At 33.5% G+C, this 72,089-nt stretch overlaps 3 protein-coding genes and 1 pseudogene across 3 annotated transcripts; 3 read left to right on the top strand and 1 right to left on the bottom strand.

The window, feature by feature from the left end:
• The first annotated feature begins 17,186 nt into the window (after positions 1-17,186).
• LOC131598001 (glutathione S-transferase T3-like) lies at positions 17,187-18,134 on the top strand. The gene has a single exon (XM_058870654.1). It carries the CDS (start codon positions 17,187-17,189, stop codon positions 18,132-18,134), a length of 948 nt encoding a protein of 315 aa, XP_058726637.1.
• Positions 18,135-18,495: 361 nt separating this feature from the next.
• On the top strand, positions 18,496-19,797 carry LOC131598000 (uncharacterized; annotated as a pseudogene).
• A 420-nt stretch (positions 19,798-20,217) lies between these two features.
• On the top strand, positions 20,218-24,435 carry LOC131595373 (phosphoglycolate phosphatase 2). The gene is made up of 11 exons (XM_058867718.1): positions 20,218-20,406; positions 20,474-20,541; positions 20,643-20,735; positions 20,867-20,938; positions 21,597-21,668; positions 22,075-22,134; positions 22,220-22,272; positions 23,007-23,104; positions 23,206-23,305; positions 23,407-23,510; positions 23,589-24,435. The coding sequence occupies exons 1-11, from the start codon at positions 20,325-20,327 to the stop codon at positions 23,687-23,689; spliced, it is 903 nt and encodes a 300-aa protein (XP_058723701.1). The 5' UTR covers positions 20,218-20,324; the 3' UTR covers positions 23,690-24,435.
• An 18,172-nt stretch (positions 24,436-42,607) lies between these two features.
• On the bottom strand, positions 42,608-49,022 carry LOC131597999 (uncharacterized). Its single transcript, XM_058870653.1, has 4 exons — positions 47,759-49,022; positions 43,501-44,177; positions 43,002-43,291; positions 42,608-42,920 (listed from the first exon to the last, which is right to left on the bottom strand). Exons 1-4 carry the CDS (start codon positions 49,020-49,022, stop codon positions 42,608-42,610), a joined length of 2,544 nt encoding a protein of 847 aa, XP_058726636.1.
• Between the last annotated feature and the right edge of the window lie 23,067 nt (positions 49,023-72,089).

Raw genomic sequence — 72,089 nt, 5'->3', positions numbered from 1 at the left:
ATCCATTTACCCTGTGAGAAATGGTATTTTTTTGCAAAAGTATCAGGTGAATCGATTGGACAGGTGGGTAAATCGATTTACACCTGATTATGAGTGAAAAAACAGTATTTTCAATGCTCTATTGGCCCTTTGGTCCATGTATTTATCTCACTATGTATTGGGAAACATAGACTAAGTGGAGATATGATTAAATCTTGTGGAGCTAATCATATGAACTAAGAGACGATGGGGTCTCATAACTTGGTATAACCTTATGTATCTTGACTAATAAAATATGTCATTGGTAAGGTGAACCTTAGGATACATAAGCAAGAGTAATTATCGAAAGTTGGCCACCTATTCCCTTTTTCCCAAAGAGGCTACGTCCGAAGTTCTGAATCTGATGGTATAGTAAGTGTAGGATGAGTAATTAAAGGATGGTAACTGCTCACTGAGCCTTATTGATTCGAGAGTGATGTAAGTTACGTATATGTTGGTTGTTTCTTATGGATTGATTCCAAGAATGTCCTTTTGCCACATATTTTGCAGGTTATTTCTCGAGCATGAGTCTCGGGAATGGATAGCGCTCCGTAGTTCAGGAGTTATTCTCGCGGGGATGAACTCCCGAAGATGTGTGTCACAACCTTATTCCTCTTTTTCGTTTCCCTCACGGGTGAATATTTATGTAAGACTCGAACCCTAGGATATTAGAGGAGTTGAGTCATAGTGATGACTCAATGTCGATTCCATGGTTCTCTATCTTCTTTACTCGTTAGTTACCATGTAGATTTAAAGGGTGAGACCACTATCCTTGTGTGATTTAGGGGCTTGTTTCCGAGAGTAGATAGGAAACTAAACTTGGAAGACCAAGCCTTGAGGGTAGCTCCTGACAAAAGGATGACAGGTAAACCCGGAAGACCTATTCTAGAGGAAACATGTACCTAATATCTGATTGTATGATGTGTGATTGGAGTATCCAATTGGGTGGTCAGAGGACTCCCAGTTGTGATGCTACAATTGTTATTGTGTATTCCTATACTGGACAATGAGGAAAACCTTGGGATTAATGATGGATCCGTAGATAATGCATATACCCTGTAGAACTGAGTGGAGTCATAAGATAGGACAACTCACTAAGATTTAGTAATCTCACCTCATTCATCTTTTTTTTCCAGGTACTATGCAGGTTGGGGTTTTTCTAGACGCTTGGATCAAGAGCTTTATGGTAGGATGATGTGAAGACTTTACTTGATCCTCTTTCCGCTGTGTTTTTTTTTTTGTAGTTATACATCCTGTAGTTACTTAACTCACATCCAACCCAAACTTAAACCTATTATACCTTAGCCTTATGATTACGAACAATTTTCCCGATCTTCTCAAATATCTAATAGCATTATCGCGCCTTTGCCACGCATCTTCCCTTTTCTTCTCTATTCTCTACTCTCTTATATTCTTTCTTTTTCACCTTCTCATTTTTATGCAAATGTTACCTATTTCAGTTTCGTTTTTATCGCACATCTTCTTCTCTAATCTCTCAACTATTTTGTTTTTTCTTTTTCATCTTCACTAATCTCTCGTCTCGTCTCGTCTCTTCTATTTTTTTGTTTTATTATAATAATTTTTATATTTGTTATGAATAATAGTAAATAGATGTGGATGTTCATTTTCCCCAATCTTTCTAAATTCCTTAACTCCTATAAATTAAGTTCCTAACCTTTGTGTATTCCTTGAGTTAATGGTTGTTATTGGTCATGTACTATAAATATGGATCATGTTGCAATGTTAAGGTAACTTGAAAGAAGATGATAATACAATATTACTTTTTCTCCCATTCATCTCTTCTTCATCTCTATATTGTTTTGGTTAATTTCATAACACGTTATCAGCACGATACTCTACAACGCGGGTGATGATATAGTCAGGTTCTACGTTATTTTTCTAATCTTAATATATTTGAACCAATATAATATAATTCATGTTTTTGTTACTATTTTTTTCCTTCATATAAATATGTTTATTTTTTTTATATATTTTGTAGAGAAATTGATTTACCTTGTACAATAATATTAGATTTCTTTGATCATTCTTGTTAAATTCCAGAAGAATTTAACATTAAGGCATTTCTATATGTTTGCCCGGAATTGAATTTTAACACATAAAAGTGTTAATTTAATATTCAAGCATCCCTGAAGGATTGCACAAAGAATAATTTTTCTCGACCGTTGTTTATGGAAATAGTTTGTGATGTGATATTTGTAGAACTAAAGATTAATATTAAACTATCTCCAAATTATTGTTCAAAGATTGAGTTTAATCGATTATTGTGATAATTGATGAATTCCAGAAGAATTCAACATTCAATCATCTTTAAAAGGCCGCATCTATAATATTATTGAATCCTAGAAGGATTATAAATATTATTATTTTTATTAGTAAAAGATTTGTGATTGAGTTCCTAAAGAACTACAAAATGTGATTGAGTTCCTGAAGAACTATAAAATAAAATTTGTGATTTCATCATGATATTAATGAATCTTATAAGGATTGCATCTATACTAGTAACATATCCCAGAAGGATTGCATCAGTTATGTTAAAAATTTGAAAAATGATTGCATCACCTATATTATCGAATTCTAGATGATTGAATCAATAATAGTGAAGTATCTCAGAAGAATTTCACAAAGAAATTTTATTTTTCTTTTATTGATGATTGTAAAGATTTGTAACCTACATTTTTTGAGAAATAAAATTTCATAAAAATGATCCAATTTTCTTTCATAATTTAATGGTATACATCTATGAAGGATTGCAAATATTGTAATTTTCTAAGTAAAACGAAGCTCTCAGGATAATATCAATTGTGATCTTCATGCATCCCAAAAATATTTCAAGAGTAATATTAAAATATCCCTGAAGGATTTCATAAATTTTTGTTGTTGTATCGATCTAAAAATTCATAATTTGTAATATGTTCATTAAAAGATTGTCATTCCAGAAAAATGACACAAATGATTTTAACGCATCCCAGAAGGATGGTTATATATATATATATATATATATATATATATATATATATATATATATATATATATATATATATATATATATATATATATTTTAGATTATTGTTTATAACAAATTATTTATATAGTTCCTGAAGAACTTATCAAGCATCCCTGAAGGATAGAAAAATAAATTATTTTTATAGTTCCTGAAGAACTTATCCATCCCTGAAGGATAGTAAATCAAATTAATTATATGACGATATAATTTTAGTGATATAATATTGTATGATTAAATATGTTTAATTTTATAAGGGGTAATTGTTTGATAATTATATGATCATATGTTCATATGAATGTATTTGATTAAAGTGTTTAATAATGAAATACTATTATATTGGTTTTGACTTATATTGGAGGTATCAAATATCTTTGTATTACAGAACACAATTTGGACAGAAAATGTGTAATAGAAAAGCTACCTTCTTTTTCCTCAGGCTTGTACTACACTTATATTAGTACAATTGAAGCACATGTCATTGTAACCCAGTAGTTTATAAATTACACTTAAATGTGTCGTTGGTAAAACCGGTTGGGTCATCTCGGATATAATATGATGCGAATAATTTGTATTGAAGAACCAGAAGTTTCTTCAATCCAGTCAATTTTTGTGTGTTTGTAAAGGAAAATAAAAATGTGAGAAATTACATTTTGATGACATTAATTGTTGCATCGACTAAAATATCATGCATATGTCTCTACTCACAACCAGAAGTTTGTGAAATTATTTTCTCAATTAATTAGACTAAGATCTTGTTTTATGGATTTTTTTTTTATAGAAATTCATGTATAAGTATCACATATATTATTAAAATTGATATTGAATATCATATATATTCATAAAAAGAAAATGGACCCGAAGATCCATTCTTTAGACGTCTAAAGTTAATTATATGGTTGATACCTATGAGATCATCAATTCTAAATTATATATTTGAAACACCCTAAGTATGATATTAATATATTTATTCGCATTAAGCCAACAAGATACTATATCTTAGTCCTCCCTAATTTATTCTAATACTTCTCATCTTAGTGAACATTTGGATGTGTTGTGTAAATTCCAATTGCTCCAATATAATACATTAAGATGAGTCATGATAGAATATTGGAAAAATATAATTAATATGACTCTCAATTTTGAGGATATAATTTGAGAAAATAATCAAATACTTGATTGCAGCCCAGTAGGCTGATTATCACTTGATAAATTAATTTTCCCAATATTAGGGGGAGGGAAATGAACAGCTGAAATCATGAACAAGAAGTTCAAATAAACAAGTTAAAATAAATTGTTGTCTTGATCCTCGTACAAATCAATATGAACCAAAAGTTCAAAATATTATTCATTTGCAAAGTTTATGAAATAAATTATCAGCTGGTAATACTCCACTCAAAGTGGATTCTCCTATTGGATAATATAATATTGCAAATGAGTTGTAGTTGCGCCTGAAGCGTGGTATGAAAGTCGGTTCCAATGTTAAAAGTCCTCTACTAAGAAAAGAAACTAAAGATGACCCAAGCGAGGATATGAAAATGCTAAGAGCACTTTGATCTAATTTAATTTTCAGTTCCAGAAGAACAAATCAAGTACTTGAAATATGAAATAAAGAGATCTCGATAAATTATGTCATGGATGAAATGGAATGGAACCGGATTTGAGATAACCAAATAAAGTCAATATTGACAATGTCTTTGTATACAATATAGCGCTAAAAGTGATCAATGATAACGAGGATCATGAGTCAAAGTCTATTAAAGATTAGATACTAAGTGAGAATTGGCCAAAATAAATATACTCAATTGAATAAGAATTAAACTCACTTTACAAGTGACTCACTTTTGGACCTGTAGTCCGAACACCTCATGGGGTGAAACTAAATGGATATAAATGAGTTTTTGTGAAAAAGAAAAATAAGAATGATATAAAGTTTGATTTATTGCTCAATGATTTTCACAAAGACCTAAGATTGATTTTGATAAAACATATTCACCTGTAGTGGATTCAATTGATTTTTGATAATTAATTAGCCTTGTAACACATGAAAGGCTTAATTTAAACATGATGGATGTAATGACATCTTATTTATATGGTTCACTTAATAGTGACATTTACATGAAACTCCCTGAAGGGTTCAATATACCAGAGGCACGTAATTATGGATCTTAAGAAAACTACTACATCAAATTGAACAAGTCTCTGTATGAGCTGAAAGAATCTGGATGCATGTGGTATAATCGCCTCAGAGAATATTTACTAAATGATGAATATACAAATAATTCAATTTGTACTTGTATTTTCATAAAATGATGTGGAAAAGCATTTGCAATACTAGTTATCTATGTGAATGACATACATATTATTGGAACTCCTGAAGAGCTTCCAAAAGCTATAAATTCCTTAAAGAAAGAGTTTGAGATGAAGGACCTAGGAAAAACAAAAATTATGTCTAGGCTAACAAATTGAGAATTTGGACAATGAAATATTTGTACATCAGGAAGATTATATAGAAAAGTGTTGAAACATTTCTATATGGACAAATCTCATTCGTTGTCTACTCCAATGATTATTATATTATTAGATGTAGAGAAAGATCCTTTCAGGCCTCAAGAAAATGATTATATAAATTGTTTGGTCCTGAAGTACCATATCTTAGTACAATTGCAGCACTAATGTACCTTGCTAATTATACACGTCTCGATATATCGTTTGTGGTCAATCTATTACCAAGATACAATTATTCGCCTACATGAAGACATTTGAACGGAGTCAAACATATACTTCGTTATCTTAGAGATGCTGGTTACTTGTGAGATTCTCAAAATAGTAGATTAGAAACAGGTTATTTGTTTACATGTGATGGTACAACCATTTCATGGAGATCTATGAAACAACTCATGGCAACAACTTCATCAAATCCTGCATAACTATTAGCACTACATGAAGTCGCTTCGAAGAAGAAATTTTAAGCAACGACTACAAAGAATATCACCACACATATAAATGTTTGCATGAGGGGGAGAAATACATATGTTTTGCACTCTTTTTCCCTTCACCGTGGTTTTGTCCCACTGGGTTTTCCTGGTAAGGTTTTTAACGAGGCAATTCACATTCAAAGGATATTGTACTCTTTTTCCTTCACTAGAATTTTTCCCACTGGGTTTTCTCTAGTAAGGTTTTAACGAGGCATATCCTCAATGAACATCCAAGGGGGAGTGTTATGAATAATAGTAAATAGATGTGGATGTTCATTTTCCCCAATCTTTCTAAATTCCTTAACTCCTATAAATTAAGTTCCTAACCTTTGTGTATTCCTTGAGTTAATGGTTGTTATTGGTCATGTACTATAAATATGGATCATGTTGCAATGTTAAGGTAACTTGAAAGAAGATGATAATACAATATTACTTTTTCTCCCATTCATCTCTTCTTCATCTCTATATTGTTTTGGTTAATTTCATAACAATATTGTTTTATGTTATGATTTTATATTTATTATTCAAATTTTGTCTAATTTAATTTTTACAAATTAAATAGAAATTTGTTGTCAAAATATGACAAGTTTTGTTGTTATTTGATAGTGTATGAATGTCTAAATACATAGTTATGTTGTCATCTATATGTGTATTTATGGCTCAGTAAAATATTTGTAAAAAATCGAAACAACCGAACCGAACCAAACCGCATTGATTTGGTTTGGTATGGTTCAGTTTTTTTCTAAAAACCAACCAAACCAAACCAAACCAAACCGCGCGATTTTTTCTCTTGCGATTCGGATGATTTTTTTTGTCAAAACCGCCCAAACCGCACCGCGAACACCCCTGATTTTATGTTTGTATGCAGTGTTATGCGGGTATTTTACAGATATTTTCCATGTAGAAGTTGTCATGAGAGAAAAGGAAGCTAAAATGGTCAAAATAGGAGGAAAAGACACAAAAGTATGAAGAAAACAAAATTTTGGACATTTTGGACTTGTGGCGGTCGCCACAGGGGCATGGCGCTCGCCATGTCCCTCATTTGCCACGCCCCCACATTTTGAACTCATGGCGAACGTCATGACGTCCGTGCCCAGAATTCCAGCAACAACTTGATTTCTCAACTGATTAGTACACCATTTGTATTCACGCATTCAGAATTCTCTTTTGTAATTGGATCAGTTGAAGTTAATCCTGCCGTTATTTTCATTCAGAAGTTTTCCCTTGTCAAGTTTTCCTGCTTTGAATTCCATCCACTAATTTAATTTTCGTAAGTTTTATATGCTTATGTTACTAAATTGAACTATAATTATTATTATGTTTATATTTTATATGCGTAATAATAACAACATAATTATTATACACGTTATGTTTGGCTAAGTTTATAGAGTCTGATATGTGAGGATCTTCGTTCTGACGGGACTCGGTAAATGGAATTGGCGTGACTTCTACATTAAACTATTTTTTTGTTCTAATTTTTAACTTTAAGCTTAAAAAGTTTTGCGCGAGAGTGAAAATACTAAGGTACCAGTCAATAGTACGATGGTGTGATCCTTGTACCAGATAGTAAAAATTGGATTTAATTTCTAAAAACAGTGATAGCGCTTTAGTAATTAATTATGACCTATTTGCTTTCAAAAATTGTTCTAAAACTTAAATGGATGTGAGACAGCAAAACATTTACAGTATTGAAACATAAACGCCAAGAATTTGTTTAGTCCCAAAGGAACATCGGGAATCACATTCCGATTTCCCTTATTTGATATTTTCCAAAAAGCAATCTAGTTCTAATATTTAGTTTTAGTTCCCTCTAATCAAAAGACTTTAGCCTTAGATTTACATAACATCAATAGAATACGATAGATTGATTATTAGTCTTTGTGGATTCGATATCTTTTAAAACTACAGCATATTTCGTGCACTTGCGGAACACTCTCATCAATTTGCTATCAGAAACTTCCCCTTCTACTTCTTTTCCACTTGATTCTTTCATTGCCAATTGAGCTAGCTTTTTATCATGGCTTTAGGAACAGGACTGTATAGACTTAGACTAGTTTTTTGTTGGGATTACTGTTGAATATTCTTTCAGAATGTTGAATGATTTTCCTTTCTAATTGATTAATTTCCAGCTAAAGACCCAAAGGATTAACTTCAGTGATGCCATGCCCAGGATCTTTAGGATTTCTACAATGCTCCTCATTGTGACGTATTATACCACACTTGAAGCGGAATGTAGAAAGTTTTTCATATTGAAGATCTATCTTATCAACCCCACTTGAAATGCTTCAAATATACATCCCTAATTTGATTGGGTTTTCTACAATGTTTTTGACTCTCACCTTTGATAATAGTAGTTTTGTCCTCCATTTCAAAATAGACAGCTTTTAGCACTTCTTCTAGCCTCTCTCTAAGTTTGAGGCCCATTTGAGGGGTTTTACCATTTATGGAAAGCCCCAAAATCTGCATCCATATAGGAGTCTTAGTGAAATCCACATCTCTCATAGATTTGATACCATCCCATTCATGAAGTATAAACCGTGAATTTTTAGAAAATCCATAGGCTATTTTTAAGAATTCTTTATTGATCTTCAGCTTTTTCCATAATAATCTTGAATACATCATGTTAAAGTTTAGTGATCATAAGGTTTTGAGGGTTACACCCTACATTGTAGTAAGAACAGACTAATGGAAGGAAAGCAATGTGAATGAGTTCAATTTTGATGGCTGATTTGTCATCCACGTGACGACTAACATATCATATCTATAATATAAGAAAATTAGTGGTTGTGGAAAAGTCTACGATACCTTTATTTGATTTTTTGTCACCACATTAAACTTGAGGTTATTTGATTTTTGCACAAAAAAGTTCTTAATTTTATTATTAAAATAATACAACCCTCATATTTTATCAAACTTACCAAATCCCTCTCCATTTTCTATTTTTTTTTCTCTTTCATCATTTTCTCACTTCTTTCTTCTAAAAAAAAAATCTATTATTGGATATATATATATATATATATATATATATATATATATGTATTTCTCTCTCCTCCATAATGAAAATAAATGATGGTGGAGAGAGAAAAAAAATATTTACACTTAATATCCATCATTTATTTTAAAATCTAATGGTTCAGATTCATTCTCATATTCTCTCTCTCTCTCTCTCTCTCTCTCTCTCTCTCTCTCTCTCTCTCTCTCTCTCTCTCTCTCTCTCTCTCTCTCTCTCTCTCTATATATATATATATATATATATATATATATATATATATACAAAAATGGTATTTATGATCGAAATATTTTTTAGTAAAAAATGGTATACGGGAAAAATTTATTTAAAAATCTATAATTGATCTAAATATTTTTATATACGAAAATTTAATATTGATCCAAATATTTCTGTAAATGATACCTAAATAAAAATAATATTTGTATACGGAAAATAAATATTTTATTTACGAAAAATGTTATTTATGTTCCGAATATTTTTTATTCAAAAATGTTATACGGGAAAAAATTTACTATTGATCCAAATATTTCTGTAAATGATACCTAAACAAAAATGAAGTCTGTATACGGAAAAAAACTATTATTGATCTAAATATTTTTATATACGAAAAATGTTATTTATGATCCAAATATTTTTTATTCAAAAATGGTATACGGGATAAAATTATTATTGATCTAAATATTTTTATATATGAAATTTACTATTGATCCAAATATTTATGTAAATGATACCTAAACAAAATGAAGTTTGTATACGGAAACAAACTATTGATCTAAATATTTTTATATACGAAAAATGTTATTTATGATCCAAATATTTTTTATTCAAAAATGGCATAGGCCATAAAATCTATTATTGATCTAAATATTTTTATATATGAAGTTTAATATTGATCCAAATATTTTTGTAAATGATACCTAAACAAAAATAATTTTTGTATACGAAAAAAAATCTATTATTTATGAAAGATGGTATTTATGATCCAAATATTTTTATTCAAAAATGGTATACGGGAAAAAAATCTACTATTGATCTAAATATTTTTAAATACAAAATTTACTATTGATCCAAATATTTTTGTAAATGATACCTAAACAAAAATGAAGTCTGTATACGGGAGAAAAATCTATTATTGATCTAAATATTTTTATATACGAGAAATGGTATTTTTGATCAAATATTTTTTATTCAAAAATGGTATACGGGAAAAAATATATTATTTATCTAAATATTTTTATATACAAAAAATGTAATATTGATCCAAATATTTTTGTAAATGATACCTAAACAAAAATAATATTTGTATACAGAAAAAATTTATTATTTACGAAAAATGATATTTATGATCCAATTATTTTTTATTAAAAAATGGTATACGGGAAAAAATCTACTATTGATCTAAATATTTTTATATACGAAAAATGGTATTTTTAATCAAATATTTTTGATCTAAAAATGGTATACGGAAAAAAATCTATTATTAATCTAAATATTTTTATATACGAAATAATCAATTATTTATCTAAATATTTTTTTTCTTTTTTAATATTTTTTTAAAAATAAATAATATATCCAAATACGCGTAACCAAACAGAACCCGTGACGTGCGTATGCAAGAGTTTGTTACTAGTTTATATAATTAAGAGGCTAAACTACATGGTCAAAGAGACAGACCAAATATTTTATTTTTTGACAAGAGACAAACCAAATTAAAAAACATCCAACACATATAAAACTAAAATCAAAATATTAATAAAATCAAAAACATATTTAACAGCGCTTTAAATAGACAAAGATTATTGTTTTCTCCTTAAGCATTTGATCTAAAGAAATGTAAATTACTATTTTATCCCAAATTATATGAAATTTGTCAATTTGTTATCAAAAAAGAAATTAAAAATTAATTTATAAAACTATTCTTAATTAATGATTTTAAAAATTGAAATCAAAAAGAGTAAAGTGTGAGTATAATTTAAAACAACCAACAAAAATAATTTAAAATTGTTTTATTTTCAAGTTGAACGGATGCAGAACAATTAACATTCTCCACTAGTAAATCTTAAAGTAGGTCTAATGTGGTGAAGATTTGTTTTCTTTACCAAAACTATCAATTTAGGGTTCAACAATAAAAAGAGAAAAACATTAAAATAAACTAAAGAAATAGAGATAAAAATAACTTTGATTTTTTTATTGATTTTCACTCTCTCATTAGGAATACATATATAGTGATAACAATAGTTGGTAGTAACATAAAGGCCCAAAGATTAAAAGAGCCCAATAATACTTAACATAAAAGATTTATTCTAACTTAATTTAATTCATAATTCTACTCTCTATCAATTTGGTTATTTGGGTCTTCAAAGTGTACTTTTGTGTTGTGTAAGTCCATACACCGGATTCCAAAATCTACAATATAAGAAAGTTTAATGTTCTAGAAAGGACCAAACTGCCCCTTTGCTTTGTTAGTGAACCACGTGGCTGGCTTCTTTGCAATCCTTTGCTTCCTACTCTTCCTATGCTACAGCTTTGTTAGTGAACCATGTAGTAACATTTCTGCCTACTTCACGTTTCCTTTTCTTCAACCTTTTATTTTCTTTCATTTCACCAAACCCAACACTTTTTCATTTTCCATATATTTTAATATTACTATCTTCTTTCTTGGAAATACAAATATAGTCTTTTTGAGACTCAACCTCACAACTATTTTCATTTCATTATTACATCAGAAAACTCTCTTTGCTATTTCTTCTTCTTCTTTGAAACAAAACCTAAAATAACAATGAATAACCATCACCACCTCTGTCACATACTTCATCTTTCTTCTACAAATATTTGTTTATTATCTATGTTTTTAATAACTAACTCAGTTTTTTGTTTCATTTTTTCAGTTGCTATTCATCACTCTTCATCAAAGTTTCTCTTCTCATGCATCTTTTGGATTTGAAATCGAAACCATCGGATCTGAAATCTATAGAGATGGATTCAAAGGTGAAGCTACTTTTCATAAATGTTTTGGTTTTGAATATGACATCCTTTTGACTACAGATTCTGCTTTCCAAAAAGTTTGTGTTCCGTTCAAATTATCTATACATTTTAGATTAAATTTTCTGTATGCAAAAACATAATGGTGATGAAGAAAAGCTTGCAGATCTAGAGCTAAGAAATGAGTATGAATAAAAAGAGACAAAATTGTCAAATATAAAGGATGTGTGAAGACTTTCTCTAAGGAGAGTTTAAAACTAAAGTTGTTTGTCTAAACATATTTAATATCATTTCCCATTTTCAATAATGTTTTGACAGTAGAACTAAATCAATATAGGTTTATTTTCTTTAGTCTTTAATTTTTCATCTTTAAGATTCTTTGTTTTTGGATATATTTGGATGAATTTGATGTGTATATTTCTTTTCTTTCTGAAACTGAAAATTAAAGAGTATAAAAAGATTTACATTAGAGATGAGTAAGTTGATGGATTTGATTCTAATATGTATTTTTTTCAGATCAGAAAATTAAAGAGGAATAAAACACATTGGAAATAATGAAGATCAAGAGACAGATAAATTCCATAAATTGTTTTCATGAAGACATGTTATTGTACTTTTTCTAATACAAAATAACACATGCACTTGCTGTATTATACATGGTGTAAGTACAAGTGTAAAACAATTAGTGTAAAAATAGCACTTCTCATTTGATTTTGGATTTTTGACACAACCTAATTTTAATGGTTACTCTACAATCTTCAAATAAACCATTTATAGAATATGATAGGGGCTGCATAAAAAATAAATTGATTAGTTCTTGGTTTTTGTCTATTTTTTTTCTATGAAGTAAATAAATTATGTTTTTGAATTTTTTTATCTCTTTTGTCTCCTTTTTTTATTAATATTATTTATAATAATGTAAAATAATTTATTTATTTATTATTTTTTTTTTTTTTTTAAACAAACACTCCAAAACTATGGTAAAAGTAAAATGCAACCAAAACAGCACAATACAATACATACGCATTCTATTCTGTCTGTTTATTGTCCCCAATACTGATAATAATAATAATAGTAATACTTGTAAATGCAATTTTTAATTATACAACACAAGTAACAAACCCGATCACATGGAATATAACTAACATCCAGGCTTAAAGGTTACATAACAAACACATGAGGACGGGTCTATTTGTAAAAGAGACCATCATTATTATTTTCAAACACCATTTTAGTATCAAAGTCTTAGTCCTTTTTATCCCATGCTACAATCAAGCAGAGACCAAATTATGCAGTGGCGTCAACAGTATGGTTGCCAACATTCTTCTCCACAAAATTCTTGATATATTCCCCTCTTGCAGGGAGATGGTCGTGTGGGCGATTGTATGGGGTCCAAACTGGTTCACCAACAAAAAATCGCATAGCCTTAATATAATTACTCTCATCCAATGTAAAACGGTGATAAATTCCAGCAGGTAAAATGATCATTCCCCCTTTCTTCACCCATACACATTTCATTTATGATAATTAAAACACTTTATTTTGAATAAAGATACGAGATCAAAACTGATGTGATATTTCATTATTGAAAATGTAAAAGATTGAGATACTATATTATTACTATTAAGAGACCAACATGTTGTCATTTCAATGCCAGATCTAGAAAGACTAAAATACATTGAGACTCACATTTAATTTACTTTTGCAGATATCATGTACTAGCATTCTATGTTTTCCTGTGCATACAGATTGACAACTCATATCAACAAAAATATATTTTCGTGTTTTTTTTCTTTCAAAATTCTACTATAGTTAAATCCTAACCATGTGTTTGCTATAGAAACCTTAAAAAAGAGAAGATATAATTTCTTATAAGAAGAATTTAAAATAAATTTATTTTTCAATATGAATTTAAAATATTTGCTCATTTTAATTCAATGAATTTTTTTTATAAATTTATATTCTTGATTCAATTATAATTCAAATTAACATACATATTTGTTTTATTTTTTAAAATTATTTTTAAGGTAACTTTTTATCAATTTATTTTAAATTTTTATAATATTTTAATATAACTTTTTTTCTACAATATGTTGTCACGTGTAAGCCAGCCTTCTCCTTCCAACTTTGATTTGTTAATTTCTTATTCTTTCTTAATTCTTTTTCTTTATCTCCTCACATTAAATGCTTGGTTACCTACTCCTACTTTTGCATTATTCCAATGTATATTTTATTTTTAGATTTCAAAAGTCTGAAATGTCTAATCAAAATTATACTTTTCTATCTTCATTGTAATATTTATTTATTTGGTTTTTACTCAGCAAATTCCTTTTCTCCATCACACACCATTCTTCATTTTCTTTTCACCTTCTTTCTATACAACATAAACCAGACCCTTCATCAATTTTTTTTCATAAATCAATGAATCATAGGTCATAAATAATTATAGTTTATAATATTATAATATATTAAAATACATATTAGAATCTTATTTAATAATTATAAATGCAAAATCAATTTTGAGTCAAATTATCTAAACAATAGTAAATGTTCATAATATAAAATTATTTTGTAATCGATCTCCATTGTCAACCACTTGATCCCATTATCACTAGCCAAAATAAATCTTATTACTCATCATTGGTGTATAATTTTATTTAAATCTCTTATACTTAACTATTATTCTAATTTATCTTTTAAGATATAGTAATATGTTTATCCACGTGGATAGACTCTGCATCCAGCTCTCTTTTTTTCATACCTACTTTCTTATACAGTTGCTTCACCTGCTGTTTCCACATTGCACATGATTTACAGACCTGCACTTTCTTAGGAACACAACAAATTTCTGCATCATTTTTTTTTACATATCTAACTCATCTAACATCTCTAATAACATATTTAATAACAAAATTATATTTTGTATTGAAAATTTTATTGATCGAAATGTTTTTACGGGTACCAGACATTTTTCTATACATTTAATTATTATTATTTTATGGGTACCAGACATTTTTCTATACATTCAATTATTATTTTTTCATGAGTACCAAACATTTTTATACATTCAATTTATTTATATATATATATATATATATATATATATATATATATATATATATAAAGACATTATTTTTCATTTTTATATTACTCTTTTCAAAAAGTATTGACCATTTATATTTAAATTTTTTTATCAAAAATAAAAGACAATTAATGATAGTTAATTGTGAACCAAATTTTATTTATTTAAGCAAAATATTATGATTTTATTTTAAGATGGGTGAAAAAAGTGAACTTATATGTTCTCTTCTCTACCGCATTTAATTTAAGGGTCATGTTAACATGTGCCCTTATGGCACATGTTAAGGATACTATAATTAGAAAAAGTCAAATATAATTAAATGTAATAAAGTTATATTTAAAGTTTCGATACATTAAATGCACATGTTTCAATAAAAAAATTCTATAAATAGCTTATTAAATTGTGTCTTTGGGGCACATGTTAGCTTTTCCCTTAATTTAATTGATGCTTGATGTTATAAAACCACACGGGAGAGTATTTTAAGCAAAGGAGAATTTGAAAACTTAAAATGAAATAAAATTGAATTACATGGGTACTGTATCGCTATTAAACTCTTGTATGTATCTAAGCTATCAATTAAAAATAAATAAAATTTAAACACTTGAGTATATAGGTACCTGCTGCTACTATATATTATGATATGCACTTGAGTACATAGGTACCTGCTGCTACTATATAGTATATATTATGATATGCTATTGGCTCTATGACTTTGACAACACCATGCCCCTCTATCTTTTTTTGGGTGACAAATAAAACACTATTGTATATTTTATTTATCATATCAAAATAACATATATAAAAATAATTTTAAAATAATTAAAAAGAGAAAATATTAAATGTCATTAATTTAAATAGATTTTATGTTATACTTACAAAGGAGAGAAAAATTTTATCTTCAAATTTATCCACATAATTAAAACAATTCTTCTAATATATTTATTATTTTTGTTAAATAAGTAGATAAAATAATCTAATTTTCTTTGGGATAAAAAAAAATACTCTAAGATGAATTATGATAGTGATGGTAGTTGGATACCAACTTGTATTATAAGTATACATAAAAATTAATTATTAATGTTTGTATAATTGATGCATGTATATATGTATATATATATATATATATATATATATATATATATATATATATATATATATATATATATATATATATATATATATAATGCACACTTCATGGATATTTAAACGTGTTTATAAAAATACATGTCATTTTAGTTAATTTTCTAAGTTTTTTTTATATAATGATTTTATTGATCTAAATGTTTTTACGGGTGCTAGACATTTTTCTATACATTCAATTAATATTTTTTCACGGGTACCAGACATTTTTCTATACATTCAATTATTATTTTTTTATGGGTACCAGACATATTTCTATACATTCAATTATTATTTTTTCATGGGTATCAAACATTTTTTTATACATTCAATTTTTTTTTACGGATACCAGACATTTTTCTATTAAAAAATATACATCAGAAACAAATGCGCATTCCGTACCAGAACGCGTGCGAACGCACGGGTTTCTTACTAGTTTAAAAGAAAAAAAAAAGTGAATTCTTATCTACCAAACTCAAAAAGTTGGGTAAAGTTACATTCAATATAAATATCTTGGAAACAACCAAAAAATATACTATTTAATAATTAATTAAATAAGATAAAACTAAATGATACAATGTGATTGGTGGAAGGTATGCTACGGAACTTTTTGTAAGAGCAGCTCCAGCGCAGGTTCTTAGGGAGAGTTTGCCAGCATGGCAATGCTTTGGGGCCCACTTTTTCCTTTCCTTGAAACTCCACCTGGCCATCAGTGCATAAATAGGTAACGGTTCTTCAAATTTTTTTTTGATTTTAATAATAAAAATAGCCGTTGGTAACGGCTAGTTTCTTTTTTTTTTTTTTTTTTTTTAGTTATTTTTTAGTTATAAATATAGTTTTGTGAAAAAAATTAACCAACACAAATTTTACCAACACTTATATTTTCTCTTCAATTTCAATTTTCTCTCTCACAATTTCATCATTTTAATTCAAATTTTCATTTTTTTTACTTCAAATTACAATTGTTTAGGTCAAATGGATCCTAATCATTTTCATTATCAACAAGCTATGTTCAATTTCATGCAAAATTATCAAAATCCTAATCCTCAAAATTCTCAAATTCCACCGATGCCACCATTTTCTACTCAAGTTCCACCATTTTCTACTCAAGTTCCACCATTTTCTACTCAAGTTCCACCATTTTCTACTCAAGTTGGTACTGAAAATGAAGAAAGGGTTGTTGTTAAAAAAAAATCTCGAGAGCAATTTACAAGGGATGAAGATATACTACTTATCCAATCATGGCTCAATGTTTCAAAGGATCCAATTGTGGGAGTTGATCAAAAGGCTGAGAGTTTTTGGGTAAGAGTCGCTGCCAATTATAACCAGTATCGTGGGGAATCGCGGGAAAAGTTAAAGGGACAATTAAAATGTCGATGGCATCGAATAAATGGCTTGGTTCAAAAATTTGTTGGGTGTTACAAACAAGCTGTTAATGGAAAGAAAAGTGGGACATCGGAGAACGATGTCATGGCCGCTGCAAATGCATTTTTTGCTCAGGATCAAGGTACAACATTCAACCTTGAGTACGCATGGAGATTGTTAAAAGATGAACCTAAATGGATGGGAGAATCGATTGAAAGTTCTTCAAAAATAACAAAGACTTATGCTAGTGAGGCATCATCGGAGAACCCAAATACACCTTCAAGTTATGAGTTTAACTCATCATCACCAATGGAGCGTCCAATGGGACAAAAAGCAGCAAAAAGGAAGGGTAAGGCAAAGGAAATTCTAAATGAAACGCAAGATGCAAGGAATAAAAGAGCAATGTTAATGGAAAGACTAGCGCAAAGTAAGGAGGACGAGATAGAATTAAAGGTAGTGCAACTAATGATGAAAGACACTTCTACTATGAGCGATAGTCAACGAGATATTCATGAAAAATATTGTAATAAGATGAAAAAAAATATGGAATGTAGTTAGTATCTACACCTATGTAACATGGTAATTAGTACCACTTTAATTTATCAACACCTATGTAACATGGTCATTAGTACCACTTTAATTTATCAACACCTATGTAACATGATCATTAGTACCATTTTAATTTATCAACACCTATGTAACATGGTCATTAGTACCACTTTAAATTATAATAAATATTATGTTATTCAAACTAGCCGTTATTCAAACTAGCCGTTATTCAAACTAGCCGTTATTCAAACTAGCCGTTATTCAAACTAGCCGTTATTCAAACTATCCGTTATTCAAACTATTATATATACTACCACTTATGTCATTATTTTCTCATTCTCATCTTATTCTTCTCTCATTATTTACTAAAATGGATTCAGACAATTCAGATAATTACGATCAAGAAATTTGGGACTTGGTTGAAGAAGAATTTATGGACGACAGTGATGAAGAACAAGAGCCTCAGAATGAACTTCAATCTGGAAGTTCCTCTAGGCCAAAGAAAAGAACAACGATAGATCGAGGTCGTGAAGAAGGGCATAATCGATTGTTCAATGACTACTTCTCGGAAAATCCAGTATACACAGATGTTCAATTCCGAAGAAGGTTCAGAATGCATAGGCATGTATTTCTTCGAATTGTAGATGACCTTGGAAATCATGATGAATATTTCCAAATGAGGGTCGATGCAACTGGTAAAATGGGTCTTTCACCATTGCAAAAATGTACATCTGCTATTCGTATGTTGGCGTATGGGTCTGCTGCTGACATTGTAGACGAGTATGTTCGAATCGGTGAAAGCACTTCAATTGAGTGCTTACAAAGATTCGTTCAGGGCGTGAATGCTGTATTTGGGGCTGAGTATTTGAGAAAGCCTAACAACACTGATGTTGAACATCTTTTACAAATGGGAGAGTCACGTGGCTTTCCAGGTATGTTGGGTTCTATTGATTGTATGCATTAGGAATGGAAAAATTGTCCTGTTGCATGGAAAGGACAATTTTGTCGAGGTGATCATGGTAAGCCCACAATCATGCTTGAAGCAGTGGCATCACAAGACTTATGGATTTGGCATGCTTTTTTTGGTATTGCAGGTTCAAACAATGACATTAATGTGTTAAACCAATCTAATGTGTTTAACGATATTTTGGAAGGACATGCTCCCAATGTGCAATATACAATCAATGGGACACCATATAATATGGGGTATTATTTAGCAGATGGTATATATCCTGAGTGGGCTACATTTGTCAAAACCATTTCAATGCCACAGGGAGAAAAGAAAAAGTTATTTGCTCAACATCAAGAATCAGCTAGAAAAGATGTGGAGCGGGCATTTGGAGTGCTTCAATCTCGATTTGCAATTATACGTGGCCCAGCACGTGCTTGGCACATGGACACCCTCAAGCATACCATATATGCATGCATCATATTGCACAACATGATTGTTGAAGACGAACGACATACATATGGAGGTAATTTTGATTACTCTTATGATAATGTGGATGACAACAACTCAACAACCGAAACATTTAGCGGTCCTCATCCGAATCTTGCAACAAGACTACAAAGAAGAGCAAGTATTCGAGAAAAACAAGTTCATCGTCAACTTCAAGGAAATTTAGTCGAGTATATTTGGGAACGTTTTGGACATGTAGATGATGAAGTTTAAGTTTAATTTATTATGTGATGTTATTTATTTTTATTGTTTTTAATTATATGTCATGTATTTGAGATTAATATTAATTATCATTTTAAATTATAAGTTCAATTTGAATTTTATTTATTTTATATCAATTTTAATTTAAATAATTTAAATTATTATTTTAATTACTATAAAATTTAATATGAATAAAATATTAATAACTAAAGTAAAATTATGGGACCCAATATGGGTTCTTCAGAGTTGCACCATCGGAGATAAAATTTAGTTGAGTTGCTTCAAGCTGACGTGGCTTAATAGGTCCCACAAAGAACCCAAAGATAGGTTCACGGTTGGAGATGCTCTAATCTAATGGGTAGAGAAGTTGTAAAAAAAAAAAAAAAAAACATTCTCCACGGGTGAAAAGAAACGTGTTGCTTTGTTACTCCGCAAAGAACAAGGAGCCAAACTGTTTTAGCTTTGTTGTGAGGACAAAGTAAGGCAACAGAGGCAGTTATAACCGCACTCTTTCAATCTCATTTACTAGTGTTGTTCTGATGAGTTCGTCGCAGTCTCTTTCAGCTCACAATTTGAAAGATCTATTAGATTCCGTCGAAGCTTTTCTCTTCGATTGCGATGGTAACTCTCTATCATCATTATTATCATTAACATTCATTCATGTAACTCTCTCTGGTTTATATTTTAGGTGTGATTTGGAAGGGTGATGAACTTATCGATGGCGCTTCTCAAACTCTCGACATGCTTCGCTCCAAGGTAACTAACTAACTAACCTGCATCAGCATCAGCATCAGCATCATCCACTGCAATGAAGTTCTCCCTTATGAATTGATATTAATCTGCAATTTCGTTGTTAGGGGAAGAAGCTGGTGTTTGTTACGAATAATTCCTGGAAGTCTAGAACTCAGTATGCTGAAAAGTTCAAATCCTTGGGAATTTCTGTTTCTCCGGTTCGATTATCTTTCTATTCCTAAAACTAGTAGCGACGCAATTGTCTGTTATTTCTGTATAATCTTGATTATTTTATTAATGGATTAGTACCTGCTTGATAGTCATCTTTTTTGTTTTACTTATATTATAGGATGAGATATTCTCCTCATCGTTTGCAGCTGCTATGTACTTGAAGGTTAACAATTTCCCTTCACAAAACAAGGTTCTTGCTTTGCTTACTCCATTGCTTTCATTTGTTTTTTCTTATGTTAACGATTAGTAATTACTAGTTACTTGCTAATGGAGAATTGTGCATACCATGGCTTGGTTGGCTTACATAAAATGGTCACTGCATCGTCCAATTTTTCAAAAAAACGTAAATATAAAAATTAATTTTTGTTTAGTAATTGAAAGTGAAAATATGATATAGAAGTATTTGCTTATTTCAAATAGGGTCCCTAGTTTTCAGTTTCGTGTTAGATTTTTCATGTCTAAATCTGTCACCTAGCTGTATCCGTTGATTATAGTCAAGATCGGGTGTTGGATCGTAAGATCGATCTTACGTGCTAAGGATGCCTAAGAGTGCTACGATTAGAGAAAGATCTTTTTTGTCACCGGCATGGTCAAGATCAAGCTTTTTGAAGCAAGATCGTAAAAAAACATGATGGGGATTTTTTGTTTGTCTGTAGTAGAATTTTTCGTGTTTTTGTGTGTGTATATATATATGTATGAAATTACAATTTTCCCATTCATCAGGATCTTACATGCCGTGCTAACGATCAGAGTTGTAGGATCTTTCACAAGTCGACCGATCCTACTTAAGATCTTGTGCTTGACTACATTGTCTGAATGGATTCACTAAAGTACTACTCAATGTTCAGGTGTATGTGATTGGCGGGGATGGTATACTGGATGAGTTGCAGCTTGCTGGTTTCACAGCTTTTGGTGGTCCGGTAAGTTCTCCATAATTTTAAATTATAACCCATCTCCCACTTTTTTTTCTTATAGAAATTGGAGAACATGGTGCCTGCGGGGAAATTTAAGAGGCATCTATGCAATGTTGTTCTGCCTACCAGATTAGTTTTTCTGTTTAAGTTATCTTTCCCTCAACTTTGGTTGTTTGGATGGTTATTTTTCACCTTCATTGAATAGGAACTGGTTAAGAGTAAGCAACATCTTTTTGTGAATGGTGTGTTAGAATGGAAGCCTTAGCACTAACATTTTTGGCTCAAGTGAACATAGACTCTATTAGGCTACATTTTCTTCAGGACAATACTTGCTTCAAATGATGCATAGAGAGGCGTGAGATTCACTAAATTGTGACCAGAGATATTCTTACTGAAGCATTCATAATTGCAGGGAGATGCGGACAAAACAATAGACTGGAAGCAGAGCGGCATTTTTGAACATGATAAGAGTGTAATGTAACACCTTGCCCATTCTTACTTTGAGTAACTTTGTTGAGATCGCTGCATACAGTTAACTGACGAGTTCACTTTTGCAGGTTGGAGCTGTAGTGGTTGGTATAGATCCAAAAATTAACTATTACAAGCTTCAGTAAGAAAATACTTTCCTTTGTTCTTTTCTTGAGCACCTTATCTTCTGCTTCTTTTGTCTCTAAATATTTAGAACAGAACCCTTGATGAATTAGATTTGTACGTACATGGATTCCCAAAAGAGTATTGATATTAACAGAACAAACTCCAGTTTCCAGTTAGTATAACCTGAAGCATTCACATGGCATATTCTTTGGATCAAACTGACTTAACATGAACTTCTAATGATCATAGTTTGGCTTCATCAATCCATCGGAGATTCGGAGTTTTAAAGTTTCTCAAATGTTTTCTTGCGTCAAATATTTGAACTTCTAAGATTTGTAGTTTGGCTTCATCAGTCCATCGAAGATTTGTATGGGCTGATTTGTGGGCTGTTGAAATAATAAGCTCACAAGACTGCAAAATGTTATAGTGAACAAATCACCCTTTTTCAGAATATTAATAGTATATTAAAGCAGTTTTTCAACAGTTAAATGATCCCCAAAACAGATATTTTTCCTAAAATGATTAACTTAGAAAGTAGCATGCTGCAGGTAAATAGGTAGTTTTTTCTTTTTTCAGTACAACATAGGTTGATATGAATATTGAATAATCAAAATCATATATTTGTTCAAGGTAGTCTCTTCAATTCTGATTAAACAAAAACAGTGTTTTAAGAACTCAGTCCACAATTATGTAATTACTTGCTTGCTCTTAGTTGTTTCATATGTTGACATCTCGAATTTCATCTATCAGGTATGGAACCCTTTGCATACGCGAAAATCCAGGATGCCTTTTCATTGCCACCAACCGTGATGCCGTTGGGCATATGACTCCTTCCCAAGAATGGGCTGGTACTCTATTAACTCCCATTTTATCCTCAAATAGTGGATATTTAATTAATATGCAACTTGATTGTACGTTCTCCGAATAATGGATAAAAGTTGGATTTCAGGAGCTGGGTGTATGGTTGCAGCCATATGTGGATCAACCCAGAAGGAACCTGTTGTTGTGGGGAAACCATCAACCTTTATGATGGATTTTTTAATTAAGAAGTAAGTTAAATTCTTAAACTTGTTAGGTTTTTTCTTCCGGGCTTGTTTCGTTTTACTTTATATTTTTCTCTTCTCAGAACATAACGCATTATTTCAAGCAGATTCAATTTAAATTGCTCCAAGATGTGTATGGTGGGTGATAGACTAGATACTGATATACTGTTCGGACAAAATGCTGGTTGCAAAACTCTTCTAGTACTTTCAGGTAATTGGACTTTTGTTTTTCTGCATCATATATAGACCTTACCCAACATGTTGTGATTACTTTTATTTGCGCGGACAGGTTGCACAACTCAATCAGATTTACAAGACCCTTCAAATAATATTCAGCCAGACTATTATGCTACCAAAATTTCTGATATGCTCGACTTATCAAGAGCATAAATAGATTTTCCGCATTTAAGGCACTGCTTTCACCCCATTTGGTTTGTGCCTTCCACATACCTGACTTTGTAATCACATTGATACAATTTTCACAATTTATTATAGTGGCAGGTTCCCCATTTTCTGCCACCTTACTTTTGTTTATGCTTTTGTGGTAACTTAAGCCAAGCATCATCCCATGTGTAGTAGAACCATTGGATATATTGTTGATGTTAAGAAGTGTGGTTAGGCCTAACTCAACCCTACAAAACCGGCTTGTAGGGTGGACATGTTCAGGCCATATATTGTCCGATGTGGGACTCTTAACACACCCCCTCACGCCCAGGACTAGACAACTGGAGCGCGGAAATAAATGGTGGGTGGCCCGATAGCGGAAACCATAGAAGGTGGCCCACCGGATCTTAAACGAGGCTCTGATACCATGTTAAGAAGTGTGGTTAGGCCTAACTCAACCCTACAAAACCGGCTTGTAGGGTGAGGATTGCCCTCACTTATAAGGACATGTTCAGGCCATATATTGTCCGATGTGGGACTCTTAACAGTTGAAATGCTTAAAACAGCATCTGTTCATTGTTGAATTACCATTCGTGACTCTTAAGCAACATCTGTTCATTGTTGAATTGCCAGTCATGACTTGGGTGAAATTATTCTGATGTGTTCATTCCGAATAAACTTTGTATCAATCATTCGGCAGTGTTCTTAGTTGGTTTTGGCTTTTATCTTCTTGCACCATCTTATTCTACAAATTGCACCAATTAAAACTATTGATTGAAAGGAAAAAGTTAAAAAATTTGTTTACTGTGAAACTTTGCAAATATAGTTTGACGGCAAACTTATACCATGTCACTGAAGATGCTGTGTGAGGGATGCTGCATCAGTTTAGGAGCAGAGCATTTATCTTCTTTTTAGTGGAAGTTGAATTTAGAAATCCTGGATGTGAACTAGTTATGAGTACAGGAGAAAAGATAATGCATAATCTGAGGAGATGACACCAAAGTAGAACACAAACTAGTCAAAACTGAAGCAATATTAGCCACAGATTAGTTGTTGTATAACCCTTTCAATTTTAGAAGTTAGTTTTGTGTCTCAAACTCAATCAGCATAATCTGACAAGTGGTTAAATACAAGCACAGCTTGGCTAAAACCACTAACAGATGGACAAAACATCAACAATTGTAGCATAACATGACAACATTGACAAGATTAATCAATTATTCCCCACTACAACTATCTATTTACTCTGTTACAAATTGATCCATAGTTATTTATCAGAAATTGACGACTCATCCAAAACTCTGCATATGATATATTGTCGTCATTGCATAGCCCTGTAAGATATGAGCCTAGAGCTACTGTCATTTTCTACAATTCAATGTAAACCTATGAAGCACTGATGTAGGCATGAACTCCGGATCAAACATTGACATGTCGATATTAACAATAAATTTTAAAAAATAAATAAATTAAATGTTATCACATGTGTCAATTTCGTGTTAATATCATATATACAAACACATGTCGAACATCAAACGTGTCTTTATTTATTGGTCACACACTACCCTTATCCAAAATCTTGGCAACCATATCATATATGTACATTTTTTTTCTTGGCATTCACCTCACATCCAATATTTGTAGAATTTCTTAGGATTCCTCGTAGACATATTGGGCCATCCTCTCTGTGTTGTATTTAAACCCAAATCTAAAATGGGCCATGGTCCTCTTTTGGCTTTGCTACACTGCTACTGGATATATTCTGATTAAGCCCCTAACTAAAAATTCTTGTAATTAGCCACATTAAACTTCCAAATAAACAAGAATCTTATGATTTTTGTCCTATTTTGAGGAATATTCCCATGATGTGCTCTGTCATAATAACTTACTTCTTACAACCCCCTGTCCTTCCACTGTGGCACCAATCAATGACCTTACACATTTGATGTGGCTCTTTACTAAGTTCACATGGTGTCTTACTACATATTTATATGCTACATATACATATAGTATAATATTTAATTCTTCCATATTTAATTAAACATAGTAAAATCAATCTAACACCTAATTATTGCTTTGTTTTAATTAAAGTTTTATATTTTCTATGAAGATGATAAGCATGCCTCTAATTACTCAACAACTCACATCAAAGAAGTTTCAATATCATAATTGGTCCACTTTTTTTTCTCTCCTTTCCAACCATTTTACAGGTCAAAATTGGATTTGAATGATGATAAGTGAAAGAAAAGGACATTTAATGAAAAGTTATTTAGACCTTAGCCATGCCAAAATTTTGAGTTGAGCATTCTTTTGTTTCTTACATGTTCACAATTAAAAAATTACACTTTTTTTTTGGTGGTAGAGATTTTGACATCAAAAGAAACTAAAAAGTGAAACTAAAAGTGAAGCTAGCATCCAAATCCCACATCTCTAAAGCTTTCTTTAAAGCTTTTTTCAGCTAGGGGAGGTTATCAAACTCTGAACCATCAGAGTCTCACTCTTGAAAGAATATATTCTCTTCTACTAGTAAAACAAAATATATTCAAACTTTGTAGAGACCCAAAGTAATTAAAAAACTATATGTGTAAACTATGTGTTGAATGGCCCAAGACTCACATGCATGCCACATGTTAAAATCTAATTGTAGGGTGGTTCTACCATCTCATTGTTGCACACATACAATATTATTGAATACATGCATAACAATTAATCATTTAAAAAAAAATATATCATTAGTGCACTTCTCATAGATAAATTTTTAGGTTTAGTCAGAGGTGGAAAACGACATGTCTGCCTTGTTAAAGTTTGTCGAAAAATGGAACAGAATAGTAAAGAATCGGCTCGCCGTAAATAAAGTGAGACGGATCTGATAGGTTGTACCATCTTTAAAATTTAAAAGTGATAAAAAATTTATATTCGTCTCGTTTAAGCCCGCGTCCGCCAAAAAATAGTGTGACCAGATGAAATAGGGAGGGTGGGCCGAAAATTTTGGTTTGCCTCGAAAAAAACAGTAGACTAAATAACAGATTTAACTCGGTTTGTCACTCGTAGATAAGATTACAATGGGCGACAAAAATTTTCATTATTTTTTTTTTTAAGATTTGGAATCAAACACATAACCTTTGATTATACTAGAATTCTATTGGATATACAATATTTAATCATAGTAACTATAATAATAACAATGAGTTTAATATGAATAAGAGTAGAGGACCACTTCATAAAACTCTAGTTTTGTATCAAATGACAGATAGAATTGCATGTGAGTATGGGGTAAGTAGCTCGAAATTCTATGCATGGAGCTCAGATCTACTTTGTTTTTCTCTCATATTTAATTTTCCCTTCCATTGTTTATATACATTTGTTTAGTGTCCCTATATCTTTTTGAATGTGTTGCATTTGCATTGCATGAAGTTAAAATTAAAAGTAGGGTAAAGTATAAATATATTGTAAAAGTTTGCTCAAATTGCATGGTTTTAGAAAGCAACAATTCATGTAATGTCCTAAAAAAATCAAAAAGAGATTTAATTGTATTGCTAATTTTTTTTCATAATTGTTTTGTGATAGTAAACTAATTTAGAAGCTATAGCTTATGTTATGTTGTTAACTTTGACTATGAAATAAACAAATAAAAATCCAAATAGATCAATATTACTTTAAAAAGATAAACTTCCACTCACTCTTAGGAGATACATACATGCTTCAAAAACCTAGAAAAGAAAAAAGCAAAGATTTTTAAAACCATCTTTCCACATTTTATGCTAACAAAAAGAGTCTATAAAATAAAAGATAAAATTGGTCCATATTAATAAAGTTTTATTAAACCAAGAAGAAAAAAATAGGGTTAGGGGGTCCTTAAGATAAAAGATGGAAAAAAGAAGAAAGCAACTAAGAAAACAAAAGTGTCTATTTTTGAGAGAGGGATAGGACCAAAGAAGAGAGTAGTGCCCTATTTGCTTTTTATAGTTTGGGACCAAACTTGGGTACTATATTGCATAGTCAAAATCCAAAACCAACTAATCTTAATGTTAATCCTTTGGATTTAAGGTCATGGTATAACCTTCTAGTTCATTGCTCCATGTGGCTATTGATGAATGACTCTAGATAATGACTTTAACCAAAAAAAGTTGTACATGACATGAGCAATCAAACAAAACATTGTAAATTAAAAGTCACAGTCCAATGTTGATTTATTGTCGTTTTTTGAGAAACTTAGATTCTAACTATTTAGATTTTCCCATTTGGTGCACTATGCATGGTTTTAGAAAAATATGATTTGAGTGGCTACAACTTAATACAACAATGATAACAATTAAATTTTATCTAAGTATGTAAGATTGACTACATATATTAAAATTTAATACAATCGAAAAAATATTAAAAATTGTTAAATTTGATTACTATATTTTAAATTCGAATCAAGAATCTCACCGGTGTATGCGTAAATTTATATTTGATCTAAAAAATATAAGAAATATTAATACAAAATAAAGATAAATATAACCTTAAAAACATTTGGTTGATGTTTGAAGGGGACATGTTTGGTCATATTATAAATATAATTCATACTATCATGGACATGACATGAATTATTGAATGGTGTTAATTTGTGGTGGATATTAAAAGGGAAACTTAAAGGGATATATATTTCAATAAATTTACATTCTTTTTTCCTTCTAAACCCATAATTCATTTATGAAAAGTGAGAGTCTTTTGGATCATATGAAACACCAAAAAGATTAAGGCCTAATTGGGGGCTAATATATGAGATGGAAGATGAATTATAAACCATTTCTATTATTATTTTTTATGAGACTTCACACTCAATTATAAAATATATTTTATATTAATAATTAATAAATATAATTTTCTCACTTGCTCACACATACATAGTTTGAGTGAACCTTATATGATACCATGTCCCATCATAGCATAATAGCATTAAGAAGTTGGGCCCTTCTTGGCTAGTATTATAAAGACATTGATAATAATTAAATTAATTGCTAGGATCACACTACAAGATGAGGATTGAGATGTGATTTTTTTTTCTTATACAACATCTTACAAATGAAATTAAAGCTACTTCTTTTTGGTACACACATAATCAAAAGCTTTAATGAGCCATTGCATTGAGTGTGTTGGATGGTCCACCAAAACTTATTATAGCTTCTTTGATTCACTAATACACTTCTATCTTTCATTGGATCATCTCAAACATTCTCATCAACCCTTGGTCCATTACTTGGTTATTTCATTGAATAGAGGAGAAATCAACACCCATTTTAGGTAACTAAAAATATCCATGTCTCTTGGCTAAACTGCATAGTTTTAACGCTTTAATTAGAGATGACAAACAAGCATGTATGTATTATTTAAATTTATTTTGCAAATGATGAAAGACAGAGTAAGTTTATGGACACTTAACTTTTAAAATCTAAAATTATAAAATTTTATATTAATATTTGCACCCGCAACAAAATTAGACGGGACATACATATTGCATAATATAAATTAAAACATTGAATTGTCCCAACAAAAAATCGAGTAAAACAAACACATTCAATATATTCAACATGACGGATCTATTTTGTCACTCTTAACTAGAACGTTCAAACTCATAATTTTTTATTAAACTAAAAGATCTCTTATAGTTTTGATCTCGATGGATTTCATGTAAACATAATCATAATAACAATTAGGGAAATGCTAACAAGTGCCCCAGGGGCACTCTTTAAGAGCTTAAAAAAGTAAGTTTTTCTTGGAAACATGCCTAATTAATGCATCGAAAATTGAAATAGTAAACTTTTTAAAGAATATGTTCTTTAAATAGAATGCTTAAAGAGTGCCCCTGGGGCACTCGTTAGCATGACCCTAACAATTATTATCGATGGAAGAGTATTTTTTCTCCCTAAGTTCATTTTTTTTTCTTTGTCTTATAGTTAATAGCTTCCGTTTGATTTTTTTTTCTCTTAGATTTTTGGCTCAGAAGAGAGATCTAGGACAGCAAGGCTATACAATCCAATAGCTACTCCACACTATGGGGGATGTTGTCCTTTTCTTTAACCTTATCACTCATGTTCTCTCAATAACATGTGGATTCAGAGTTTTTAATTCAAATACTCAATTATTGACAATTTAACCATTTTTGAGACATATTGGCAATTTGATTGACCCTTCAAAACTTGTTTATGCGAGAAGAAGAGAAAAAAAAGTGATCTACTAAATATGTAAATTAATTTTATATTAATTAATGATGGTTATGTATTTCGTTAAATTAGATTAAAATTTTAAATTATTTATATGATATGATATAATAATATTAAAAAAATTTACATTGCCAATACATCTTCATTAAACTCTGAAAGATAATAATTTTATGTAAGTTCAAGTTAAGATTCTATTTTTTATAGATTTTTTTCTTGTGAAATGATTTATCAAAATATATCAAATTTTAAATACAAGTATATTTTTAAGTTGGGATTCAAATATTAATTCATCATGTTTGTGAAAGTCTATTCTCTGTAGACAATCTCATCATTAACTCAAATTAATATTTAACAAGCATTATTGCAGTTGCTATTGTTACTCTAATGATAAAGTTAAGTTGTCTAATTCTGTATTAAAAAATTCCCTTGCAATCAACATTGGAAAAAAGACTTTCAAAATATTGTAATCAAATAGTACTCCTTCACTCCTAAAAAATTTTAAAGAAAAATCTTAATGTATTGTTTATCTATATTTTATAATTAAAATTTTAATAACTATTTAAATATTATTTTTTAGCGTGCAACGTAACTTTTTTGAAAAAATTTGGTCTCTTTTGAGATTATTTTTGTTGATGTATCTTCTATTTATTGATGGTAGGATATTGCATATATAGCTAATAAAACATTATTTTATCAATCTTAAAGTAGTGACAGTTTTTTTTTTTTTTAAACAGAAGGTGGACTGGCCACCACAAAATATATTGAAGAAAAAAGAGGTTACAGGGAAAGAGAAAAAAAAGGGGGACCAAACCAAAACCCTTTAGTGAGTAATTCTATAAAAAAGAAGCCCTATAGAGTTTTTTGCAAACTCCACAAGAATGTCTCTATGAACAACTTCCCACCAAGTAAAATCATTAACATGTAATCCTAAGTTAGCGAGTCTATCCGCACAATGATTCCCTTCCCTAAAAATATGAGTTACCAAAAAATTAATATTCCTAGAATGATGAAGGACATTTTCCCATCTATTCCGAATAGCCCAAGGAACAATAAACGGTTTGGAGAAAGCTAACACCACCAGCTTCGAGTCTGTTTCGATCCATAAATTGTTCCAATTTTTCTGTTTCGCTATCTCAATAGCCAAGATGGCTCAAACAAGCTCAGCCACAAACGCGTTCCCAGGCCCGATCCGATTGGAAAAGCTCCCAAGATGATTACCCGTGTGATCTCTAAAGATACCCCCGCAAGCCGCAATCTGAGGTGTTCCCGCCGACGTCCCATCTGTGTTGCATTTAATCCAGTGTAGAACAGGAGGATGCCACAAAAACTCCTTAACTATTAAAGTCTTGGGAGGATTCAGCTTAATGTTAAAACTCATAAGCAGCTGAAAATCCAATATTGAGTTTGAACTAGATTTCGGGGTAGCATTACCGGTAAACGCAGCCTCAACCTTGACCATGTTTAAAGCGTTAGTCCAAGAGGTGGTTTTGTCATCAAACCGTCTCAGGTTTCGAGCCTTCCAAACAGTGTTAACAATGCTAATACTTGCAGCAATAAAAACCAACCTACTCTGATCAGAATCGAGTTTTCTATAAGCACTCCAGATATCCGAAAAAGATGAAAGAGAATGCGACAGAGTCGTGGAAAGAAAATACCAAAGTCTGACTGCAAAAGAGCAGGAGAAAAATAAATGCTCCGCTGTTTCACTTGTAGCGCTGCAAAGATTACAAATAGAAGGAAGCTGGATACCTCTCATCATCAAATTGTCATCAGTCGGTACTTTATTATGCAACAACCTCCAGAAAAGCAAAGAATTCGATGCCGGTATAGAAGCATTCCATATGATCTTTCCCCACCGATCGCGCTGTAGGTTCTAGACTTGAATTTAAAAGCTTCTTTCAAGGAGAGAATTCCATCCGCTGCAGGAGTCCAAATGTATTGGTCATCTTTATCTAAACTAGGCAGGTGAACATTAGACAGTAAGTTATCCAAGGTGGGAAACAAAATATGGATATCATTAGGGAGCTTCCATTGACGATTCTGAATATACGCTTCTGCTTTGTCTTTTACAAAAGGGTGCAAAAGGTCGGTTACGTTAAGAGAATCTATCACACAAGAACCATTCCAAAAGTCGGACCAGAATTTAAAACTTTTCCCATTGCCTATGAGTCAGCCAGAGTTGTTGTTAACCTCTGCCCAAGAAGCTCTCATACTGCTCCACAAAGATGAAAAAATATGGTACGAGATCGGTTTATTGTCCCGCAGCACTCTAGCACGAAGTAAGCTAGCCCACTGCTCCTGAGAACATACTAAATCCGGACACTGTTTCAAATTGGCAGCCTCATTCAGAGTAACCAGGGACCTAATCCCCAAGCCTCCCTCGTCATAAGGTCTACAACAGTTATCCCATGCTACCGTGACCAGCTTGCGATTATCACTTTCCCCACTCCAAATGAAATTACGCGACCATTTATGAATGTTCTTTAAGACCGAAGAAGGCCAAGAGTAAATTAGCATTGTGTGCAATAACATACTCTGAATCACCGATTTAACAAGGACCAGTCTTCCTGCCATAGATAATAAGCTAGCTTTCCACGCCGACAATTTATTCCTAATTCGGTCTGCTATACCATGAAAGTGTATTGGTTTAGGCCTTCCCCGGAAAATAGGAGCTCCGAGGTATGTGAAAGGAGCCTGCCCCGTGTTGAATCCAAGGCAAGAGGCAATGTGCAAATGCCTTTGAGTGGGTAACGATCCTGCATAAATGGTAGATTTTGAAGGATTCACCCTCTGACCCGACACCACAGCATACCTTTGAAAAAGATTGATTAAAGCCTCAATAGTACCCTTGTCTCCTTTACAAAACACCATAATATCGTCCGCGTAGAACACATGGGAAGGCACAAACGAGTCTCGGGTTTCCTTAATCTGCCTAACCTTTTTGTTCTCCACCAACTTAGACAACCCTCTACTTAAAACATCTTCTGCCAAACAGAATAGAAGAGGTGATAACGGGTCTCCCTGCCGCACCCCCCTTGTGCAAGAGAAATAGCCAGCCTGCGAACCATTTATTGAAACAGAAATAACAGCGGAGTGAAGGATAGCATTAATCCATTTGCAGAATTTTTCGTCAAATCCAAATGCTTTGAGGACATTAATCAAGAATTCCCAATTAAGCGTATCAAAAGCCTTTGCAATGTCAACTTTGATTGCGAGATTCCCTTGCTTGCATTTGTTTGGAAGGAGGTTGATAGCTTCGGAAGTGACACAGACACGGTCCTTGATATTCCGACCTCTAATGAAAGCGCGTTGCTCGGCAGAAACGATGGACGGCATGAACAAGGCTAACCTATCCGCAAGAATTTTGGTAATAATTTTGTGTTTGAAATTTGCAATGGCAATCGGTCGGTACTGCTCAACTGACTCCGCATTAGGAATTTTAGGAATAAGAACCAGAGTGTTGCTGTTGTAGTTAGGTGTAATCCATCCATCTTGAAAAAACTGTAAAGTAGCAGCGAGCACCTCTTCTTTTATAATGCTCCAATATTTTTGATAAAAGAAACCGCTAAACCCGTTCGGGCCCGGGGCACTCTCCTTATCCAAGCTCATAACAGCATTGTAAACTTCCTCCATAGAAGGCAACTTTGTTAACTCTGTGTTGTTCTCTTGATTCATCAATTGAGGGATAACCTCTTCAATCAAACTATTATCTTGCAAAACAGAGATATTATTAATACAATAGAAAGGTGAATTGTGATATTCATAAATTAAAATTAATTTACTATTTTTTATTTAAAAATTGATTTAAGTTAGTTCAAATAATCAAATAGAGATAAAGTAGTGAAGAAGAGAGAAAAGTGAAGTATAAAGAAAATAAAGAGATTGAATTAGGGATATTACATAAGAGATTTATTCAAGTTTGACTTAACCACTTGACTTATTTCTATCCCCAAGAGTTTTCTCTTGAGAGTTCCACTAAAACGTGTCCTGAGCTTTTTGCAAAATATATTAACAAAACTTCTACAACAAACGAGAAATTTTACACAAGTTGGTTTTCAAATCAAACAAAGCTTTTAAAGGGTTAACACGAACCAAACAAAGATTTTAATCGGCTAATCTCAATAACCAAACTGATATTTTCACAAGCTAATTTCAAAATCAAACAAAGATATTGCTCAAGAGAACACACACACACACACACACACACACACACACACACACACACTTAAAGACTCACTTATGCAAGAAGTCTTCAAGACTCTCTTTAATCAATAAATAGTGTAAAAACATTCTTAATCAATTAAACAAGTCTTTAATCAATTAAGTACACATCTAAAATAGTTTTAAGGTGTTTATGTGTTGGAAGAAAATTGGTTTGTACCACATCTTTAAGGTTTTGATGATAACAAAGTATTTAAAATCAATTGTTATACTAATTTATGTTCAAATGCGCAAGACCATAGACTAAAATTTGTTATTCAAGTTAAGTTTTGATACTGAAGTTGAACATTTAAAGAGAAGCTTGAAGATTTAAATTTAAAGGATCATAACCTAAGTATCAGACTCTGAAGACTTAGACTCTAAAGGAGGTCAATTTTTGAAGACTCAGGCTCTGGATAAGATCAACCTATGAAGATCCAGACTCTGAAGACTCAGACTCTAAAGCAGGTTAAACGCAAGAATCAAGAAGACTCTGAAAGGTCACTATCAGGCTCATATGTCATTTTGTCTTCTTCTGATCACATGCAGAACTAATAAAAAATTTGCATAGATAACAAGGATGGAACGAATAATTCCTTCTGAAGCTAAGGAATTTCAAATGTGTTTTGCTAGGCATTAACTATTTGAAGAAACATTCCAACGTTTGTGATCAAAGCTTCTCCAAAACTCACTTGTGCAAGAAGTCTTCTCCAACGACTCTTTTATGTCTATATATTTAAGGAGCTAGAGACTTGAAGAAAAAACAACGAACTATAGACAAACAAAGAGATGTTACTCTGTCAAATTATTAAGTCTTAAGAGTCTTTTATGTTATATTGTGTTTACACCTCTGATTATATATCAAGTGTAACTCTTAAACAATCTCTCATCTATAAGTTAGATTATTATAAGTCTCTTGCTTGTATGCTTGAGCATCTAAAGTCTCTTTCTTGTGTGCTTCAGCATCTGAAGTCTTTTGCCTATATGCTTGAGCACTAGAAGCTTCTTGCTTATGTGTTTGAGCATTAGAAGACTCTTAGTTGTGGGTTTGAGCATTGGAAGTCTCTTACTTGTGTGTTTGAGCATTGGAAGTCTCTTGCTTATATGCTTAATCAATCGTAATCAGAGGATTGGACTACTCCTGATTTGTGGGAGGATCCAGAACATATCATTGTGTCTCTCATTCCTTGACTCTCTAACTCTGAACTTATCTTATCCGCTGCAAAGAATCATTTCTGTATCAGATTCTAGATCTTATGTTTAAAATCTAATAAGAGAGTTTTTAGAAAAGAAAAAAATGCTAACACAATTTAACCCCCTTCTTGCGTTTTTATCACCTTCAGTATAAACACAAGAGAGGCTTGAAAAGACGTTATGTGTGTGTGTGCACTACAACAATTAATATATTTTATGATAATGTTTTCATTTCAGCCAACAAAAAACTGAAGTGTAAACCATATGCACGCCACATTTCAATTTTTTTCTTTTTAAAATACTACATATTCCCTCGGTTATTCTAACAACCGAGAGGAAAGGTTATGACCAACCCCATTCGAATATCAGCAACTACATTTAAGCACTTTTTTTGAAAGTTGTGACCCATTCACTCAGTTCATCCAACAACCGAAGGAAAATATTTTGATCAATTTCCCTTCGAATCTCAACAACGTAATTTTAGTTTTTTTTTTTTGAAATTTTTATTTAATATTCATTCTCTTGGTTATGCTGGAAATCAAGTGGGAAAATGTGTGTTTATTTAATTAATCAACAAATCTTTATCATTCATTTATAAAGTAACAACAGTTAAGACATTATAAACTCATCAATCCACATGAAACATCATTGATCCGCACTCACACCAAACAATATATTAGAATGTCAATACCTCAATAAATCTTTTCTTGTAATTTCCAAAATTATTTTCTTTAATGGATGTTTGTTAAAATTGTTTGATGTTATAGTTAGAAAATCATAGATGTAACTTAAGAATGTTTGTTGTTACGTTTTTGTTGTTGTTGATGATGATGTTAGAAATATTAAAACTCAACAACAACAATTCACGTTTTCTTAATAACATTAAACCTTTTTTACAAGCATGTATTAAAGAAAATAATTTTAGCAATTAATATTATAAGAGAAGAGTAATCAACCATAACTAAAATGTTTCTCCGTTCTAGCAATCCATCATGGAAAATGTTTTTTTTACTGTTGATTTCACCTTGATGGAAAATCAACTGAGGGGGATTTTTTATTTGTTTTACCCCGATGGAAAAATGAACCAAGGGGAAAAGAGAACTTTCCATTACGCCCTTCGTTACCTCTTCCAATCCAACTGAGATATAAGCTTTGTTTCAACCGAGGTAAAAAACATGTTTCCTAGTAAAGTTGTGAGTTGCCTTAATATCTTGAGAATTACTCTTATACCTTTATATTAAGATGATCACTCAGACACTCGCTAAGTGCAAGACTAGACAAACTTTCACACTTGCTCTCTTTCACAACTTTGGAGCTTTGAGTTTCTTTGCTAGATTCATCATTGACTTAGCATTCCATCTGAAACTTGATTGTTCTAATTGATAATGCTTTAGATAATTTCTTGATCAGATGACATCTTTAGAGATTGTTGAATAATTAATATAAAAGACTTCACTGAATAATGTTTGACATATGGTATTGTCATCACCAAAATCATCTAATGATTGTAGACAGTTGTACCCTGATGCACATAGTTCCACATATTGTACTACCTTTGTCTTATATTATAAATCATTTTGTCACTTTAATATAAATTAAAAATATAGTTATTATTGTGTGAAACAAAATTATAAAATATTTATAAAATTAATCTTCATTAATGGCATGAGAAAAATAAATTAAAATAATGGTAAGAAGAAAGAATAAAAAATAAAAAATATTTAAATATATAATAGGAAGAATAACATGAATGATTCATTGGTATTATACAACAATTTATAATTTGGTACAAAAACTTATTTTAGAATAAAATATATTAAAAAATGAAGGGAGTATTTATTTGTGTAACATGTCCTTAATGAACAAGATATAAGAGCAAAAGTAGTTTTAAAATAAGGCTAGGCAAAATTTCTTGAAAAAATAGATAAGAATAAAAACTTAATTTTTAAAAAAGGGGGTCAAAAATTTAATACCTGTAATACAAATCACAAAAAGTGTCTTTAAGCTTAAAAAAAATAGTACTCCCTCTGTTCTAAAATAAATGTCATATTTGGGAAAAAAATTGTCCCAAAGTAAGTGTCACATTCAAATTTTTATCCAAATAATTCCAATATTACTATTTTTTTTAGGGAAAAAAACAATTACTACATTTCATTATCAATAAGAGAATGTATACATGTTGGTACATCGGTGAAAACCTGAAAACTAGCGAAGGATGTAGCCGCCCGAGCCAAGTCATGAGCAACATCATTAGCTTGTCTTCTAATGAACTTAACATGAGAGTTCCTAAAAGATGATGCCAGTAGCCGTTTGCATTCGAGAGTAATAGCACCACAATCCGTATTGTTAGGATGAGGCCTATTCACATTATCCACAACGCTTTTTGCATCCAACTCAAAATCCATATTATCATAGCCAAGTGTAAGCACCCATTTTATAGTTGATAGAAGCCCCATAGCTTATCCAACAACAACTTCAGTGATAGGGGAGAACCATTATGTCCTGGCTCCAATATTACTACTAATAATTATTCTATTTTGTTTTTGTATGATAGCTTTTTTCAAGATATAATTAATGAAAAGGAATCAGAAAGAACCTTGAGCAATGCACGTAATTAATATTTGTAGTTTTTACATGTACAATACTAATTACATGTAGTTTTTACATGTACAGTTGAGACCATATTTTCTACATGTATATCATCTATCTATGAAATATTTTAATTTTGTTTATGTAAATAATGAAGTCTATTACCAACCCAACTCAATTTCTATAGAACAAATTTGGTGGAAAATTTTAATTATTTGGAGGGAGAAGAAATGTTTTGTTCTTTTAGTTTCCCTATTTTTCCTTTACTTACAAATTTCAATCGGCTAGCAGCAGCCGTAAAGTGACATCCTAGAAACGATGAAACATTTAAGGTATAGGAATTGGTAACTAATAACAGTGATTATGATTATTTAAAAAGAACATATAAAAATTAAAAAGGAAATAAATAGAATAAAGGTAGTTTAATAAAAACAATATTATCTTTCTTCACTTTATCACTTTTTCTTAATCTGTGTGAACTGGTCAACTGCGACATATATTATGGGACGAAGGGAGTACTTTTTAAAACAAAATATAATCAAATTTTGGTACAAAGTACACACACAAATTAGAGTCAAGATCCCTCCATTTACTTATTACTCCAGTTTTCCAATTTTATTATGTGGATATCGAATACGTGTCACATAAAACTTTTAATGGTTGAGATTAAAATTTTTAAAAATTATTTTTTAACTAGAAAAAAAAGAGAGAAAATGTGTTTTCAACTCCAGTATTTTTCTTGCTGCAATAGTGTTTTAAGACCATGCTCAGAAGAAAGGAACAAAAATATGTTTTTTTATTGCAATTTAAAGGTCAATGAAATTAATTCCCGTTTCTACTTCAAGTAAAGATATGAAAGAAAAATGTGCAGCAACACCATAAAATCAGACAAGAAAAATAGGAAAATGAAATTAAATGAAAAAGGGAAAACGTTAAGGCGGGATGTTAAGGATATTCTCCTCAACCGTGTCTATGTCCGTGCTCTCTCTCTCTCTCTCCCTCTCTCTCTCTCTCTCATTAATTTGAGTCTGCAGTTTATTCTTTTTTTTTTTATTTGAAAAAATAGTTTTCAAAATTTTCCATAGTAAAAACAAATTATTAGAGTTCATTTAGTCATCTCATACAACACAATAGAGTTCATTTAGTCATCTCAATAATATTTGTCAACTTCCTTGTTAAGAGACTAAGCATGTGTGCGTCTCTCTTTTCCTTTTTCAAAATGTTTGTCTTTATTACTAGGCAATTATGTATAAAGTGAGTTTGTTGTAATAATTGATAATAATAAATCGTACTCAAGAACTTAACTTTCATAGAGAGAATGTTACAATTCAAAAATTATATAAATTCAAGTACATATAAAATAGCTTGATTGATTTGGATCATGATCTAATATCTCTCAACATAGAGGATTTTAACGCTAACATTTTCATAATTTTTAGTTTTTTTTAGATACTCTAGTTTATCATAAAAGTTGTATTTTTTTTTTTATTTTCATATTTCTCTTTTCTATATATGTTCACCATAACCATCCAATAATTACTTGTGCAATATGATTTTATGTGTTTTTTCTTAGTCGTTAAAAGATTATACTTTGGATTGTCTTTTCAAAGATTATTGAGGATCTTTGTCTACAATTTTAGACTAACATAGAACGTCAATTTCATTATTCAAAATGAAGTTCATTTTATAGAAATGGAGATATAACCGTTGAGAACATAATTGTTGGTATTGCATATGACATATTATCATTGTACAATTAGTCATTTGAAAGACCAATATTATTGTAAGTTGTATTATACCTTTAGAAAGTTGAGAGATTACATGATCCTAGCTACATGATATCAAAGTCACATATTTACTTGCTTTGGCATCTTTGATTAGTTGCTCAGTATTAGAGCCATGCTTGTATATCTCAAACAGACAACATGTCTCATAGGTATGCTTGATCATTGTGATCAGAAACTCTGTATCATAAGTATGCTTGATCATTATGATTAGACACTATGTATATGAGGTATGCTTCATCAATATTGTGATAAGATACTTATGTGCTAAATGCACGTTTAAACATATTAATTAGACATTTTTTCATATGAGGTCCAATATTTTATTCATAATGTTACTTATGTTCTTCATTTGACTAGAGGTAACCGCTAGTGGCATAAAAAGACCTTTGTGCCAGAGTCACATAAAATGTTGCTTTAAAATAATCTTCTACAAATGATCAAAGTCACAAATTAATATATAATTTTTATTTGTAGAGCTTATTCTGCATACTTAAACAAATAATCAATAGACAAATTGTTATTTTCTTTTATTATAATAAAAATAATGATAATATGAATTATTTTTGAACCAATCTAATTCTTATACTAATGTCTTAAATCTCCTTTAAAGGCGTATTTGAAAATAAATTTAAAATGTTACAACAATTAATAACTTCATTAATTTTGATATTGTATTTTAATTTTCTTAAAATAAGGATTAGAGAGAATAAAATTGAAAATACTAATAGTGTGAATAATAATAAGTGGTATTTAGTTAGACTTTGTTTAGATTAGTGTTATGATATGAAATAAAATGGAATATAGTGGTAAATAATAAAATTTATAGTTTATAAATAATTGATTGAGTAGAATGGAACATGATGGAATCAATTTCATCTCCTTCCATACAATTCTTTGTTTGTTATTCCATGTGATTTGGAGTGTATTTAATAAAATGAATTATTATTAATAAAATATATAAATAATTGAGTATGGTCTATATTTCATTTCACTATGCTTCATTTCATTCCATTATATTTCATTTGGCTCCACTTCTTTATGTTCAATCAATTCAAACATAACTGTGGATTTTATTTAAATATTCCAAAATCAACATTTTAAAGAGCACAACTTATTATATTACTTTAAGATCGATTTCATATTAACATCTTTAATGACTACGATTTTTTTAAATCTAATTCATCCAACATGAAAAACATTTTATATAATACGCAAATGATTTTCTTTTCTTAATAAAATTTTAGAAAAAAATTGTCTGATATATTTTAAAATTTTAAGCCACCTTACTATATTCTCCATTCACTATTATATAAAAAAACTTAAATGATGATTAATGTTATAATTAAAATTTAATTAATTTAAAGCTAATTAATATAAATACTTTAATATAATCTTTATTCAATTAAAAATATTTAATATAGATAAAAATGAAATTTTAATAAATTCAACCTATATTCTACATAAAATTTAGATCAAATACATCTCATCGTCAATTATTGTGTTACAAACAAATCATTTTAATCCTCTAAAGTTTGCAGCATGGACCAAAACACACCAAAAATATTATTAGACAAACATAAAAAACTAATTTGCATAGAGTATTGAAGAATTTGCACATGAATCATAACTTTAATTATCATCCTAAATGTGCAAGACTACATATCACTAACATTTGTTTTGCAGATGACTTAATTATGTTAACTAATTCTTTTTAATATTATTGCATTAGATCTTTGTATTTCAAATGATTTTAGGCTTAAACTTTAAATTTGGTTCACAATTATTTTAGAATATTATTTAGTAATGGGATGATTCAAGTGATATATGTTAATTGAGATAGATTTGTGTAAGTTGGATACTTAAAAATCAATATTTTGTATTAAAAAACATATGAAAAATAGAGGAATTAATAATACATTATTAATATATAAAATTATAATCTATTTATATGTACTATATATATTACACTTGCAACAAAATTATATAACTCCAACTCTAAATTAGTGATTATTTACTATATGTATGACACTTACAATAAAAAGTTAATTTTTACTGTAGTTAAATAGTGTTTGTCTTTCTATTGTCATTTTTGAGTATTTTAAGTTTTAGTAATCATAACTATAGCAAGAATTAATTAATAAAAATATTAATAACATAAAAGTGAAGGCAATTAAAAAAAGTCAAAAATTATTTTTTATCAAAATTTGGTGTCATATACATTAGATTCTTATCCCTATTAATCAGAGACAAAGTTAATTAATACTATAAAAATATGAAGTACTACTATTAGTTCTATCAAAAGCAAAGATTGGTCAGAAGAAAAATGCAAAAGTGCATAATTGAAAAATTATTGAATTAGAGGTGCAAAGCTAAAACATTGAGGGGATTCATAAGATACTAATATAGGTTTTTTTTTAATAGGCAAGAGATCTATTAAAGGGAGCTAAAAGGGAGCTCCGTCCCACAAAACAAACTCGGGAACAACCTTAACTCTCAAAACAACGGAGAGGGTGGGTACTCTAAATAAAAAAATTACAACAGTCAGCTATTTTGCAACAGGAAGAAAGCCATGTCCAAGAACTATAAACAATGGCTGTCATACATTCGTCAAAACTCGGTGCTATTTCGTTGAAAATAACATTGTTTCTCATTAGCCATATATTCCAAGCCGCCACCAACCATATAGTAGACAAAACTCTTCTCTTCACCTTGTTCAACACTCTCTTGCAGAAGAAGAATGCTTTAAACTCCTCTACATTCATCTCCCCAAGGCCACCAATCCAACTATAAATTTTCCTCCAAATGTTGTCAGCAAAGGAGCAAGAAATAAACAGATGTGCCGCTGTTTCGTCCTCCGAACAAAATATGCACCTGTTTTGCTCCACATCCAAAAGAATTCCCCTTTTAAAAAGATTATCTTTTGTAGGTAGCCGATCGTGAATGAGCCTTCATCCGAAATGTTGAATTTTGGTTGGAGTTTCAGATTTCCACAAATGACTTAGAGCCTCTAAAACGTCTTCCGGAATAATTGATGTCACATTCGGCGTTGCCATCGAGTCATAGCAAGAACGAACAGAAAAAATGCCTTCCCCATTCTTCATCCATACGAACCTGTCCACTGCATCCCTGTCCAAAACAAACTCGTCCAGCATCTCCATCATTTCCGTGCACAGATTCTGCACATCTGTGGTACCACTCTCCACAATACCATCTAAATTCCACATCCAATCAGATCCCTGCCACTGGCCCGCTTCTTCGACACTGCAAAATTTATTAAGAGCAATGGCAAAAACCTCCAGATACGCTTCCTACAGAGACTGATTAGACAGCCACTTAGAAAACCAGAACGACGTTACTCGTCCGTTTGCCACCTTGCTCAATATAGAACCTGCAAAACGATTGGGTAAGGCAACACTTTGATCACAAAGAATTAAGTCTCGCCACCATATTGAATCCTTATTGCTCAGCACAGAATTGTTCCCCACCATTATTTTCAGTCTCGGATTGCCATATCTAAATGCTAACAGACTGCTCCGCACCGGCTCGTTCTCGTTAAGGATCCTCCATTTCCATTTATTGAGTAAGGCCATATTCATATACTTCACATCTTTGATTCCTAGTCCTCCCTTATCCTTCGGTAAACACACCACATTCCAATTGATCCAATGAACAGTTTTGTTGTCCACACGCCCTTGCCACAGAAAGTTGCTTTGGATGCTACGAATCTCTTTGATCACCTTGGTCGACGCTTTGTAGAATGACAACGTATATATGGGAAATTGATCAGGACAGCACGACCAGCCGTGTTGAGGGACCTATTTTTCCAAACTGACAGCTTTACTTTCAAGTGCTTAATGAGGTCCTTCCACATATTCAGCTTTCTTGGGCTATCACCTATTTTAATACCTAGATATTTGAAAGGTAGATAGTCAATATCGCAAGCTAAAAAATTGGATGCCGCTTCCATTATCCAATCTCCTACGTGGACTCCGTATATTTTGCTCTTATGAAAATTAATCCTTAGACCCGACATCATCTCGAACCCTCTAAGAATCGATTTCATCCACCAAATATTGTCGCTAACTCCCTCCGCCACCAGAATAGTATCATCCGCAAACTGCACGAGATTAACATCTAACTCTTCATAAACATTAAAACTTCTGTACTGTCCCAACGAAACAGCCCTCTTCATTAACCTCGATAAAGCTTCCGTCACCAAAACAAATAAGAAAGGAGAAATAGGGTCTCCTTGACGTAAACCTCTTTCCACCTTAAAGTCTTTTGTCGTACTTCCGTTGATGAGAATAGAGAAATGGCTATTGAATATACAGCATTCCATCGAACTAACCCATCGCTTCCCAAAACCAAACTGATTCAACATAGTCCTCAAAAATTCCCAATTAACACTGCCGTATGCCTTTTCGAAGTCCACCTTCAAAGCCAAACAACTCCGTTTCTCCCTATTTTCCAGGTCCAGCACCTCATTAATCAATAACACTCCATCAGAAATACATCTACCTGGAACAAAAGCTGTCTGACAGCTAGAAACCAAACTTCCTATCACACCTTTGAGTCTTGCAGCTAGAAGCTTGGATAAAATTTTATATAAGCTTCTGTCATACCCCAATTTTTGACCCTAAGATCACGCATCATTTGCATACCAATCATCAATCAAGAAGTTTTAACCTAGATCTCTACTTGCAATGCTGTGCTCAATTCATCTGCAAAGGAATCATCGAGCACCCATGTTTTAGTTTGTATATATTCCTTTACTAACCAAAATACCAAAAATATTGCCTTGTGCTCTTGTATGTTTGTGTTTTGTAGGTACCAAGTCAAAATACCCATCAAAGGAGCATTTTTCAACATTTTCACTGTGCAAATCGATTTGCATAAGGTGTAAATCGATTTACACAACTGTTTCTGCACCAGATTTGCTTCTGCCATCAGTGCAAATCGATTTGCATAAGACAGCAATCGATTTGCATAACTGTTTTTGCTCCAGATTTTGCCTTTTTCAGCCATGTAAATAGATTTGCATAATGTGCAAATCGATTGCACCAGCACGAATTTGGAAAAATGAAGGCAAATTTCAGCTTTTTGAGGTGTTGACATCATTTGCAAGCATGGGAAGCATGACTTGGTTCTTACATTTGATTTCCTACATCATCTAATCATGTACCCTCATGTGATTGCATCAAGACCATTGGATTTCATTTTTGGCTCCAAATCACTTTTCCAAGCCTAATTCTATTTTCCAATCCTAACTCCAAGCCACAAAATTTCCCAAGCCTAAGTGCTATAAATTGAGGCACTCCCCTCTTCATTTTTCAAGCTTTGATAGCCAAGAAACTTATTGCAAATTCTCTCCTCACCTCTTCCAAACCCATCACTCAAAGCTCTTTCTCTTCCACACAAATTAGTGAGTCACATCTTGAACCTCACTAATTTAGAGCTAAACCTCAACATAAACACTAGTTTCTTCATCAATTGTGAGAGATCAAGGCTTGTGGTTGTGTGTTCTTGAAGAAGATTCAAAGTTTGTGAAGATTTGGTAAAATTCTAGATCCTTTTCATGATCCAAGATATGATCCTTTTTTGTTGATGCTTGATGCACCTTTGGTGCTATATTGATGAGATTTGCTTGCTTACTTGATACATTTTCGTGCACAAATTGATCCAAGATCACAAGGTGTTTGGTTTTATGTTTAAACAAGTTTTCTTCTCTTTATTTGCTGTTTTTTTTTGAAAACTGTGTTGTGCAAATCGATTTACATCTGGTGCAAATCGATTTACACAACTGAAAACTGCGCAGATTTTGAAAACAGAGTTATGCAAATCGATTTACACTCTGTGCAAATCGATTTACACTGGGCAGAATGCTGATTTTTGTGGTTTTTGACTTGTTTTTGGTTCTAACTCATCTTCTACTCCATTATTTTGATATTTGCTTTGAATCACAAGTTAGAGGCCTAATTTCTCTCTAATTTCAATGGACTTAGGGCGTCGATAGGATGAGAATCCAAATCCGCAATATTAAGTGATTGAAATTATGGATGAAAGGAGTATTTAATGTGGTTCCATCTTTTATTTCTTTTTATTTTGGTCGATGAAAGTCTTAATGCCTTGAGAATTCTTATGGATTCTTGGTGAAGACTAGATCACTCACCATTTTTCTTTTCGTGCGGTATTGCTTTCGGAAAACGATCTACATATCGTTCTTCTCGCATGCATTAGCACATAAAGTTTTGACCGGCCTCGTTGTAGGGTGATTTCTACATAAATCACTTGGCGATCTGCTTAACATAACGCAATATTTCGTGTCCCGAATAAAAAAGATCAAATATGGAAGAGAATTGTATGCGGTTGATTTAAGACTTGTGGAGGTTTTATCGTGTAGTCGCTATAATTTTATCAAGCTTCTGATAAACCCCATTGAATTTAAATCCGAGTACATCATTCACTCACCATCGATCTCCTACTAACTTTGATAACATACTTGACAAGTTTCAAGATGGTTATCTTTAACATTTAACAACTAACTTTAATTTCCGCACCTTTACTATACCGCTCTTTATATTTCTAGCTTTATCGCTTTATTTTATCATTTCATCATATTTACTTTCCGCCGTTTTTTTTCTTTGTCCACTTGGACATATGTTTATGCTTCCGTTATTTTTCTTTTGTCCACTTGGACCATACTTTACCTTTTTTGGCTAAAACACTAATAAGCAATCGAAAAATCTAAAAAATACATAAGGCTCTCTTTGGACTATCGGTTACTATCCCTAGCATTTTGGAGATTCGGACTTATGGACCTAGTACCTCTGGACTCATTCTATTACTACCCTGTGATTGTTCTGTCTGTCTGGCATTGTTTTGTTGTATGTTTATGGGTGCAGGTACTTCCTTGAAAGCCCTTGATGGTTAATTCCAAGGCATTGATATAAGGATTTTACCCGAAAACAGCCGTTACTCTGCCCGATTTTCGTCAGAATCTTAATGTGCTTAATGAAAAGTGGTGCTAAGACAATAAGTTCATCTGAATCCCCAAGTGTTAATGTATTGGTATTGATAAATCCAAAGGATGGGAAAACTACATTGACTCTTAATGTCAAGTGTTGGCTTCTTATTTCGGTCAGATCGTTTCTTTCCTTAGCTTTTATTTTGCGCAATAGGATAGCCTCTTCATCTCCTCCCATTCTTAAATTTTCAAAATCTTCTCTCTTTTTCCAAAACATTCTTATGTTTGCAAACCTTTTCAAAACCTTTTTCTTAAAAATATCTTTCGCCCTTAGTGGCTTTTCTTCAAAAGTTTAGACACCGTTAATTGTCGAAACGAGTGGTTATACCCCACGATTTTGAAATTGATTGATAATAACGAGATCTTTTCCGCGTGAGAGAGCTAGTGGCATACTCGTTGATTTTATCCGAGTTGGCGCCCTTCTTTCATTTGCGATGCAAAGAACTTGTTTGTTCTCATGCTCAAGATCAATGGCTGAGTATTTCTCTCTAACGACAACAAAGTGTTTATTCGTTTTAAAACGTTTTTCCCAAAAGCGGAACTACATTAGCTCTGACTTCTCCATTGCACCGAGGAGGTATGTAGGCCCAAAGCTTAACGCTTTGCCGAGCTTATTTTTAAAAATAAAACAAACCCTTTTTAGCACACACACACAGATTTTCAAAAAGGTTCCCGTGGAGTACCACGGATATGAGGGGTGCTTTAAACCTTCCCCTCATATAATCAACACCCGAACCTGAGTTCTCTTTCGTGTTTTAAAAACAAAACTTTGGGTTTTACGTTCTTTTCCCTTTTCCTTTGAAAAAATAAAGCGCGGTGGCGATTTCAAAACGGAATATTGATTCGAGTCAATCCCATGGCTTCGATATCAGATTTTCCCCGCTACAGCTTCCAACCAGGAAGATTGGCCTGTATTCGCCGAGCGATTGCGGGTTATTAATCTTCGGGATTAAAGCTAAAAAAGATGAGGTGCAAGCTTTGGTTAGTTTAGCATCATCATAGAAATCCTCCACAAACCTTATGACATCCGTCTTTATAAACCTCTAGCATTTCTTAAAAAATTCTAACGAGAAACCATCTGGTCCAGCACTTTTGTTACCATTGCAATCCCAAACAGCCACTTTAATTTCTTCTTCTGAAAAAGGTCGTTCAATCCATGTCCTGTCTTCCTCGCGCAGCTTCCTAAAATCCAACCCTACCGGAGTAGGCCTCGACCGGTTCTTCTCCTTATAAAAATCTTCAAAATGATCTTTAACAACTCTTTTAACATCTGCCACACCATCCACACTACCGTTTTGATCTGTGACAACCGTGATTGCATTCCTCCTTCTCCTTTCTTTCAAGGAATTATGAAAGTAAGAAGAATTTTTATCACCTTCCTTGAGCCATAACTGTCTGGATTTCAACCTCAGCATACTTTCCTTCATCTTCAACGAATTCCATATATCCTTGCTCGCATTATGCCTATCGTCCACCATACTCTTTATGTCTTCTCCGTGATGTTCTGCCAGAAGACTATCCAGTGCGTTTAGGTTATCCACTTTTTCCGAGACTTGCAAATCAATCCATCCAAAAACTTGTCTATTCCAAGTTCTAATACTAGCTTTCAGCCCTTTTAACTTCTCATATAGAATAAAATCCCCTCTCCCTTCAAATTTAAGCTTATTCCATTCCTCTTCTAAAAACGGTAAGAAACCATCATGATGAAACCAAGCGTTATTGAATCTGAACGGTTTTGGCCCCCAGTCAATGTTGCCTACGTTAAGCCAAATGTGACAATGGTCAGAAATGTCCCTAGCACCAACTCTTTGATCAATGACTTTCCATTCATCTATAATTTTGCTTGAAACTAAAAATCTGTCAATGCGGCTCATCACTGTGCCATCACCTTTGAACCATGTGAATTTTTTTCCAACACACGGCAAATCAATCAACTCCATGTCGTCGATGAACCTCATAAAATCTTCCATGTTTCTCCCACTATAATTATCTCTTACTCCCTTCCTTTCTTCCCTGCTGCTAACCTCATTAAAATCCCCTGCTACAAACCATTCCCCCGCTCCCGATTTGTTTCTCCTATCGACTAAACTACTCCACAAAACCCTCCTCTCCACCGCATTAGACGGAGCGTACACATTAACCAGGTTATATATATCTCCTTTCCACAGAAAATTAATGCCAATAAAACCTCTACCTATAAAACTGTAATTGACAAAAATAGAATCTTTCTTCCAAAGAATGACCATACCTCCAGATGCGCCAATAGAGTGAGATGCAGACCACTCCACGTCTTTGCTTCCCCAAAATGAATGATCCATATCATTATCAAAAGAGGTCATCTTCGTTTCTTGCAAGAAGCAAATGTCTATCTTCCCCGATTTAATCAAAAAACTCACCCTTTTCCTCTTCACAGAGCTGCCTCCTCCTCTGATGTTGAAAGATAACAAATTCATGGCAACGACTTTTTGACCACCTTCTGATTCTTCTTTCTGTCTTTATCTCTAGCCTCCATTCTCTCAATTTCCTTAACACAATTACTATCATCTGCTCTGCTTGTGACCCCTAACAGAGATATAGAGCCCCATAATTTTCTTCCCACATATGAATCTTTCATCACAATCCTTCTATTACAGCGAATCACTTCTGAATCCGTCATCGAATTACCCAAGAGACAAGAACAGGTCGAAATATCTTCATACTCTCCTTTTGCCTCTTTGGACGATCCTGAGATTCCTTTACCCCGATTAGTTCGCGGCGCTAAACAATCGTAAAAGGAAGGAACAATATTGACTTTATTAGGTGTATTTTGAGAAAACCAAGGGGTACAGTTGAACCATGTCACCTCTAAGTGGCTCCGCCCATGAGTGCCACTGACTTTGTTGGAGGAAAACTTCCTTTTAAATATTTGAGAGTGCCACTATCTAGCAGAAAACTCAACATATGTCAGTGCCAACCCCTAATTGACAAAATAGTGAGTAAAATAAGACATTGGACTGCCAAACTATTGATTTTTGCAGGTAGGTGTTAATTGATTAGAAACGTGTTGTTTGATGTGATTGCCTACTGGATACATGTGTTACCCATGCCAAAGAAAGTAATCAAGCAAGTGGAAGCAATTTGTAGAAACTTTCTTTGGAGTGGAGAAAATATAGGTAGCAGGAAAGCCCTGTGGCTTGGGAGAAGGTTTGTGAATCCATAACAACCGAAAGAGTGAATATCACAACATAGACAAAATGGAATAAAGCTATAATGATTACATTATTGTAGAATCTGTAGGCAAAAACTGATAAACTATAGGTGAAATGGTAGAATGAATACTATATAAAATGAAGAGACATTATGAAATAGAATAAACCTTAAAATTTAGCTTGGATGATTAAAAGAGTAATGAAGTGCAGAGGCTTTGTGATGTAGAGCAGATACTTGATTAAAGTTAAGCAACACCATAAATACAAAATATTAACCATGTATAAGGAATCGCATGGAGAGAACGAGCATGTGAATTGGAAGAAAATCTTCTTGAGTAATTATATATGCTATACCTCAAGTTGTTTGTGCTTTGAATGAATTTAATGAATCAACTTCCCACAAAAGATAGGGTTGCAAGATTTGGAGTGAATACTGATGGAAGAAGTAACTTCTGCCATGAGCAAGAGACAATGGATCATATGTTATTTGAGTGCCACACTACAAGGATGATTTGGAGAGACATTATGTGCTGGCTTGTAGGGGTGTTCACGATGCAGTTTGAGCGGTTTTGACGATAAAAGTCATTCGAACTCCAAGAAAAATGTGTGTTTCAGTTTGGTTAAGTTGGTTCAACTTTTTACAAAATAAATTTTCAAGTCAAACATACACGTATAAAGGACAACATAATTTTGTGTTTAATCATTCATACATTACCAAATAATAAATAACAGTGTCAATGAGTACAAGTTACAACACAATTTCAACATCAAATAACAAAAGAGCTCAAATAACAAAATAACAATGTGTATTACAAAGTACACATCACATGGATAAAAACTAGGTCACCCGTCACATGAGACAACCGATAAACGCTTCAATCATATACTAGATCTTAAAAACACAACAGTTTCTCCCAAAACAACAAAAAAGTACCTCATACTACTAGAAAACTTTGTCATAACAACATCAAATTCTTCCATTAAAATCATGATATCCAAGTATCATCCATTAGAGTTATTTAAATATCATAATCGAATAGGTTAATACTTGAAAACAAATGAAAAGAAAGGAATGAACAAGATTTAAAAACATACCATTTAATTTTCGAGTCCGTCTAATAATCATATTCAATATTAGAAAGTCTCTCATTTATTTTAGGGGTCAGAGCTATTTCTAAAAATATATCAAATATAATCAAATATATTAACATAATACAATTTGGTTTAGTTTAATTCGACTTGCAGTTTTATTAAAATATGGCTCAAACAAATCTGAACCAAATGTGATTTTTGGATTTGGTTTGATTCAATTAGCAGTTTTCTATTGGATCTGTTCGGTTTTGAACATCCCTACTAACATGAATTTAATGAAACTCCCACAAAACTAAAAGAAGAGAAAATCTGGCTGACTTTTGAAGCACAAAGGAAAGGTTGGAGGAAACAAATTTTGAAAATTACTATTGTTGAACTATTTACACCATTTAGAAGGCAAGAAATAATATAGTTTTCTCTCAAAAAGAGCATGAAACACCATTTGGAAGGCAAGAAATAAAATAGTTTTCTCTCAAAAGAGCATGAAACCCAACATTAAGGACAATATTATTTTTATCATAGTGATGAAAAGTAGTTTACATAGAAAATTTGGAATCCATGTTGATACAACAATGTTATATATAGAGTAACATGCGAGAGTTAATTGGGTAGCTATTGTTTTAGATGAATTTATCACTTAGATCCTAATGGATCGGTCTGTACTAAACACTTTTTGGAATAAAATTTATATTTTCTATAAAAAAAATTATTTAATAGCTCAAAGGACCAATTTAAAATTTAATAAATAAACAAATAAAATATTATAAGTATATATATATATATATATATATATATATATATATATATACTTATTTATTTAAATTATTATAAATAATATATTAATTTTAAAATATCTATATTTAAATGTTTTTTTGGGAAATATTAATATTTAAACTATATCACCCAAAAAATTCAATATTAAAAAATCTTTTTAAAGGTAAAATGTGTTTGAAAATAATTTTTTAAAATTTGTTAATTTAAAAGTATAACAATTTATTTGAATCGATACATAATAAAAATACAAAAAAAATAATTATAAGAGATGAAATGTTGAACCAATAATTTACATTGAAGTAATATTTAGAAATTACTGATACATATGTTTCAAAAATAAAATAATGGCAATAACGTAGTCTCGCTTATGGTGTATTTGATTTGCAAAATATGAAATACTGGACAAAACAGTAATAGACAATACAAAACAATACAAGAGAAATTTTTGTAACGTACTGTGTTTAATGGTTAATGCATTGGACATTTTTTTTTCAATTTTGCTTGATATGTCTATACACCAAACAAAATAATATAATTTTTATTATAATATTATTTATTGATAAATAAAATATAATATTTATGAATCAAAATATATATGAATGAAAATAATGAGGAAAAGAGATGAAGAAATAATTTGTTTACTCTACTTTATTTAATATGTTTATGCAGCAAACAAAATAATATAATTTTTATATAATAATTTTTAATGATATAATTTTTATTATTTATGAATCAAAATATTAAATAATAAAAAAAATAAGAAAAAAAATAAATAGAGATTTTTATTTCTATTTTGTTTGGTATGTCGATGAACTGAATAAAAATAATATAATTTATTTTATAATATTTATAGTGGTATAAAAAATATTAATATTATATTTATGAATTAAAATATTAAATAATAAGAAAGAGAGTAAAAAATGGTATTTTGATAATTTGTGTTTGAGATAAAAAGTTGTTCCATGATTTAGTGGGGGACAAGAATTCATGATTTTGTTGAGTCTCTTGTCAAATTTTTTGTCCAATACCATGATTAATTTTTGCATCAAACAGGATAAAAAAATCCTGTCCAGTATCCTATTTTTTAAATTCACTGAACAATAATTATTTAATAAATCTAAAAAATATATATTATTAAAAAATATATACATATTTTATGAGGCTGAAGTAATTATATAATAATACTATTATTTCACTTTAATTTAAAAAAGCACTTAATATAGATAAAGAGAAATTCTTAATCCACCCCTTGGGCTTCTTATGCACCATGCATGTTGTCAAAAATGCCCCCTGCTTCCTTAGATGTATCTCCGAAAGCACAATTTTTTTGTCAAAGTTTATTTGTTTCGTAGGGTCATCTACGAAATTCTTCCAGTTATGTATCTACGAAAGCATTTGATCTTATATTTGCGCCAGACTGCTTCTCCTCCCTCATTCTCACACTTTTCATCTTCTACTCTCTTAATCTCTCTCAACTTCAAAAATTAAATTTCCACCAAACTTCATTGTTTTCTCTCAAGTTCGGTGGTGAACGTCAACATCAACGATCAACACATTTCAACAATTTCAAAACTCAATTTAATGGTAAGTTTTTGAGTTATTTTTGGGTATTTCCCGTAATAGAGTTTGAATACATTTTTAGGTGTAGAAATCATTAGTTAGTTTTTGAAACATAGTTTAAAGACAATGTAGGTATTTTTTGATGTGTAAATCGGACGATTAAGCCACCAAAATGGAGTTTTTTAGTGGCTGGAACAGTGACAGACACCATTGTTGCGTTTTTGAAGTTTCAGAATATTCCGTAGGTGTATCTACGGAACAAATGAAACGTTAGGTAGTTCTGTAGATGCACCTACGAAACAACCTCAGTTTTTTGAAAAGCTGGGTACTTCCGTAGATACATCTACGAAAGATTTCCATATTTGCACCTACGGAATTAAATTTGATTTTTTTTCCTTTTGTTTTTATAAGTTAATTGTATCTAATCCGATTTTATTTGTAATACAATATAGACGCTATGACTGACTAGTCAGACCGACTTATACGTGGGAGGATTGCACAACATGCCTCCGTGCGACATCCACAAATGCAGGTAGTCTCACAAGTGACAGATGGATCCTCCGTTCCAGCAGATTTACCTGACACCTCCGTTCTAGCAGAGGTGATGGATGAGGCCACGACACATACTCACCCGGAGCATGGTGGATAGGGGCCTTCCACATCTACTTTTTCATCCTAGAGGCGTCGGAATGATGGTGAGAGTTCATCACCGACGCCTCCACCCACAGACGTCTCCGTGGTACTTTTGCTACTCATGTACCACCTCCGGTCGATGCTGGATCTCCTGTGCCACCTCCTGATGGTGTTGACCCATTGCACGAGGAGGCTGATGCGTCTGAGGCGCATGTGAGCTATCCATGGGGTCCTTCAGACTTATTCATGTTGATAGGGTATGCAGATCATACAACCATACATGTATGGAATGAAGAGGTAAAATTTCTTAGACTTATTACTTGTTTGTCCTAAGTGGAAATTTATTATTTCTAACTTTGCTTGTTATTAACAGTGTTTTCTTTGGAAATTTTTAGGATTGGGATCCCCATCAGTTCTATAACCACGGGCGGAAGATTGTCTCTCTGCAGTAGCCTACGGAGCCATGGTTCCAGGATGTCCTCACAGCTTCTGGGCTAAAGGACCTCTGTTAGATAGGGTACTCCACCATACATAATGGGATGGTGATGTCATTTGTAGAGAGGTTGCACCCAGAGGCGTCGTCATTCCATCTGCCTCATGGTGAGGTTACCATCACTTTGGATGACATTGCATGCCTCTTGCATATACCTATCCAGGGTACTCTCCTCATATAATCAACACCCGAACCTGAGTTCTCTTTCTTGTTTTAAAAACAAAACTTTGGGTTTTACGTTCTTTTCCCTTTTCCTTTGAAAAAATAAAGCGCGGTGGCGATTTCAAAACGGAATATTGATTCGAGTCAATCCCATGGCTTCGATATCAGATTTTCCCCGCTACAGAAAAATGGCGACTTCACTGGGGACCCAGTTTTAAGTGTGTTAAGCCTATTTTTGTTTATCTGTGTGTTTTTACCTGTATATATTGTTGTGTGCTTTGTTTGTTTATCTTTTTTTTTTCTTTTTCTTTTTCTTTTTGGTGCTCGATGGTTCCTCTGTGATGAGATAAAGTTCTAACCCGAACTTTGGTGAGTAACTTGAGATAGGAGGTGGTAAGACCAATAGTCGCATGTCAGGAGCAATCCTTACCATGAGCGTCATATGGTGGAACCCCAATCAGTGGAGGCCTCATGGAAGGTAGTAGAGGTTGTTACGAATCATCGTGATAACGCTATTACTTTCAATAGTGAGTGTCCGTAGAAGCTGAATGGCCTAGAACCCTTTTAACCAATCTAAGCCTTTTTAGGATGTAGTGCAGAAACAAGATCAAGTACCAATTTGAGCTTGTTGTCATGCGATACTACGCTCAGACGAGGTCTTTTTAGGCATATTATTGGCGCCCATGAGCAATTGTGCGTGCCGGTAATATCCGATAGAAGATTGAAAACTCTGGGAACCTTTGTAGAACCCGATTGGCAGGTACAAAATTCCTTAGAACATACCTTGTGGGATGGGTAGACCCATGGCTCTATGCTCGTGACGTCGAACCTTTGAACCTGGACTGTGTGATTTTGTGTGATTTGATGTGATCTTGTGTGCTCTTGATTGTGATTGGTGCATAAACCATGCATTCATGCATTCATAAAAAAAAATGTCCTTTACAAATGGTTTTCAAGGAACTTAGAGACATTTTTTGTAAACATCACAGGTACTATGGATCAAAAGAGAAGCATCAAGAAGTACACTTTCAGGAATTCAAGTGCAAAAGAATTGAAAGAGCTAGCAACTTTGGTTCCTAATCTTGACAACTTCAAAAGCCGTTATGGGAAATTGATCTCTATCTTGAAGACTAAAGTGGAAAAAGGGATTCTTGAGACTCTTGTGCAGTTTTATGACCCGGTTTATCATTGTTTCACCTTTCCTGATTATCAGCTTATGCCCACTTTGGAGGAGTATTCTTATTGGATTGGTTTGCCCGTTACGAATGACATACCGTTTAGTGGTTTGGAGAAAGAGCCTCAGGTTGATGAGATAGCAGAGCTTCTTCATTTGAAGATATCAGATGTAAAAGCAAATATGACCAAAAAAGGAGGAATTTGGGGGTTGACTTCTAAGTTCTTGATTGGAAAGGCTTCTATGTTGGCTAGTAAAGGAAGTATGATTGCTTTTGAGACATTTCTGGCCTTGCTCATCTATGGTTTGATACTCTTTCCCAACATTGACAACTTTGTCGATGTTAATGCTATTCGGATTTTCATGATTGGGAATCCTGTACCTACTTTGCTTGGGGATACTTATCATTCCATTCACCATAGGAATGATAAGAAAGGTGGACTTATCAATTGTTGCACTCCTTTGCTCTATAAGTGGTTTATTTCTCACTTGCCTCAAGCTAAGAGTTTCTTGAACAATCCAGATGGTCTCTCGTGGTCTCAGAAGATCATGCCTCTTACTAATGGGAATATCCATTGGTACAATCCTGCTTATGACATTGGTGAGATTATTGATCGTTGTGGAGAATTCCCTAATGTACCTCTTCTTGGTATACAAGGAGGAATTACCTACAACCCCATTCTTGCAAGGCGTCAATTTTGCTACCCCATGAAGGAGCGACCCGCTAGTATTCTTGTGTCAGGAATCTTTTATCTTAATCAAGATGGAAATTCGGATATGAGAAATCGGTTTGTGCGTGCTTGGCACCATGTTGATAGGAAGAGACATTTGGGAACGAAACAATGTGTTGCTCACAAAGACTACACTGATTGGGTTCAAGCTAGAGCTCACACTTTTCAGATGCCTTATTTACTCGAGGAGCCTTCTCTACTCGTTACTCCACCATTGTCTCTCACTACTCCTGTTGAAAGTAGTGAAGAACATCTAGAGCTCGTGGCTAAGTTGAGAGCGGAAAGAGATGCTTTGGAGTTTGAGAACAAGGAGTTGAAGATACACTTGAAAGAAAAGGATGAAATGCTTGATATCCAAGATGGTTGGTTGATGGAAAAGGAGGATCAGATTCGCCATCAAGAAGAGTTGCTCCGACAACATGGTGAAAAGCGAAAGAGACCACAAGAAGATTCAGTCGCATGGAAAGAAGTTGCTGATAAGCTGATGGTCGAGAATGCTCATTTGAAGGCCTTTTATGAAGATGAGTTGGAGAAGCTCCGTAGGAAGCTGCAAAGAGGAGTTGGATCTTCATCAGAAGTGTTCCCTTCTAGTTTTTAGCCTTTCCTTTGTTTTGTAATTTTGGATCTTTGAATCCTTTTTTATGCTTTTCCATTACTAATGAAAGAATATTGTTATGTTTTATGATGTTTTTGCTAATGTTTACAATTAATGTCTTAAAAGTTCCTTGAAAACTAATAAAAAACATTTGCATTGCATTTCATGCATCATTCTGCATTTTTGGTCTTGCTTCCGAGAGTATTCCCGAGGTCTTATTCAGTGTTCTTCATACAGAATCAAGCTGTCTCACCGGTATAATACTCGAGCTAACTGCAAGAAGAAGATGGAAGGTCTTGAACAAGAGAATCGTGAGCTGCGTGAAGAGGTTGTTGCTTTGAGATCTGGTGTGGATCGTCTCACTGCTCTGGTTGAGACGTTGATGGCTGCTCAGAATCAGACTCAGAATCAGAATCAGGTTCCTCCTCCCAATGCCCAAGCTCAGGGTCAGACCACTGTGATTTCTGAAATTGCTGCTACAACCATTCCTGCTATTCCTGTTGGTGCTACTCAGCAACGAATGCCTAATGGATATCCCTGGGGCATGCCTGAAGGTTATTTGTCTGTTCCTGAGATGACTCGTCCGTTGACTCCTGTTATGGTCAACACATCTCCTATTGTTCATACTGGTCCTTTTGTCCCAGAGCCCATTTATGATGCTGCTCCAAGTGAAATTCATGACAGAATGGATGGTTTCCAAGATCAATTTGAAGAACTGCAGAAAGAGATGAAAGCCTTGCGTGGGAAAGAACTGTTTGGAAAGAATGTGCATGATCTTTGCCTTGTTCCCAATGTGAAAGTGCCTGCTAAGTTCAAGCTGCCTGAATTTGAGAAATATAAAGGAAATTCCTGCCCTCAGGCACATTTGGTGATGTATGTGAGAAAGATGTCCACTCACACTGATGATCAACGTCTGTTGATTCACTATTTCCAAGATAGTTTGACTGGAGCTGCTTCTAAGTGGTATATGGGCCTTGATAGCACCCATATTCGCACTTTTAATGACTTAGCTGAGGCGTTTGTGAAGCAATACAAGTATAATGTGGACATGGCTCCTGATAGAGATCAATTGCGAGCTATGATGCAGAAAGATAAAGAATCCTTCAAGGAATATGCTCAGAGATGGCGTGAGGTTGCCGCCCAAGTGATTCCTCCGATGGAAGAAAAAGAGATGACTAAGATTTTTCTGAAGACTCTTGGTCCGTTTTACTATGAGAAGATGATCGCAAGTGCTCCTGTAGACTTCACTGAAATGGTGGGAATGGGTGTTAGATTGGAAGAAGCTGTGCGAGAAGGTCGTCTGGTTCGAAATGACAATTCATCTGGTGGTGCAAAGAAGTATGGTTCTTCACTCCAGAAGAAGAAGGAATCAGATGCTAATGCTGTTTCTCATGGGAGGAATAATCGATTCAGAAATCAATCTCAACAAGTGGCGTCAGTGACTCCTGTTGTGAATTCAGTACCTGTGGCTCCTGTTAATCAACAACCAGCAAGGCGGAATCCGTATCCTCGGGTTAATGTTGATCCTATCCCTATGACGTACACTGAATTGTATCCTGCTCTAATTCATAAGAAGCTGGTTCAACCAAGGTCACCACCTCCTGTGCCAGAGAAACTCCCTTGGTGGTATAAAGCTGATGCCACGTGTGCTTTTCATCAGAACGCTCCTGGGCGTGACCTCGATAATTGTTGGCCTTTGAAGAATGAAGTTCAGAGATTGGTCCGTTCTGGAATGCTTTCTTTCCGTGATATTGGCCCAAATGTGAAGAACAATCCGTTGCCAACTCATGAAGCGTCTGCTGTGAATATGGTGCATGGATGCCCTGGGAAGTATAAGATTTATCGTGTGGAACACATCAGAGGATCATTGGTAGAGATACATGCCACTCTGTGTGAGTACAGTCATTATGAGCATAATCATGCTGCTTGTAGGATTTGTTCAGTTAATCCTCGAGGGTGTTACATTGTGAAAAGAGATTTGCAAGAGATGATAGATCAAAGGCTTATTGAGATTCTGAGGGATAGAGATGAAGATGATGTCAATGTGATCGAACCATGCTTTGAAATCCCGGAATGTGTAGAGATTGGTTATTATGGCAAAGCTGCTGTGGAACCTCCTGTGATATGTTTGCCTGGATCTGTACCTTATAGTTCTGATAAAGTTGTACCCTACAGATACAATGCCACCATGTTGGAAGCTGGAAAAGAAGTTGAGATTAAGCCTCTGTCTTCTGTTGAGAATATAGCAGATGTTAGTAGAGTGACTAGAAGTGGACGAGTTTTTACTCAGCCCCAAACAGTTGTGGATGTCCAGAGGAATCCTACTCAAGTGCCTGTGAACAATAATGATGCGACAAAAGTGAATGCTGAGTCATCTTCAGGAAAGGAGATGGATGAGATTTTGAAGCTTATCAAGATGAGTGATTATAAGATTGTGGATCAGTTGCATCGCACTCCATACAAGATCTCTATAATGGAACTGCTGACGAGTTCTCCTGCTCATAGGGATTCTTTAATGAAGATACTTGATCAAGCCTTTGTGGATCATGATGTGACGCTGGATCAGTTTAATGGGGTTGTGAGCAATATCACTGCATGTAACAATTTGAGCTTCAGTGATGAAGATTTGCCTGAGGAAGGAAGAAATCATAATTTGGCTTTGCATATCTCCGTCAGTTGCAAAGAGGACTCAATGTCTAATGTGTTGATTGATACTGGATCATCTCTGAATGTCATGCCAAAATCCACTCTCGCCAAGCTGTCTTATGGTGGTACACCAATGAGATTCAGTAATGTGATTGTCAAGGCTTTTGATGGATCGAAGAAATCAGTGGTTGGAGAGGTTGATTTGCCTATTGGTATTGGACCATTTGTCTTCAAGATTACTTTTCAAGTGATGGACATTTTCCCTACGTACAGTTGCTTATTGGGACGCCCGTGGATCCACGAAGCTGGGGCAGTTACTTCGACTCTCCACCAAAAGTTGAAATTTGTGAAAGATGGAAAGATGGTTGTTGTGAATGGAGAACAAGCTTTGCTAATTAGTCATCTCTCTTCGTTCTGTACCATAGAGGCTGATGAAGTAGTCATTAGAACTGCATTCCAAGCCCTGTCTGTTAATGATGAATTCAAAAAGGATGAAGCTTCCATTGCCTCCTTCAAAGATGCTCAACTGGTAGTTCAGAATGGACATTCAGGAGTTTGGGGACAAGTGGTGAGTCTGCAAGAGAACAAGAATAGAGTTGCTCTGGGATTTTCTGCCTCAGACAAGTCTGTGATGAAGCCTGAATCTGCTTTTCGTCCTTATCAGGAAATGTTTCATAGTGCTGGGTTTCTACATCCGACTCTTCCAGAGGTGAACGCTATTATTGAAGACGAACCAGAGCCAGAAGTGCCAAACTTTGTGACCCATGGAAAGATGATTAAGAATTGGATCACCATTGATATTCCTGAGTGTACTCATGTCTCAAAGTAATTTGCTTTTATGTTTTTCAAAATCCTTTCATTCTGCCCAAGATGAAAGTGAAGTTGTTGGGGCTTTTTTCTGCTTGTTTTAAACATTAAAATCATCAATAAAAGTCATTTTGTTTCTGCATATACATGCTTTTTATCTTTTTGCTTTTTCTGGAAAGTGGTAACACAAAAAACCTTACAAAATGTTTTCATTTTCCATAATCTGCACGATTACATGTTTGCATATATCTTTCCTTTTCCTGAAATAATAATCATTTGTGCAGATTAATCAATAAAACCGTTGAAAGTAATGACCCTGCGCCCTCTCCCAACTTCGAGTGTCCTGTGTATGAGGCGGAAGAAGAGAGTGATGAATGTATTCCTGATGAGATTTCCCGACTGCTTGAGCACGAGGAAGACACCATTCAGCCGTATAAAGAGCCATTAGAAGTCATCAACTTGGGTTCTGAAGAGGATAAAAAGGAAGTCAAGATTGGGACACTGCTTGGTCAAGATGTTAAGAAGAGGATGGTAGAGCTTCTTAAAGAGTATGTTGACATTTTTGCGTGGTCCTACCAAGATATGCCTGGGTTGGACACAGATATTGTGGAGCATCGTTTGCCGTTGAAACCTGAATGTCCTCCTGTCAAGCAAAAGTTGAGGAGAAGTCATCCTGATATGGCAGAAAAGATTAAGAATGAGGTCTTGAAATAGATAGATGCAGGTTTCCTTGTCACTTCTGTATATCCTCAATGGATTGCCAATATCGTGCCCGTTCCGAAGAAAGACGGAAAAGTTCGCATGTGTGTTGATTATAGAGATTTAAATAAAGCCAGTCCGAAAGATGATTTTCCTCTACCCCACATTGATATGTTGGTAGATAGCACTACAAAGTTTGAGGTCTTCTCCTTCATGGATGGTTTTTCAGGATACAACCAGATTAAGATGGCACCTGAAGACATGGAAAAGACAACTTTTATTACACCATGGGGGACATTCTGTTACAAAGTGATGCCTTTTGGGTTGAAGAATGCTGGTGCGACGTATCAGAGGGCCATGACCACTCTTTTCCATGATATGATGCACAAAGAAATTGAGGTCTATGTGGATGACATGATTGCCAAGTCCCAATCAGAGGAGGGGCACATGGAAGATCTTTTAAAGTTGTTTCAGCGTTTGAGAAAGTATCGTCTCCGCTTAAATCCAAACAAATGCACTTTTGGTGTCCGTTCTGGAAAATTATTGGGTTTCATTGTCAGTCAGAGAGGAATTGAAGTAGATCCTGATAAAGTCAAAGCAATTCAGGAAATGCCAGCACCAAAGACTGAGAAACAAGTGAGAGGTTTCCTCGGACGTCTGAATTATATCTCCAGGTTCATTTCCAATATGACTGCTACCTGTGAGCCAATCTTCAAGTTGTTAAAGAAAAATCAGGGATGTGTGTGGAATGAAGATTGTCAGAAAGCTTTTGACAACATCAAAGAATATCTGCTTGAACCTCCCATTTTGCTCCCTCCAGCTGAGGGAAGGCCTTTGATTATGTATCTTACAGTGCTTGAGAATTCAATGGGATGCGTGTTGGGTCAGCATGACGAGTCTGGTCGAAAAGAGTATGCAATATACTACCTTAGCAAAAAGTTTACCGAGTGCGAAACAAGATACTCGCTGCTTGAGAAAACTTGCTGTGCTTTGGTGTGGGCTGCTCGCCGACTGAGACAGTATATGTTGAACCACACCACCCTATTGATTTCCAAAATGGATCCAATCAAGTATGTATTTGAGAAACCTGCATTAACTGGAAGGATTGCTCGCTGGCAAATGTTGTTATCAGAATATGATATTGAATATCGAGCTCAGAAAGCTGTGAAAGGAAGTGTGTTGGCAGAGTACCTCGCTCACCAACCAATTGATGATCGTCAATCTATCAGAATGGACTTCCCAGATGAAGATATAATGTATTTGAGATCTCAAGATTGGGATGAACCATTGCCAGAAGAAGGACCAGATCCTGAATCCAAGTGGGGTTTAATTTTTGATGGAGCTTCTAATGTTCATGGCCATGGAATTGGCGCCATTATCATCACTCCGCATGGATCACATGTACCTTTCACTGCAAGGATATGTTTTGATTGTACGAATAATATTGCTGAGTATGAAGCTTGCATCACGGGACTTGAAGAGGCCATTAATCTGAGAATTAAGATTCTTGATGTTTATGGAGATTCTGCGCTTGTGATTAATCAGATTAAAGGAGAATGGGAAACTCGTCATCCTGGTTTAATTCCTTACAAAGATTACGCCAGAAGGTTATTGACATTCTTCAACAAAGTTGAATTCCACCACATCCCTCGAGATGAGAATCAGATGGCTGATGCATTAGCCACATTGTCTTCTGTAATACGGTGAACTGACTTTTAATCAAAATGTCGCGGTTAAGCAAGAGTCGCCACCGACTTTTATTTTATCCAATTAGGAAAGGCAAAAAGAACAGGAAAGACCTTTGAAAGATTTTGAGTTCGGGGGGTAGGTTATACAAAGGGAAGGTGTAAGGCACCCTTTGCATCCATGGTTATCCATGGGCTCTTAATTGCTTAGCTCACTTGTTCGTTTGATTTGTTTGAAAAGGAGGTGTGAAAAGTAAAAACTTTGAAAAAAGAACTTTAGCTTGTAAATAAGCGTAGTCTTTTTAAAATTGATTTGAAAAGAGTGGGAAAGGAGTTTTGAATTTTAGAGCAAGCAATTAATAGCAACTACCCTAAGTTTAGAAATTTGTTCTTTTAGCTTTTCGAGGCGAAAGGATCTATCCATACCATGAGAGGGCAGGAAGTCTTTCAATTGGATTTGAAAGGGTCATCGAGTTATCATTCGCCATAAGACTGTCCCATGCCATAAAGAGGGCAGGTAGTCTAAGGGAAGGATATAATAGTCATTAATCTTTTTAGGCATCATGCGAGGATACCTTAGCAATAGGACAATCATCCTTATTTTTCCGAGGCAGCATCGAGCGACAACATTGATGATAATGAACTGAGGGCAACATTTGTTTTGCTTTAGGTATCCCCGGAATCGAGGGACTTTTGACTATTTAGTACACTTAAAGGCAACAAGGCAACAAAGGCAACCAGAGGGATTACCCTAAAGGTGTGTGGGTGCAACAATCACGTGGTTAACTTCGATTGCATTTATCTTGTAGTTAGGTGATCTATGTTCAATTCATGGTTTGCACTCCCTAAATTACTAACCACGCAGTAAAAATAATATCACAATTTAAGTGCCTTCAAGGCCAATCAATACAACCAGTAAACAGTTACATAATAATGGGGAAGGGGACAATGAAACCAGCGGATCCCTTAATAGGGTTTGACATAAGTAATAAAAAGTAAGGTTTAGGGTTACCAACGTCTGTAGCTTTGGCAGTTTGACAAACCTTTGGCTTTGATTGATGAAGGTTGATGGGCAGAGGTTTGCCTTGAGCATGAAGCATTGACCCTGACCATTAAGGAAAAAAGAAAACAGTGAGTGCATTGATTGTTCGAACCAAACCTTATTTTTGGGCAAAAAGGCAAAAAATAATGAAATAAAATAAAGGTCAAATTGGATAAGAAAAGACTAAAAACTTAGCTTTTGATCAGTGGAGCGCATGGGCGGAGGCTCCTGACGATAAAACCTGAAAAGTTGGGCATAAAGAAAAAGGATGTAGTGAGTGTATGGCTAATTCATTAATTATAGAGGCAAATCTTATTTTAATTTGAAAGGCAGAAATAAAAATAAATGACTTTAAATTTAAATGAAAATAAAGTAGTGTTAAATAAAAATAAAACAAGTTGGGAACTTAGCTTCGAATTTGATCTGATATGGTTGGCGGGAAGCCTCGGAGGTAAACCCTGAAAAGTGGCAAAGGCAGAGAGAGGGGGTGAATGTATGCACAGTTCGTTTAAATGATGAACCCTAATAAAAGGAAACAAAATAGACTTTGAGTTAAAGAGAATACTTAGCTTTTCGATTGGCATGGCGCGTAGTCGGAAGACACTTGAAAAGTTGACCCTGAACAAGGCATGGAAAAGAAATATTCAGTGTATGACATGATCTTCGTAAACCCTGATTAGGGTACGAATTGACTAAATTTAATATAATAAATAAAATCAATTTAATTATTTATTGGTTTTTCAACCTAATTAATTAAATCGGTGAAAATTAGGTTTCGATTAAATCCTCTAACCTTAATATGTATTTTTTATCATTTAATAAAAACCTTGATAATTACTTAAATAGTTAAACAATTAAATTAATTCATTTAATCACATAAAAGAAATTATTAATAATAAATATTTATTGTTTGTTTGTTTTTATGAATAGAGAAGAAAATTAGAACAAATTTATGAAAAGAGAAATATTGAAAAAAAACAATATAGAAATCAATAAAAATAAGCAAGTTAATAATTGAAAGTAAAAGAAATTAAAAAAACTCAGCATGTAATCTAGTGTGGCTGGCTTGAGGGTCTGCGGCATATTCTTCTTTTCCAGATGCGTTGGATTTGGAGGAGCTGACGATCTGATGGTGACGTCTTGAGGGTCCACCATGGTCACATGTGAAGCTAGCTGCGCTGGATCCTTCTAAGAAGTAAAATCCTGAAAAATTAACAAAATACTATGCAAGAGACAAGAGTCGAACTCATGTCCTTGCACATGGTAATGCTGCGTGAATGCTATCTCCGCTGGGACAAGTCGCCTACGATGTTTATGTGATAACCAACGTTTAACATATAAAAAAAACAAATCAATCAGAATTAAAAAAAACACAGCGCGCGTTCACTGTTCATCCCTGTCCTTGCGCGAGCATCCATGGCCGATCCTGCCGTCTTCATCAGTTCCTATAAGACAATCAACAACAATGCACAAAAATAACCCAGATCGACTGTAAACAGCCATGCGAATCCGATGAACACCTTAATTTGGCTTAAGATTGTTTCTAACAATATTCCCCAAACGATGAAGTCGAAACCCTAGCAATGGCAATATGCGATTCCTAGGCCGAAACTCGAATTAAACCAAACACACACGTCATAAACATCAGCAGCAACACAACTACGCAATCGAATTCTACTAATAATGCAAAAATTCATGAAATTAGATTTAAGTTTGAAGATACAAACCGTGACAACAATTGTTGATGATTATGAACACCACATGGCTTGGTAACAGTCTGTGCCGCTTCAGGAGTTTGCTGGGAGTGTGTAAGAGCCTTCAAAACTCGTTGAATTCGTCCCTATCCTCAAAACCGAACTCCAGTTTTATTCTTGAATTTTGGAGTTTTTGTGACTGACTCTTGAATCTGCAATCCTTATCAATTTCCCGACTGCCCCTATTCCCCTTTTTCACGTTTGCGTTTTTGTTTATATGTATGCCTTCCATTAGGTTTCACAAAATTGAATCAAATTTATGTCATTTTCCATTATTGAGATTTGATTTCAGAATCATATGGGATTTTTCTATTTTGGTCTTTGATCTTCCAATTTCACACGATTCCTTCCTTTTTAAAACCAAATATTTAGCCCTTTTGTTTAATCCCCTTTTATCTCATATTTTTAATAATTTATTTTATATTTAAATGAATAAATTTAAAATAAATATCATAAGAATAGAATGATGGGTTTAAGTCATGGGCCAATTTAGTATTCCAAAGGTAGGCCCATTAGTGAATAATCTCTAAATTCTTTGAATTGACACTTATGTATTTTTCAAGTTTGAACCGACTTGTCATTTTGTGGATTTATGATATTTTCTTGATGGATCATGATCAACCTTTGATCAAATGATGCGTCTAACACCGAAATATTGATATTGACCCAAAAATCAGAAGTTTTGATTGTATTTTGACCACAGTTGACTTTTAGGTCGACCAGTCGATTATTGACTTTTCTGAGCAATTGAATGACCAACCTTTTGAATTAGAGCTTGACTTTTGTCATGGAGATAGTTTGGAACATCATAAGCTATATGGGATGTATTTGAACCTTTAATTCATTGATTTTCTTCAGAGAAAGCACAACCCTAGTTCAGGAGTTCATCGTTTAGGAGAATTTGCTTTTGAGTCTTGAATTTTAGATTGCATATGAGAAATGGTATGGGCAAATTTTGGGGTATGACATCTTCCATGTACAAGGTGAATTTCCATAATGAGGAACCTCAAATTACAATCAGGCGTCTTGATAGACCTGCTCATGTATTTGCAGTAGAGGAAGCAACAGATGAAAAGCCTTGGTATTTCGATATTAAGCACTTCCTTCAGACTCAAGAGTACCCACTTGGGGCATCAAATAAAGATAAGAAAACTTTGAGGAGATTGGCTGGCAGTTTCTTCATCAATGCTGATGTTTTGTATAAAAGGAATTATGACATGGTTTTGCTCAGATGCGTGGATAGACACGAAGCAGACATGTTGATGCATGAAATCCATGAAGGTTCTTTTGGTACCCATGCCAATGGACATTCGATGGCTAAAAAGATGCTTAGAGCAGGTTACTATTGGCTGACAATGGAATCTGATTGCTACAAATTTGTAAAGAAGTGTCACAAATGTCAAGTGTATGCTGACAAGATTCATGTGCCTCCGACACTTCTCAATGTCATTTCTTCTCCATGGCCTTTCTCTATGTGGGGTATTGATATGATTGGCATGATTGAACCCAAGGCTTCGAACGGACATCGATTCATCCTGGTAGCAATCGATTACTTTACTAAGTGGGTAGAAGCTGCTTCATATGCTAATGTGACAAAGCAAGTTGTGGTCAGATTTATCAAGAACAACATCATCTGCAGATATCGTGTACCGAGCAAGATCATTACCGATAATGGCTCGAATCTGAACAACAGCATGATGAGAGAACTGTGTGAAAGTTTCAAAATTGAACATCACAACTCTTCGCCTTATAGGCCAAAGATGAATGGAGCTGTTGAAGCAGCAAATAAGAATATTAAGAAGATTGTACAAAAGATGGTTGTTACGTACAAGGACTGGCATGAGATGCTCCCATTTGCTTTGCATGGGTACCGTACATCTGTTCGTACTTCAACAGGGGCAACTCCCTTTTCTTTGGTTTATGGTATGGAAGCAGTGCTCCCCGTTGAGGTTGAGATTCCATCATTGAGAATTTTAATGGAAACCAAGTTGTCTGAGGCTGAATGGTGTCAGAGCAGGTTTGATCAATTGAATTTGATAGAAGAAAAGAGAATGACGGCTTTATGCCATGGTCAGTTGTACCAGAAAAGAATGAAGAAAGCTTTTGATAAGAAGGTTCGACCTCGTGTATTCAGAGAAGGCGACCTCGTGCTCAAAAGGATCTTGTCTTTTACCTCCGATTCAAGGGGCAAGTGGACTCCTAATTTTGAAGGACCATATGTTGTTAAGAAAGCCTTCTCTGGAGGTGCATTAATTCTTGCAACTATGGATGGAGAAGAGCTCCCACGTCCCGTGAATGCTGATGTAGTCAAGAAATACTTCGCCTAAATAATAAAAGAACAGCTCGCTAAGTCGAAAACCCGAAAGGGCGGCTTAGGCAAAAAAGAGCGTCTCGGTGGATTGAAAACCCGAAAGGGCGGTCCAGGCAAAAATTAGAGACATAAACAGAATAAAATACCCGGTGGACTGAAAACCCGAAAGGGCGGTCCAGGCAAAAGTTAGGGATTCATGGCAAGTAACTACATCAGACAAGACTTGATCATCAGTAGTCATCTGTTTATCATGAAGAAGTTCAACACTTTTCAACGGAAGCCTTTGCTCAGAAATTCCCAGTTGAGAGAGAGGATGGGGTCATTACATTTCAATGTACCTTTTCCACAAAATTACCACTTTCCAAACTTTGTAATAATCCATGGGGTCTTGCCTTTTGCAGGCTACCATTCTATTAAAAAAGTTTGAGCCTTTACCTTTTATTTGGCAATCTTATTTCTTTCATATCTCTCAAAATGTCATTTATTGTTGATAGTAATTTTTGAAACAAAGAGAAAATTGATTTCAACAAAATCCTTTTGAAAATTATAAAAGAATTTTTACTTTGATTCATGAGTGCATTACAAGGAATGGACGTTGATGTATTCATATGCAGAAGAATGTATTCCGCTCAATGCACCTTTGGCTTGGCACAAATATGGTGTAGAAATCAACCATTGTGTTCTCCTAGCTTCAATGTTCCCTAGTGTTGGGCAGCATATATTCTGAAGCCATAAAAAGATTGATAGCAGTTTCTGCCCTGGTGTTCAGCTTGGGACATGCTTGATTATGTCATCTTCGTACACCATCTCTTTCTACCTCCAGTGGGACGTTGGTAGTTCACCTTCAGTGGAACGTGGGTGTATTTTGTTATCTTCATCGTCAGTGGTACGTCGATGTGTTTCTCTCCAATACCTTCAGAGGAACGTTGGTATGTGTTATCGTTAGTGGTACGGCGATACATCTCTTTCTACCTCCAGTGGGACGTTGGTAGTTCACCTTCAGTGGAACGTGGGTGTATTTTGTTATCTTCATCGTCAGTGGTACGTCGATGTATTTCTCTCCAATACCTTCAGTGGAACGTTGGTATGTGTTATCGTTAGTGGTACGGCGATACATCTCTTTCTACCTTCAGTGGGACGTTGGTAGTTCACCTTCAGTGGAACGTTGGTGTATTTTGTTATCGTCAGTGGTACGTCGATGAATTATCTCTTTTCATATCATCAGTGGTACGGTGGTAGATCTCTTCATATCATCAGTGGTACGGTGGTATATTTCTTCATGCCTTCAGTAGAACGTTGGTATGTGTTATCGTCAGCGGTACGGCGGTACATCTCTCTCATCGTCAGTGGTACGTCGATGAATCATCTCTTTCTATATCATCAGTGGTACGGTGGTATATCTCTCTTCGTGCCTTCAGTGGGACGTTGATATGAGTTATCGTCAGTGGTACGGCGGTGCATCTCTTCATATTATCAGTGGTACGATGGTGTGATTTCTGTTAACAGAAGATTGGCATTCTGATGCATGTTTTCTCATCCCCAGTGAAAGAGGATGATCCCCTTTTCTCATCCCCAATGAAAGAGGATGCTATAACCTCTCTGACGCGAAGTGTTTTCCCCAGAGAAGTTTCTTTCTCCACCAAAGTTTCGTCTCTCCAACAAAGTCTTGCCTTCCCCAGTGGAGTTTCTACTCGCAAGACGTTTGTTTCCCCAGCGGAGTTATAGCAAGACATTTGTTTTCCCCAGTGGATAACTTGTTACTCCCCAGTGTTGTCATGCTTTATTATCATCACATGCATTCATTAACATTGCATTGCATCTTAGGATCAAAAATTGTGTTTTATATATTTAAGTCTCTTCGATTTTTGTCAAAACGAAGATTTCCAATCATCGTATCTCCAAATCGAAGAAACTTAAATAGGGGCATCTGTCATACCCCAATTTTTGACCCTAAGATCACGCATCATTTGCATACCAATCATCAATCAAGAAGTTTTAACCTAGATCTCTACTTGCAATGCTGTGCTCAATTCATCTGCAAAGGAATCATCGAGCACCCATGTTTTAGTTTGTATATATTCCTTTACTAACCAAAATACCAAAAATATTGCCTTGTGCTCTTGTATGTTTGTGTTTTGTAGGTACCAAGTCAAAATACCCATCAAAGGAGCATTTTTCAACATTTTCACTGTGCAAATCGATTTGCATAAGGTGTAAATCGATTTACACAACTGTTTCTGCACCAGATTTGCTTCTGCCATCAGTGCAAATCGATTTGCATAAGACAGCAATCGATTTGCATAACTGTTTTTGCTCCAGATTTTGCCTTTTTCAGCCATGTAAATAGATTTGCATAATGTGCAAATCGATTGCACCAGCACGAATTTGGAAAAATGAAGGCAAATTTCAGCTTTTTGAGGTGTTGACATCATTTGCAAGCATGGGAAGCATGACTTGGTTCTTACATTTGATTTCCTACATCATCTAATCATGTACCCTCATGTGATTGCATCAAGACCATTGGATTTCATTTTTGGCTCCAAATCACTTTTCCAAGCCTAATTCTATTTTCCAATCCTAACTCCAAGCCACAAAATTTCCCAAGCCTAAGTGCTATAAATTGAGGCACTCCCCTCTTCATTTTTCAAGCTTTGATAGCCAAGAAACTTATTGCAAATTCTCTCCTCACCTCTTCCAAACCCATCACTCAAAGCTCTTTCTCTTCCACACAAATTAGTGAGTCACATCTTGAACCTCACTAATTTAGAGCTAAACCTCAACATAAACACTAGTTTCTTCATCAATTGTGAGAGATCAAGGCTTGTGGTTGTGTGTTCTTGAAGAAGATTCAAAGTTTGTGAAGATTTGGTAAAATTCTAGATCCTTTTCATGATCCAAGATGTGATCCTTTTTTGTTGATGCTTGATGCACCTTTGGTGCTATATTGATGAGATTTGCTTGCTTACTTGATACATTTTCGTGCACAAATTGATCCAAGATCACAAGGTGTTTGGTTTTATGTTTAAACAAGTTTTCTTCTCTTTATTTGCTGTTTTTTTGAAAACTGTGTTGTGCAAATCGATTTACATCTGGTGCAAATCGATTTACACAACTGAAAACTGCGCAGATTTTGAAAACAGAGTTATGCAAATCGATTTACACTCTGTGCAAATCGATTTACACTGGGCAGAATGCTGATTTTTGTGGTTTTTGACTTGTTTTTGGTTCTAACTCATCTTCTACTCCATTCTTTTGATATTTGCTTTGAATCACAAGTTAGAGGCCTAATTTCTCTCTAATTTCAATGGACTTAGGGCGTCGATAGGATGAGAATCCAAATCCGCAATATTAAGTGATTGAAATTATGGATGAAAGGAGTCTTTAATGTGGTTCCATCTTTTATTTCTTTTTATTTTGGTCGATGAAAGTCTTAATGCCTTGAGAATTCTTATGGATTCTTGGTGAAGACTAGATCACTCACCATTTTTCTTTTCGTGCGGTATTGCTTTCGGAAAACGATCTACATATCGTTCTTCTCGCATGCATTAGCACATAAAGTTTTGACCGGCCTCGTTGTAGGGTGATTTCTACATAAATCACTTGGCGATCTGCTTAACATAGCGCAATATTTCGTGTCCCGAATAAAAAAGATCAAATATGGAAGAGAATTGTATGCGGTTGATTTAAGACTTGTGGAGGTTTTATCGTGTAGTCGCTATGATTTTATCAAGCTTCTGATAAACCCCATTGAATTTAAATCCGAGTACATCATTCACTCACCATCGATCTCCTACTAACTTTGATAACATACTTGACAAGTTTCAAGATGGTTATCTTTAACATTTAACAACTAACTTTAATTTCCGCACCTTTACTATACCGCTCTTTATATTTCTAGCTTTATCGCTTTATTTTATCATTTCATCATATTTACTTTCTGCCGTTTTTTTTCTTTGTCCACTTGGACATATGTTTATGCTTCCGTTATTTTTCTTTTGTCCACTTGGACCATACTTTACCTTTTTTTGGCTAAAACACTAATAAGCAATCGAAAAATCTA

Source organism: Vicia villosa, linkage group LG4 (genome assembly GCF_029867415.1).
Source record: "Vicia villosa cultivar HV-30 ecotype Madison, WI linkage group LG4, Vvil1.0, whole genome shotgun sequence".
Taxonomy (NCBI): Eukaryota; Viridiplantae; Streptophyta; class Magnoliopsida; order Fabales; family Fabaceae; genus Vicia; species Vicia villosa.
This window is presented reverse-complemented; position numbering and strand designations above follow the sequence as displayed.

Coding starts and splice junctions, on each gene's coding strand:
- LOC131595373 (XM_058867718.1), top strand. CDS start 20,325: ATGAGTTCGTCGCAGTCTCTTTCAGCTCACAATTTGAAAGATCTATTA. Junction 20,542..20,642: donor TCGACATGCTTCGCTCCAAG/GTAACTAACTAA, acceptor TTTCGTTGTTAG/GGGAAGAAGCTGGTGTTTGT. Junction 22,135..22,219: donor TTTTTGAACATGATAAGAGT/GTAATGTAACAC, acceptor TCACTTTTGCAG/GTTGGAGCTGTAGTGGTTGG.
- LOC131597999 (XM_058870653.1), bottom strand. CDS start 49,022: ATGACCTCTTTTGATAATGATATGGATCATTCATTTTGGGGAAGCAAA. Junction 44,178..47,758: donor CAAAAGTGCTGGACCAGATG/GTTTCTCGTTAG, acceptor CTTTTGTTCCAG/GTAGATGTATTTCTGATGGA. Junction 42,921..43,001: donor GGACGAGTAACGTCGTTCTG/GTTTTCTAAGTG, acceptor TAAATTTTGCAG/TGTCGAAGAAGCGGGCCAGT.
- LOC131598001 (XM_058870654.1), top strand. CDS start 17,187: ATGGATCCTAATCATTTTCATTATCAACAAGCTATGTTCAATTTCATG.